This window comes from Salvia splendens, chromosome 7 (assembly GCF_004379255.2).
Source record: "Salvia splendens isolate huo1 chromosome 7, SspV2, whole genome shotgun sequence".
Lineage (NCBI taxonomy): Eukaryota > Viridiplantae > Streptophyta > Magnoliopsida > Lamiales > Lamiaceae > Salvia > Salvia splendens.
The window spans coordinates 23,076,385-23,148,473 of record NC_056038.1 but is presented as its reverse complement, the minus strand read 5'-3'; the positions used below and the strand labels follow the sequence as shown (position 1 = coordinate 23,148,473).

Genomic DNA, 72,089 nt, shown 5'->3' with positions numbered 1-72,089 from the left:
TCAACTAATGAGAAGAAAAGGACACACTGGATAAGTTGGGACAAGGTTTGCCTACCCACGGCCGAAGGAGGCTTGGGCATTCGGAAGATCAAGGAAGTCTTACGAGCTTTTAATATCAAGTTGTGGTGGCGGTTTAGGGAACAAAACTCCCTTTGGGCTACGTACATGATGGCCAAATATTGCCATAAGGCCTCTCCACTCACAGCTAAAGCCATGGGGAGGGGCAGCCCTACTTGGAAGAGGATTTTGAAGGCCCGGGCCCAGGCTTAACCGCACATTCGATGGGTTGTGGGAGAAAGAAAGATGCTATTCTGGGACGACTTATGGCTCGGAGAGCTTCCCTTAAGAGAACTTAGCCTTGACGATAGAGGAGGTCCTCTTGAGCGCGTGGCGGATTATATTACTGATGGTGCATGGGATGAGACTAAGTTACGGATCCTTCAAGCACAAGCTGGCCTAGCACAACATATCGTCCAGAGGATTTTCGATACACCAATCATCTCGGACGGGCTGGATGTGCCAAGATGGAAGTTATCACCTAATGGAGAGTTCTCGCTAGCTACTACATGGGAGACCTTGAGAAGCCAAAGGCCGATTGTTCAGGGCCTGAATGATATTTGGAGAGCGGGCCTCACATCATCTATTGCCATCTTTATATAGCGACTACTCTCCAACCGCATTCCGGTGGATACAAAGCTACAATGGAGACGAATGGAATTGGCGTCCAAATGCCAATGCTGCCCACATAGACCAAGGATCGAATCTCTCCAACATCTCTTCATACAAGGGGACGGGGCTCGCGGGATATGGAGGGAATTTGATGCATGGTTTGAGGGCTCTTCATCACCTCTATGGATCAATGACACTATATCGGATCGGCTTGAAGTCTGGGCAAAGAGAGCTCGTCAATCGGGTAGGAAACACTTAAGCCGGGCCTTGCCGTATCTCATATTAGGGTTCATTTGGGCAAAACGGAATAGAAGTCGCCACGGGTCGGTACAATTTAAGCCATTTAATGTAGTTTGGCAAGTGCAAGTCTTCATCAGAAATAGTATGGCTAACGGGATATACAAGAGGAAGCATTAGAAGGGAGTCCGCCTCAAAATCACCATCCCAAGCAATGCAGAATCACGGAGCCATAGACCGCTAGCGGTGGCAATTAAATGGCACCCACCGGATGACCCCTGGATCAAGCTTAACACCGATGGTGCGTATGTGGAAGTGTCGGATAAAGCCGGGGGAGGTGGTATCATCCGAGACCATACCGGAAAAGTGCTTGCAGCGTTCGCTTCCCCGCTTGCGGCTCACTTAGCCCTGGAGGCGGAGCTCCATGCCGTTCATCTCGGATTGGACCTTGCCTTAGAATTCAATCGACCTATCTGGGTTGAGTCGGATGCACAACAAGTGGTCCAGCTCCTAAATGGTACAAGATGGGGTCCGGCACACACTAGCCGGGTGTTGGCGCAAATTTCACTCCTCAAGCGCCATCAAGACGTGCGCGCCACCTTCATTCATCGGGAGGGGAATAGGGCTGGAGACCTACTGGCTAAAATGGGATTAGAATGTCACAACTACTACCGAATGAGTGCCCACACGATGCTGAGACACCTCAGTGCGATTACTAGGATGGAAGCAATGGGAGTTCCGAACATTTGGGTCCAACATGAGGATGAAGAATAGACAGATTTGGAGGATAGGAGGGTATCGACTTTGGTCTTTGTTTAATTGTATTTTGATTTTGTAAGGGAGTATAATGAGGTCCGGGCTTGTTGCTTAGGACCGCACTCTACTCCTAAGATTGTTATGGCACATGATGGTCTTTGTCTTTTGAAATGTAGGGATGAGGGACCCACGAACCCTCCACCTTGATGGTGTTGGATAAAAAAAACAAGAGTTTAGTTCCCAACTTATTCCACAACACACGCCAAAAATGACTCACAAATTTAGCACCTCGATCACTCACAATTGATCTAGGAACACCATGCAAACGGATAATTTCTTTAAAGAACAAATCAGCAATATGAGATGCATCATCAGTTTTGTCACATGGAATAAAATGTGTCATTTTTGAAAACCTATCAACAACCACAAAAACTGAATCTCTACCTCTTTATGTTCTTGGCAAACCAACGACAAAGTCCATTGAAATATCCTCCCAGGGTGCACTAGGAATTGGTAACGGTTTGTACATATTTTTTTTTTAATCAAACACCTTTACGATGGAGGGTTCGTGGGTCCCTCATCCCTATATTTCCAAAAGAGATAATTACAAGGCGTGGCCACACCCGAAAGTGGTGTGCCGTAACAAAGCCAAGAGTAGTATGCGGTCCGATCCCACAAGGTTCGGACTCCATCATACTCTTTTCCAAAATACAATTAACCAAAAAACTAGTCACTATTGTCTCCCAACGTCTCATTACCAACTTTAGTGTCCGTCCCCGTCTAGGTTTCGGATGTGCGACACTCCCATCTCGTCCAATCGAACCAAGTCCAGCAATTCTCTCGGTGCTGAGTTGACGTGCATTCGTAGGCCACTGTCTTGGTCTAGCCCCATTCTCGCAAGAAAGTCCGCCGCTTTGTTTCCCTCCCGGTGTATGAACGTGGCTCAAAATTTGAGTTGGCGTTTGTGTAGGATTAGTTGCTCCACCTCTTGCCGAGCGAGTGCCCGGCCCCATCCTGTCCCATTGACCAATTTGATTGCTTGCTCTGCATCCGACTCAATCCAGATTGGTAGAGCGAATTCCTTGGCTATGTTCAAACCGTGGAGCATGGCCAAGAGCTCCGCCTCTAACACCGAGTGTGCTTCGAGGGGCGTGCTGAAGGCGACGAGCATCTTACCCAAGTGGTCTCGAATGATCCCTCCAGCCCCTGCTTTGTCGTTCGCTTCATTAAAGGAACCATCCGTGTTGAGCTTTATCCACGGCTGATCCGGGGGATTCCATTTGATTGCCATGGCTAGGGGTAGCACCATGATTGCCGCCGCTTGTTGAGGAATGTTGATTCCAAGTTTAACTCCCTTCCAATGTTTCGGCTTCAAGCTTCCATTGGACATAGAATTCCGAATGAACATGTGGACCTGCTATACCACATTTTGTGGTTTAAACTGTGTGCCTTGGTGGCGACTCCTATTTCTCTCTGACCAGATAAACCAAAGAATGAGGTATGGGGTGGCTCGGCTAAGATGCTTCTTGTTCGGCTGCTGATATCTCCGCGCCAACACTTCAATTCTTGTAGGGATTGTGCCATTAGTATGGAGGCGGGGGGACGGGCATGCGAACCAAGCATCAAACTCACTCCATACTCTGCGAGCTCCATGTCCCTGGATGAATAGGTGTTGGAGGGACTCGATACCCGGTCGGTGGGGGCAGCATTGGCACTTGGAAGCTAGCTCAATCTCCCGCCACTGAAGTTTCGTGTCGACCGGTACGCGGTTGGAGAGAAGCCTCCAGATGAAGATGGCTATGGAAGTAGTGAGACCCGCCTTCCAAACATCGCCCAGTCCCTGAATGAGCGGGTGCTGCCCTCGGATTGTGTCCCATGTAGAGGCCACCGTGAATTCCCCATGCTTAGAAAGGGTCCACCTCGGGATGTCCTTTTCACCGTGGAGGATCGGGGTGTTGAGGATGCGATCAATGATGTGATGTGGGATGCCGGCCTGATCATGAAGGAGTTGGAGCTTGGGTTCATCCCACGAGCCATTCCTAATATACTCCGACACTCGAGTGGTAGGACTACCCCTTTCATCGAGGCTGAGCTCCCTAAGTGGGGTGTTACCGAGCCAGATGTCATCCCAAAAATAAATATTACCTTGGCCCACTAGCCACCTCATATGCGGTTGTGCGAGGGTCCAGACTCTAGAATGCCTCCTTCACGTGGTGCTACTCCTGCTCGGTGTTCTTACGGCAAGAGGTGAGGAGTTGGAAGAGTATTTAGCCATCATATATCTCGCCCAAAGGGAGTTTTGCTCCCGTAAGCGCCACCATAGTTTAATGTTGAAGGCACGAAGGACCTCCTTAGTTTTGCAGATCCCGAGTCCCCCTTTATCAGTGGGGAGGCACATTTGGTCCCATCCAATCCAGTGGGTCCGCTTCCTCTCACTCGTAGAGCCCCAGAAGAATCGAGCCATTTGTTGGTCGAGTTGTTTGAGAGTACCGGCGGTAGGCTCAATGGCTTGGAAGATATGCAAGGGGATCGCTTCAAGAGTGCTCTTAATAAGCGTGAGCCTCCCTCCAAAAGATAAATGCCTGTGCGCCCACCCTGAGACTCTTCTTGCAATTTTCTCACAGAGGAAGAGGAACATGTCCGTGCGCTTTACACCTCGGTAGATGGGGACGCCTAGGTAGAGGAACGGGAAGGCCCCCCTAGAAAAACCCCCTTTGGCTTGAATCGAGCTTGCCCATTGCTCATGAATTTCCGCAATGTAGAAGTTGCTCTTGGCAAGGCTGATTTGTTGGCCTGAGACTTTTTCATAATTTTCAAGACAAGCTCTGAGTCGGCGCAAGGAGGTAGCCGCCGCTTGTGTGAATATAATTAAGTCATCCGCGCAGGCTAGATGGCTGATCTCGATACATCTTCGGGAGGCTTTGAAGGTCATCTCCTTTTGGCCAAGTATGAGCTTGTCTAGTGTTCGCGACAAGTAGTTCGCTGCTATCACAAACAAGGCGGGGATATCGGATCGCCTTGGCGGAGACCTCGTGTTGATCTGAAGAAACCCGATGGTGCCCCATTGATAAGAATCGAGAACCAGCACGAGCTTATACACCTCTCCATAAGCGAGATCCATGCGTCCGGGAATCCCATGCGTCGAAGCACCTTAAATAGGAAAGGCCATTGGACCCTGTCGTAGGCTTTGGCCATATCAATCTTCACCGCTACATTAGGCGCTGGGGAGCATCGTGCAAGCTCATGGAACATCTCTTGAGCCAGCAGCGCATTATCATTGAGAAGCCGCCCTTTAACAAAGCCGCTTTGGTTTGGGGCAATGACCTGCGGAAGGAAAGGAGAGAGTCGGTTCGTGAGTACCTTGGTGATGATCTTGTTCAGGACGTTGCAAAGGCTGATGGGTGGGTAGTCGGTCCATGACTCAGGTGACGCCTTCTTTGGGATGAGGACGACGCTTGTGGCCGTGATGCTTCGTGGTAGGTACGCGCCCCTGAAGAACTCCCCAATAGCTTCCACCACCTCCGGACCCACGATGTTCCAACAGGCTTGATAGAAGGTGGCAGAGAATCCATCGGGTCCGGGTGCGCTATCGCCGGAGATACTGAAGACGGCACTCTTGACCTCTTCCGCGTCCGGTACCTTTGCGATATCTGCAAAATGCTCGTCTGAATGGACTTGCTGGATTAGGTCGAGGTCCGGTTCTTCGAGTGCCGAATTGCTAGGTGCGAGAAGTTGTTGGAAGAAGTCCACCGCTGACTTTTTTATATCCTCTTCCTCAGTTAGCTCTTGTCCGTTGGCACGGATCGAATGGATACGCAGCCAGACCCTTTTTTGTTTCACCCAGCTTTGGTAGAACCGAGTGTTCTTGTCACCCTCGGCTAGCCATCTCAGGGCTGCCTTTTGCCGCCAGAAGTCCTCTTCCATTCGCAGCAGGAGGATGTACTCGGCAATGTGTTTAATGATCGCTGTCCTATTCTCGGGCGTTGGCCTTGCCTCGAACTCGGATTGGGCCAGCTCGATAGCTTCTTCCTTGTCCTTAAGGTTCGCATGGATGTTCCCGAAAACCTCTTTGTTCCACTTCTTTAGAGCTCTTTTAACTCTAGCATGCTTGATTTGGATGTTTAAAAGTCCCCCAGCCCCCGTGGGTTCCTCCCATGCATTCTGTACAACAGCCATAAAGGCCTCGTGTTGGATCCACATGTTTAGGAACCTGAACGCCTTGCCTCCATTGGTAGAGATCGACATCTTGCATCTTGCTAGAACTGGGCCGTGGTCCGAGGCAATCCTTGGGAGGTTCGTAACCCGAGTGGCCTCAAAGACCCTGGTCCAAGCTTCACTAACGAGCACTCTATCCAATCATTCAAAGAGACCATTTTTGGCCCATGTGAAGTCCGCCCCATCTAACCCGGGGTCGAGGAGCCTGCAGTCTTCAATTGTCTCTGCGAAATCGACCAACTCGGCTTGCCGGTTGGTGTCGCTCCCAATTCTGTCCCGGTGCGAGAGGATGGTGTTGAAGTCACCACCGACAATCCACGGTGTTCCTTCGAGGGGCCCCGCAATCTCTCTCAACCTATCCCATAGTGGGTATCTCTCGGACCTTGTGCATTTGGCGTACACGGCCGAGATAGCTAGTGGGCTAGTAAGCCGGTGAGACATAAGCCGCCCATGTAGGATTTGTTCCGTATCACAATCAATATCAAAAGTAGCTCCTTCTTCCACAAACAACCAGATCTTCCCCGACGTGTTCGAGCAAATGAAGGATAGCCCCAAGGCCTTAGAGAACCGGTCCGGATCAGGGGTTGTGAGCGGTTCCATTATTGTAAGAAAAAACACATTATGACATTTAATTAAGCGTTTCAAGACGTTTTGGGTTGACGCGTTAGCGATTCCCCTCACGTTCCAAAACATGATGTTGTAAGACATTATTAACAAGTGGGAGACGTACCCGAAGGGGATGAAGTCCCTCCTTGATATTCAAAGATTTGTTGCGCTTTGTTCTTTGCGTATTCCTCGGCATTGCCCGGAGGAAGATTGCCACCAACCCTCTCGTCCTCCTCTTGCATGTCCATAGCCATGTCATCCGCATCTCCACAATTTTCAACATCAAACTCTCCATTCGCCATGAGTGAATAGTATTGGTTGGTGCTCATGTGATTCTTAGCCGATAAATAGCCGCGTCCCCTTGTCATTGCATGGCATGTGCCTCCTCTCGGATTCCCTCGCCTAAGCGGTGACATCGAACGCCTCGCGTTGGCGGGGCTCCATTCCGCATCCGTGACCCCGTGAGCTGTTGATGGTTCGTGGGTGGGGTGCGATGAGTTCGACGGGTTCGGCGAGGTCTTCCCTCCCTCGCCCCCGAGTGTGGGCCCCTCGCTTTGTGTGTCGGGGAGCATTCCACTTCCCATTGGAGGGTCACCCATAATGTCCGGTCCTTCCCAAGGAGTACCACCGGCATCCCCCCCATTTGTTTTGTTATTACTTGGTCGATCGCCCGTCTTGCCTTGTTTCTTCCCTTGGCGTTTCCATTCATTGTGGTTGGGGCCATTCTTCCCCATGTCTTGCTTCCCTTTCGTGCCTTGGCCCTCGGGGTGTGGCTGTTTTGGCTGAGCGGTGTTGTAGTTTCTCTTTTGCGGTCGTTCCTTCTTGCCCGTCGCATAGCACACATCACTCGCATGGCCAACGTGCTTGTATTCTTGGCAATATGATGGTATCTTGTCCCACCGGACTCGCTGCACCGTTTCACAACCACAAAGGTCGAGGATTATCTCTTCGGGGGACGGTTTTGTGATGTCTATCTCGATGCAAATTCGAGCAAAGGAAAGTCTAGTCTTGTTGGCCGTGGCTCGATCAACTTGAATTAGGGTGCCAAGGAGCTTGCCGATGGCGAATAAGGCAGATTGGTCAAAAAGATGAATTGGGAGGCCGATTAGGTTGCACCAAATTGCCGCGATCGGGGACTCGCAATATGCATCAAAGTCCGGGGACCATTTGAAAACCCTCATCGGATGGCGGTCGATGAGCCATACGGGCGTATCCTTTGGTCCTCCGAGGAGCCGGGCATAATCCGCCAAGTCCTCGCATTGGATGAGAATGTGTTTAGCGTTAATGTATTTCCAATTAAAACCACATCGGAGTTTAATACTATCAAGGGCGTTTTGAATTTGAACACCCGTTGGGATAGAATGAGAGAACTTACCCACAATGGCGTGACCCATGCTTTCGGCAAGCTTTTGAGTTTCCGCCCCGGAGAAATAGATGGCCGGGATGCCGTTGGACACGGAGGCAAATCCAATGTTTTGGAGCCTCTCCGGCTCGAAGGCTTGGGGGCCGATAGTGTCGGTTGAGCCTTTGAGCATATCCGCCATCGATTTAGGCCGGTCGAGATGGCCCGAGGTGCCTTTAGTCCCCCCTTGTTGGTTGCCGCTCGTCGTGCCCGAAGGTGCGGCCTTCCGGGTTGGGTCTATCGTGTCCATCGGCTGGTTCGATTCTCTCGAGTCCGCTTCATTCCCTTCAGCTCCTTTGGGATTTGCCGCCCTTACGCTTGAGTTACCCTCGATCAAGGAAGGAAGGCCGGCATGGTGCTCCCTCGGTTATGACTTTCCGGCTTCAAATGTATCTCGGATCTTAAGCGTCCTCCCTTTTTCTAGGGGAGTGAATTCTTTGAGGGAAGGGGAGTTTGGAGCACCCCTTGGGGGTTTTAGTGGTTCGACTCTCGGCCATGGTGTGGGGTAAGGCTCGGTAGTCATGGACTCGGATCCCGATGGGCCGGCCGTAATGAGAGGTTGCGCAACCAATGTGTCTAGCATCTCCGCCGAGTCCAAGGCGGCTAAGTGGATGATTTCAGCCTTTTTTGGTTGCATGGAGCCTCCACGACAGTAGGCTCACGTGAACTCTTGGGACGGAAAGGAGATAGCGCACTTTCGGAAGGTGGTTTTGGTCTCCAAGCCAAATCGGGAAAGTTGGCTTGCTGCAAAAAGGAGCTAGTTTTTTGTTGTTTTGGGGGCTCAACGGTCGCATTGGGGCCAGCATCACGTGGTGTCCCGAAGTGGCAAGGCGCCAAGGGACTTTCAGAAAGGGAGTTTGTTGTTGTGCCCATTTCGGGCAAGTTGACTAGCGCGTCCACCAAGGCCTTTTGACCCATGCTAGAGCCATCTCTCTCCAAGCGGCCATCATGTGGGAGGTTGTGCTTGACTCCGTCACCGGTCCCTGCGCCTACGCCGGCTGCAAGATCGTCGGCCGGAGCGTCACCATCAGTTCCGGCGCCGACAAGTTCTTCATTGCTCTTAGATTCATCTACACTATTGGGATTAGGGGGGTTCCATCGGCGTCGGGAAGATGGGGCCTTTGCATTTTGGACTTCCGACCGGCGAGCTCCCTTCGGCCCCGAAGTCAATCTTCTTCCTAAGTTGCTTGTCTTCTGACATCGGAGAGGGTACGAACCTTTTCCGACCAGTGCCTTTGGTGGGAGGGGCTGGTGTACTTTTTCGTTCCTTCACCTTCATTTTCAAGGTTTTCCTCGACGTTTCCTTAGAGGGGAGGTTTATGGAGGGAGCCTCCTCCGATGTGAATGTCATTGGCTGATCCGAGAGAGGATCCTCAGCCGACCGGAGGACCATTAGCTGGTCCGAGATGGTGCGGGGTTCTTCGGACTCCGGGGGGGTCCGGTGGGAGCTCCGGCATGATCGAGAGGGAAAGTCGAGACACCGGCCGCACCGGAGCTTTGTGCGTGCCTAGGGCAAGGAGGAGTGGTTTGGAGTGAGAGACCGGGGTCGGGAGGGGTGGTGGGTGGCTGGTGGAGGCGGGGGGGCGTGTGTGGGGACCGCCGACGACGGTGGGCTGTAAGAGAGTGGAGAAGGTGGGGGTGGCCGGTGGTGGGGGAACTCTTGAGGTGGGGGAGGATTCTAGAGAGAAGGGAGAGCGTCTCTCTTTAACTTACAATTTAAAGGCTGCAAGCAAGTTGCCCTCCCTGGTAACGGTTGTACAAACCATGTGGGTGTGATTTAGACTTGGCTTGCATGCAAGTTATGCATGTTTTACAAATTCTTTCAACATTCAGACGCATTTTAGGCCAAAAGAAATGTCCATGCAAAACTTCCATTGTCTTATGGACTCCAAAATGCCCCATTAAACCACCACCATGAGCTTCACGCACAAGCAATTCACGCATAGAACCTTTAGGAATGCACAGTTTATTTTCTCTAAACAAATAGCCATCATGCCTATAGAACTTGTCAAATGCAGCATGCTCACAAGCTAAATAGATAGAAGAAAAGTCCGGGTCATTATCATACATTTCTTTAATCAATTCAAAACCAAGCAACTTAGAACTCAAAGTAGTGATCAAAATGTACCTCCGAGACAATTAATTCCCTTTTTGTATTTGATTACATAGGGAAATGATTCAATTAATTCCACCCACTTAACATGTCTCTTGCTAAGCTTACCTTGACCTTTCAAGTACTTGAGAGATTCATGATCCGTATGAATTACAAACTCTCTAGGCCACAATAATGCTGACATGTTTCCAAAGCTCTAACCAAAGCATATAACTCCTTGTCATACGTTGGATAGTTCAACTGAGCTTATTTCAACTTTTCGCTAAAGTAAGCGATTGGCTTTCCATCCTGCAACAAAACAGCTCCTATGCCTACTCCAGAGGCATCACATTCAAGCTCAAATATGTTATCAAAGTTAGGCAAAGAAAGAATTGGTGCAGTTGTAAGTTTTTCTTTAAGAAGATTAAAACCATGCTCTTGTTTTTCTCCCCAATAAAAACAAACATCCTTTTTCACAATTTCATTCAAAGGTACAGCAATTGTACTTAAATCCTTGACAAACCTCAGGATATCTAAAGTCACTTATTTAACATAAAGAGAGAGAATTTGTCTAGAGAGAGAAGCTCTCCCTTCTCTCTAGATTTCGTCCACTCTCCCTCCCTCCCCTTTGAGGGAGGTGAAATGTAATCTTCAGCCACGACTATGGTGAAGGCCGGCGGAGAACCGGCAGTTTTTTTTTTTTTTTTTTTTTTTTTATTAAACACCGTCACGGTGGAGGGTTCGTGGGTCCCTCATCCCTATATTTCAAAAAAGGGGGTAGGTTACAATTCATGGCCACACCCGATAGTGGTGTCCCGACAAAGAAAGAGCCATTAGAGTAGTGAGCGGTCCGCGCCAACATGGTGCGGACCTCGCCCTACTCCATTCAAAACTCAAAACGATAAAAACGACCTAGACTAGGTAGAGTCTTCATCTCGGACTCGGATATTCGGAATGCCCATCTCCTCCAAGCGGATCATTGCCCTTAATAGCCGAGGGGCTGTGCTATCGTTCATGCGGTGATACTCTAATTGCTCCGCACCCATTTTTGCTAGGAAATCAGCCACTTTGTTTCCCTCCCGATGAATAAAGGATGTGCGGAGTGTTATATGTCGTTTGAGGACGATTAGACGAGCTACTTCATGTCTAACTTGGGGCGGCCCCCAGCTGGCACCATTAAGGAGGTTAAGCGCCTGTTCAGAGTCCACCTCGAGCCAAATAGGTCGGTTAAACTCCTTCGCCAAGGTTAGTCCGTGATGGATGGCCTTGAGTTCAGCCTCAAGGGCCGAGTGGGCTCGGAGTGGTGTGGTGAAGGCGACTAACATTCGCCCTGCACAGTCACGGATAATTCCTCCCCCTCCGGCCTTATCCAAGGATTCCAGGAAGGCACCGTCCGTATTGATCTTGATCGCACGATCCAATCACCCCGCTTTCCAGAACGGAGTCTCCCTTTCATCCCACGGCCAAAGACGAAGAGGGCCGGGACTCCTTTCCCTGAGAGAGGCCGACGTGAGCTGAAACGCACAGGCCTTGAGACTATTTCGGGGGTTAGTCGAATCAAGAAAAAAATGATCATCGAAATGGCCGAGGAGCTACTCACCGGGAAAAATGATGAGGAGACGGCGTCGCCGGAAGGAGAGCAGCCTTCCGATGGGTATACGATGAGAACGTTTGCTCAAATGGCGAGGCCGGGCCCCTTCGAAGCAGCTACGGGTCACTTACTCCTTCTCGACCATGAACGGTATTTTGCTGCTGGAATCTCGGAAGATGACCTAGTGGACCCACCAGTCAAATCCGGTTTCTGGGAGGTAGTTTAGCCGATGAAGGAGTCGACAGTAAAGATGGAAGAAAAGAAGAAGAAGATTGCAATGGAAATGCTCAACTCCAAGGAGGTGGCCGGAATTTCACCGACGCCGGCGAGCCGGAGTGAGCTGGACCACCACCCAACCGGTGCAAGTACAATACATCACATGGGTCCTAGGCTAGATGATGGGGTGGCATGTGATGTGTTGGAATCATGTGACTTGCAAAAAGAGGTAGAGACAAAGACCACTTTGCATGGGGAAGAAGGTGTTGCTCCAAATGGGGAAAATGACAATTTGTACTCACAAGCAATACCATGTGCTACTTACCTCCACCTTGAGGCTGATGCACGCATAGAAGACCGTTCCCTCGTGGCACAACCACCGGAGCCGTCACCGGAAAAGCTGGCACCGCCGGAATCTTCGGCGGAAACGCTGGCACCGCCGGCGAATGTGTGGAAGGCGGCAACGAATCATTCCAACCACGGGGGGACCGGGGCCGTGGAGGGTTCATCGGCCCCAAATCGAAAGTCCGAGCCAATCCCCTTGGACGACAGCAAGACCAAGCATTTGGGTATAGCCGGCTCTTTTGAAGGTACGCCATCGCTCTCCTTTCCGATTTTGAAACGGATTTTGGAGAAGCTAGGGCTAGCTATTGTCGGGAAGTTCTCCCATTCACTCCCGTCCACAACCCAAATTCAAAAAAGTCTTAGTGGCATGGGGCTGGTTGGAGCATTCACATGGAAATACTTGAATGCTAAGCATATTTTACTCCAATTTCAAGAGGAGGCCGATTATGCTAAGGTGCTAAATGGCCCTAATGGGAGTCCGAATTGGTATGTTGATTGCCATCCGATGAGGGTGTTCAAGTGGGCGCCGGATTTTGACACGTTCTTTGAGTCGCCAATTGTTGCCTTGTGGTCTAACATATTAGGTATACCGGCTCATCTCTATGAGGAATCGGCCCTCTTGGCAATCGGTAAGCTCCTTGGCAAGCCACTACAAGCCGATCATGCCACAATTCATCAAAGCCGACTCTCCTTCGCAAGGATTTGCGTAGAGATTGACATCTCTACTCCCCCGACAGAAGAGATCATCCTTAATATCCGAGGCAAAGACTCGAGGTACAAAGTGGCATGGGACCGTATTCCATTGTTTTGTGATAATTGTAAACATGTTGGGCATGAGAAAGAGGATTGCCATGCAGCGGGAAGGAAGTCTCGGGGTAGAGACAAGGGTCGCCGAGCATCCTACTAGGAGAACCTTTCAAGCCATGCCGCCAAGATCATCCACCGTGAGTGGCGCCCAAAGGCGAATGGCACTCCATCGTCCATTGGACAGTTGGAGAAGTCCAAAGATTGTAACAATCACGCGGAGTACATCGAGGGTACATTGGGTGCGGGATCGTCGAAGTCAAGAGTGGCTAGTAGGAGTCACCCAAATGTGGATGAGGATGGCTTCCAATTGGTGTCGAGGAGGAGGAAAGGAAAAGTGCATGAGGGCGATATGCACACCAAGGCTCCACACGTGGATGATTGGCATTTGAAGGAGAATGTTGCTACGGTGACATTTGGGAGTGTCTCATCGGGTGCGAATGACGCGAGCTTTAGCTCCATGAGTGTCGCATGTGGGTGCCCCAATCGGGAGATAGAGGGCCACATCGAGGACCTTGATCCAGGAGGACATGTACCTAGCGGAGGTATCCCTATTGCGGGCCTTAGTTAGGTGATGGACAGAAGTGTTGGGGATACAAAGGTTGTATCAAATCGTAATTGGATTTTGAGAGTATATAGATGACCACCTCTAGTTGTTAGGGAGGCCCTCGTTGTACTCTAATTTGTCATGCCTTGGCGAGTCGTCACTTTTGGGCGACTCGGTGTATGTTTGTTTGTAACCAATGGTTTTGGTAATGCACAGGTGTGGGTCCGCCTCAACCCTCCGCCCTTTGGGGTGTGTTTGATTGGATCGTGTGAGATGAAACCGTAGCAGCCTCAACCGCCGGTTCTCCGCCGGCCTTCACCATAGTCTTTCACCTCCCTCAAAGGGGAGGGAGGGAGAGTGGACGAAATCTAGAGAGAAGGGAGAGCTTCTCTCTCTTGGTTCTATATTGCCGAAGCACACGAGTAATGGGCGCATGCAATCCAAAGCGATGGAGGTTTTGCTCGTGGGTCGTTCCCCTTCCTATATTTGGGGGTCCCCATATACCGTGGAGTCAAGCTGACGGAAATGTTCATGTTCATTCGAGAGAAGATTGCTAGAAGGATCTCTGGATGAGCACATCGTCATCTATCTTTTGGAGGGAGGCTAACTCTCATTAAGAGCACTCTTGAGGAGGTTCCTATCCACATCTTTCAAGCCATTGATCCCACAGCCGGTACGCTTAAGCTTCTTGACCAGCAACTGGCTCGCTTCTTTTAGGGCTCGACAACAGAAAGAGAACGGACCCATTGGATCAGCTGGGACCAATTGTGTCTTCCCACCAAGGAGGGAGGGCTCGGGATCCGAAAGTTCACTGAAGTCCTACGAACCTTTAACATCAAACTCTGGTGGCGATTCAGAGAACAGAACTCATTATGGGCCCGTTACATGAAGAGAAAATATTGCGCCATATCCTCGCCACTTTCGTCAAGGATCATGGGAAGGAATATTCCGACGTGGAAGAGGCTGGCCAAAGCTTGGGCCCCATGCTCACCCGCACATCCGATGGATTGTTGGACATGGTAAGATATACTTTTGGGATGATATATGGCTCGGCAATGTCCCTCTTAGGGGGCTCTGTTTCGACGAGAGAGGTAGCCCTACAACGACCGTCTCGGAATTCATCACGGATGGTGCATGGGATGTCCCCAAACTCCAAGTACTTCATGACCAGGCTGGACTCCCCGAACATATTATTGATCAAATATACACAACCCCGATCCTACCCGGGGAGTCGGACATCCCGCGATGGACACTATCACGGCGAGGAGATTTCTCGCTAGCCTCGACGTGGGAGACGATCCGGTCGCCTCGGCCCATCATCCATGGTCTTGAGGAGATTTGGAAGGCTGGCCTCACAACCTCCATTGTTATCTTCAATTGGAGGCTCATATCTAACCGCATCCCTGTTGACGCAAAGTTACAATGGCGCAAGATTGAACTTGCATCCAAATGTCAATGCTGCCCACATAGGCCAAGTACCGAGTCCCTCCAACACCTCTTCATACAAGGCGCATGTGCGATTAGGGTATGGAGGCAATTCGACGGGTGGTTCGAAGGCTCGACCCCCACTCTCGGGGCGAATGACACGATTCCAACAAAAATTGGAGTTTGGGAGAGAAGATCGCAGCAGCCGGGAAGGAAGCACCTCAGCCGAGCCATGCCTTACCTTTTCTTTTGGTTCCTCTGGGCAGAGTGAAATAGAAGCCGCCACCACGATGTTCAATTCAAACCGAGTAATGTGATTTGGCAGGTCCTCACATTCGTCCGAAGCAGCATAGCTAATGGCAGGCTCAAGCCGAAGCATTGGAGAGGGGTGAAGCTCGGAGTTAGTATTCCAAGCCATGCCGAACCTCAACGGCCACCGCGTCTTGCTATGATGGTTAAGTGGGAACCACCGGATCAGCCCTGGATTAAACTCAACACGGACGGGTCCTTTATTGAAGCAACAGGAAAAGCCGGGGGAGGAGGTCTCATTCGAGATCACTTGGGTAAGTTGCTCGTCGCCTATGCGCTCCCCCTCGAAGCACAATCACCACTCGAAGTCGAGCTACTCGCCATGCACCACAGTTTAAAGCTGGACTCGGAGCTCGGGAAGCCAATTTAGCTTGAATCGGACGCCGAGCAAGCACTTAATCTCATCAAAGGGCCAAGCTGGGGGCCTGCTCACACTCGCCAAGTCATGGCGCACATGGCCTTACACAAGCATCTACTCACCCTTCGAACAACCTTCATCCACCGAGAAGGCAATAAGGCGGCTGACTTACTTGCGAAGATTGGCGTGGATATGAGCCACTGTCGAGTTTTGGAGGCCCTAGACATACCGAGAGCCGTCCACGATGTCATTCGAATGGAACAAATGGGGATTCCTAATGTCCGGGTCCGTGCCAAGGAAGAAACAAAGGAGGACACTGTAGAGTAGGCGGGTGTCGAGCCAATTATGACATGACCCCTACTACTCTTGTGGTGACTTCATTTTTGATAGTTCTTGATTTCTGGTAGTAATAGCTACTTGTAACCTTTAGTCTTGTGCTAGGGCAAATGTAACCGAGAACTATTTTTTGATATATAGGGATGAGTGACCCACGAACCCTCCACCGTGAAGGTGTTTGAATTAAAAAAAAAGGGTCCCCTCCAACGATCCAAGGAGTACCATCGGTGATGGTCGAGATTTCCCTCATCTTATCCCAAAGGTGGTATCTATTCGACCGTGAACACTTAGCGTAGATGGCCGAGACGGAGATGTGGCTCTCTGGGCGCGAAGATAGGAGTCGGTCGTGTAGCACCTGATCCGAGTCATCTTCCACAACAAAGTTTGCACCCTCCTCGACAAAAATCTAGATTCTTCCATTAGCATTTGAGCCTTTGAAGACCAGCCCCAGTGATCTAGAGAATCTCTCCGGGTTCGGGCTTGTAAGCGGCTCCATTATTGCAAGAAAATGCACATTATGAGACTTAATTAATCTTTTTAAAACGTTTTGGGTTGTCGCATTCGCAATACCCCTAACGTTCCAAAACATGAAGTTAATAGACATAATTAACAGTGAGGTTCCGTACCCGGCGAGTGTGAAGGCCACCTTGGAATTCGATCATTTGTTGGTCGTTCCATTCGTGGTCCGTCTCGGTCTCCAAGAGTGGGTTGTTAGCGCCCCGGTATCATCACTGATATGCGCACCCATCTCGAAGCTTTCATTAGCGTCATGGTCACCATCCTCATAATCTTCATCTTCCATGAGGGAGTAATATTGATTGGTGCTCAAGTGAGTCCCCATCTCTTGTTCTCCACCCTTAGCCCCAGGGGCCTTGGTTGTTGGACCTTTTGGGCCTTGGGGTGCCAAGGCGGACTTCCCACACCGGTCGGTCGGGCCAAGGCTTGCGGCATCCGGTGGTGCTTCCTCACGAGGATAGACAAATGGCTTGAAGCCTGATGGAGACACACCCAAGCTGATGTACAAAGACAAGAAGATGGATCCATTGATCATTCAAAGTGGGCCAATTACAAGAGCTAGAGCTAAGAAGATAAATGAGTCCATGTTGCTTTTAGTTGCTGAACTAAAAACCCAATTCCAAGACCATTCTACATTGGGCCAAGTGGTGAATATTATTCAAGTTAGTGGGCCGCCCAAGGCATGAAGTTTGGAGGCACTACATAGAGCCCCGGCCATGAGACGGAGAAGGATGGCCGTGAGAATGATGAAAATATCCTCGACTGCAAAGGAGAACGTAAAACGGAAAATCTGGCCCTAGAGGACAACGCCGTAGCCACCGGGGCTTCACCGGCCGGCCCTCACACCGGTGGCGACTTGATGACCGTTGGAGAAGGTACGACCAAAGAATCCGTCGCAGTCCCCTCGGATCTTGATGAATCAAGTGAAGCCAAAAGTGCTTTGGAGTGTGCTAGAGTCAACTTACCCGAAATGGCTAAAGGACCAAACATGCTTTGTGAAAGTGCCTTTGTCCCCTACTCTTCCGGGCTGTCACATGATGCACTACACGCTTCCCTAATAATGCAGCCAAAAAAGAGTTCAATCTTGCAAGTGGTCTCCTTGGACTCGGCGGAACAGTTGGACACATGGACGGCGCAGCCTCTCCTTGCCTGAAACCCACCGGAAGATGCCACCTCAATAATGAATCCATCCACAATGTTAATAGCGGCACTCGAGACCCCCTCGGCCCTCCCGGTCGCCTCTAGCGGGCTCTCGTTGGAGGATTTCCCGCCCCTAGTTCCATGATGTACTAGGAAGCTCCGAGCGAATTTCGAGGCCGGCGCGCCACAGGCGGGCTCGGCCCCGGCCTGGCCGAGAGCTCAGCCGAAGGGACATAGCATCCGAGACACGTCGGCCCCCGGGGGATCATCCGCGACATCTTCTAGTAATCATCCCCCGAAGGGTGCGTTGGAGGCACCTTGTTACACCGACGAACCAATGGCTGAAGGTGACAAGAGTGGTGAAATGCATTGCGAGGACACGGAAGGCCCCCAAGCCATGGCGACGGAGAAGCCTCACATGAACCCGATGAACAACAACAAGGTCCAAGGGAAGGAGGGGGTCGCGAAACACGGGAGCATGCCGATCTCCATGGCCGACATGGTCCGAGGCGCACCTAACCCCGATGGCCCGCAAGCCTTCGACCCGGAGAACATCCAAAACATCGGATTTGCATCGATATCCAATGGAGTCCCTTCTATCTACTTCTCTGGGGCTGAAATTCAAAGGCTAGCGACAAACCTTGGGCATGCCATCGTAGGTAAATTTTCACACTCTATTCCGGCTTTGCACCAAATTCAAAAGGCTCTCGAAAAAATTAAATTTCGTTGTGGCTTTACTTGGAAATACATTAATGCTAAACACATTCTTGTGCAATTCGAGGACATTGCGGATTATGCTCGGCTCTTAAGTGGCCCAAAAGGTACGCCGGTTTGGCTTATTGATCGTCACCCGATGAGAGTTTTCAAATGGTCACCCGAATTTGATGCATATTGTGAATCACCCATTGCGGCAATTTGGTGCAACCTTACCGGTCTCCCCATACATCTCTTTGATCAATCAGCCCTTTTCGCCATAGGAAAGCTGCTTGGCACGCCAATTCAGATTGATCGAGCAACGGCCAACAAATCTCGCCTCTCCTTCGCTCGAATATGCATCGAAATCGACATTACACGGCCACCCCCCGAGGAGATCATCTTGGACATATGTGGACGGGAAGTGGTGCAGCAAGTAAAATGGGATAAAATTCCACCTTATTGCGGAGAATGTAAACACGTGGGGCATAGGAGTGAGGTATGTTATGCGGCAAAGCCGTCGGAGCATCCACCAAAACGGAACTATAATGTAGCCCCACCGAAACAGCCACAACAAGGGGAACGAGGAACCAAGAGCACCACAGTGGAACCGAGACAAAATGAATCCAATACGAAATGGCAACAACAAGGGAAGAACAAAGCCAAGGAAAGTCAGCCAAGTACGAGTTCGAAGGCTAGTGGAGGCAATGGTCCGGGAGGGCTAGGCCCGGACATCATGGGGGACATGCCGGGTGAACATGGCTCGGAGATGGTTCCCTATTACAACAAAAAGGACCGGTACGGGCCCCAAATCCGCAATTAACCGAGAGGTTCGCTCGGTAGAGCATCCTCACTAGAACGAGGGCGGGAAGGTGCCATGCTAGGGAAACTCAAGGATGGCCACGAAGGGACCTCCTTGGCCGGGGAACGAGGGAGATTTAGCGGGTCGTATCGACACTTTGATCTTGAGAAGGCCGAAGCAAATGAGAGGGAAAGCCTCATGAGTTCCAACCGGTACTACTCCCTCATGGCCGATGAAACTTTCGTTGACCACGATGATGGCGAACATGAAGTTTGGGAAATGAACACGGTCCATTTTGAGGAGGTGGACGAGGCGAACCCCAATCTCATGGAAGCCGAACCATACCAAAAAGGAAATGATCTACAAATCATTGCATTCCAAGGCGGGCCTTCACACCCACCGGGTACGTCCCCCTCTTGTTAATCATGTCAATTAACTTCATGTTTTGTAACGTTAGGGGGATCGCGAATGCGTCAACCCAAAACGTCCTTAAAAGACTAATTGTATCTCACAAAATTAATTGTCTTGCAATCATGGAACCACTCACGGCTCCAAATCCGGTGAAGTTTTCTAAAGCTTTGGGGATGAATTTTAAGGCAGCAAACTCCAACGGGAAGATATGGTTTTTTGTGGAGGAAGGGGCGGATTTTGAGGTGGTGGACGACTTGGACCAAATACTCCACGGGAAATACCTTTGCCCGCGGCTACCTTGTTCCATTATGGTGTCGGCCGTGTACGCAAAGTGTACTAGGGGAGAACGAGTTGCGCTTTGGGACAAAATGAGAGAAATTTCAATAAACACCGAAGGGATGCCTTGGATCATTGGCGGGGATTTTAACACCATCCTCTCTACACGAGATAGGGCCGGAAGTGACACTAATCGACAAACGGAGATGATCGACTTCGCCGAAGCAATCGAGGACTGCAGACTACTTGACCCAGGCTATGACGGGTCGGACTTTACGTGGGCCAAGAATGGCCTCTTCGAAAGACTAGATCGGGTGTTGGTAAATGAACCGTGGGCCCGAATCTTTGAAGCGGTGAGGGCAACAAACCTTCCGCGGGTGGCCTCGAATCATGGCCCGGTGCTGGTGCAGTGCAAGCTGCCAAGTACTCACTTCGGGGGAAGCCCCTTCCGCTTTCAAAATATGTGGATCCGCCATGATGGCTTCAGTGATCTAGTTCGAGAAGATTGGGGCTAGCCGACGGAAGCACAAGGTCTTCTCAACCTCCAAATCAAACTTGCTAGAATCAAGAAAACCTTGAAGAAATGGAACAAGGAGGTCTTTGGGAATATCCACACTAATCTCAGGGACTTTGAAGAGAAAATTGTGAAGGCCCAAGCCGACTTTGAGGAGAGGCCTTCGGCAGAGAATAGGATGGGAATTAATAAACTCATTGCCGAGTACATTTGTCTCTTGAGAATGGAGGAAGATTTCTGGCATCAAAAAGCTACTCTCCGATGGCTCACGGAGGGAGATAAAAATACGAGATTCTATCAAAGTTGGGTTAAGCAAAAGAGAATCCGGATGCGTATTCACAATTAACGCTGACGGACGGGAACTCTCTGATGAAGCGGAGATTAGAGAGTCGGCGGTTCTTTTCTTCCAAAAACTCCTAGCACCCGACCCCTTGGCGCTAATGGAGCCGGATCTTAGCCTTATAGACCCACTCCCTCCCTCGGATGACATGGGCGCATTGGCCGAAGAGCCGGGTGAGGAGGAGATCAAAAGAGCCGTATTTGGCATCTCAGGAGACAGTGCCCCAGGCCCGGATGGTTTCACGGCCTCCTTCTTCCAAGCTTGTTGGGGTATTATCAGATCAGATGTGGTTGCAGCAATTTGCCAATTCTTTCGAGGGGCCTTCCTCCCCCGAAGTGTCACGGCAACAAGTATAGTCCTCATCCCCAAAAAAGTATCGCCGGACTCGTGGGGTGACTACCGCCCCATTAGTCTATGCAACATCATCAACAAGGTCATCACAAAAATTCACACGGCAAGGTTAGCTCCCCTTCTCCCACGCCTTATTTCTCCGAACCAAAGTGGCTTTGTGAAAGGCCGTCTCCTCAACGATAACGTCTTGTTGGCCCAAGAAATGTTCCATGAGATCTCGAAGTGAAACCCAGCCCCGAACGTAGCGGTCAAGATTGACATGGCGAAGGCCTATGACCGTGTCCAGTGGCCATTCTTATTTAGCATACTTCGCCAAATGGGATTCCCAAACCCGTGGATCTCCATGATAGAAAGATGTGTCGGCTCATGTTGGTTTTCGGTGACAATCAATGGCATCCCTTCGGGGTTCTTCAAGTCAACCCGCGGCCTTAGACAAGGCGACCCCATTTCCCCGGCCTTATTTGTTATTGCGGCGGAATATCTCTCAAAGGCACTCGACAAGCTAATTTTGGGACGGAAGGAAATGACATTTAAAGCCACCCGAAAGTGCTTGGAGATCAGCCATTTGCCTACGCCGACGATATCATCATCTTTACCCAAGCGGCGACCACTCCCCTTAGGCGGCTCCGGTCATGCCTAGAAGATTATGAGAAGGTGTCAGGGCAACAAATCAATCTCTCAAAGAGCAACTTCTACATTGCCGATTGTCATGAAGAGAGTGCTAATCTCATACAATCCGAGGGAGGTTTCTCACAAGGTACCTTTCCTTTCCTCTACCTAGGGGCTATTTATCGTGGCATCAAACGAACAGATATGTTTATGTTCCTTCGGGAAAAGATAGCAGCACGAATCTCCGGATGGGCTCACCGTCACCTATCCTTTGGAGGAAGGCTGTAACGTCCGCCTTTTTCCTTTCTTTTTGGGGTATATATATATTTTTTTTTTCAATATCTCCATCTTCCCTAAAATCTCTCCAACCACCAAATCCATCAATATCAAATCCACGATAGTTATCTCAAATCTTTCCACCACCCTAAAAAAAAAGAGGGATAAATACCGAAGCCGGAGTTTTTTTTTTACACATCCCTTCGTTTGAAGTAAATAACATCAACTTCAAAGCTTACTTTTTTATTAGTAGTTAACAGAACTAATTCTTTGAATCATGCTCAAATTTATCTCCTCCTCTTCCAAATTGAAATCATCAAAATCCGTAACCGGAAATCCAAATTTATGGGGGCGTCTTTGAATTAGAGAAGGAAGAGAGAGAGAGAGAGAAGATGACGGAGGAGGAGTCTCACGACGGCGGGTATGTTGGGAGCAGCAGCGGCATGGCAGGCTGTCCCGGCGGAGCAGCAGCGCCCGATCAGCAGCTGCAGCAGGGAGGCAACGACTGTTCAGAGGGTGGTGACTTCGCGGAGGAAGGACGACGGACAGCACGGGGAATACTGACAGCAGCAATCGCGAGAGAGAGTGAGGCAGCGGTGTGGCTGCACTGAGGGCGATTTAGAACCGCAACTTCGATGCAGCAGTGCGACGGGCCGAACAGCGAGGAGCAGGGGCTAACCGCGACGACGGCGCCTTCAGTCTTGCATCACGACCGAGCAGCAGCGGCGACGCGACCTCGGCTCTGGGCTGGATCGTGCACAGCCACGGCGGGAGGAAAGCAACCGTAGGTCTCCGAGAATGAATCGTGGAAGAGGAAAAATAAAAGATGGGGAGAGAAGAAACTAAATGTTAAAGTTCTCTGGCAGTGTTGAAGCTCGTGAGGGAGAAACACGATGGGGAGTTTAGAAATTAAAAAGAGATGGGCTATGGGGAACACTCATGATGACAGAGGCTCACGCACGCTTTTCGAGGACCAAATGAAACACAAGTTAAAGTTTTAAACAAACGAGGTGGGCTTTCTTTTTAAATAAGGGCAATGCCCAAAGTATATTTTTATGTGAAAATGATATGAATATTTGTCATGCCGTGTTTTCTTTTATTCTATGGAACCTATCTCATGTGGCTTTTAAATAAGGGCAATGCCCAAAGTATATCTCATGTGGCTTTTGCCATCAATATGAGTCCCTATTCAGGCTAGTGTACACCTATGGAGATCGTGAGCCGTCTTTTGGGTCGGCCGGTCTAGTGACTTGGAATGTGGCCACGTTACTTGTCATCAATGGATCAGATATGGGAGATAGCTATGGGAAAATGGTTGATCAACCGAGTTTTACGATGGAAATGATTTTAGTGTCTTGGGCGATTTCTAAAGTTAAAACCCCAAGGTCACTCAATGGTGGCATGATAAATACTTTTATAAAATGTTTTCGGCATGAGTCCACTGAGTGCATCAAGTACTCAGCCCTGCATTTCTTTTTAAAAAATGTGCAGGTTGAGCGGTGAAGAGTGCGGTGGGTGTTGAGCATAAAAGTGAAGAATGTCTATCAAATGTCTAGAATATGTTGTGTCTTCATACATAGCATTATTATACTCTCGAAATGCTTCCGCTAAATATTGTTTCTTTTGAGTTGTTGATTGTTGAGATACTCTGATTTTATTCGAGCTATTCCCATTTGTTTCGAGCTATGGTCGAGTTGTGTTGTTTTCCCCCTTTCTTCCCCGCTTCTTTAACCCTCCCCTAGTCGCGATCAACCGGGTTTTCTATCCTTAGAAAATGCGGGCGTGACAAAGGCTTACACTTATCAAGAGCACACTAGAGGCGGTACCTCTTCACATTTTCCAGGCCATTGAGCCCACGGCCGGGGCTCTCAAACTTTTTGATCAACAATTGGCACGCTTCTTTTGGGGCTCGACCAATGAGAGAAAAAAGACGCATTGGATTGGTTGGGATCAAATTTGTAGGCCGACTGCCGAGGGGGGACTAGGAATCCGCAAATTCAAAGAGGTCCTCCGAGCCTTCAACATCAAGCTATGGTGGCGCTTTCATGAACAAAACTCTCTATGGGCCAAGTATATGAAGGCCAAATATTGTTTCAAGACCTCTCCCCTGGCGTCCCGTCCAACCGGGAAAAACAGCCCGACGTGGAAGAGACTCCTGAGAGCGCGTGCTCAAGCCAATCCCTACATCAGATGGGTGGTTGGCCAAGGAGACATCTATTTCTGGGATGACATATGGCTCGGAGACACGGCGCTTAGGGACCTTTCCATCGATGACCGAGGAGCCCCGACTACCTTGGTGGCGGATTTCATAAGAGAAGGAGCATGGGACGAGGCTAAGCTCCAGCTGCTCCAATACCAGGCTGAGATCTCGCAGCAGGTGATCACACACATCCTAGACACGCCAATCGTATCGGGGGAACCGGATGTTCCGCATTGGTCGTTATCCCGGCTCGGTGACTTTTCGGTGGCTTCAACTTGGGAAACGACCCGCGCAAGGAGGCCTAAAATCCAGGCGCTGAAGGACATTTGGATGGCTGGCCTTACCAACTCAATAGCAATTTTCAATTGGAGGTTGTTGTCGAACCGAATCCTGGTGGACTCTAAGCTACAATGGAGGAACATCGAAATGGAGTCAAAGTGTCCCCCACAGTCCACACACGGAGTCGCTCCAACACCTTTTTATTCAAGGGTGGGGAGCCTCTAGAGTCTGGGGCGAGTTTGATGAATGGTTCGAGGGTTCGGCTCCTTCCATACGAATTAATGACACCATTCCGGAGAGGCTAGAAGTCTGGTCACGGAGGACCCATCTTCATGACACAAAACACCTCTGCAGGTCCATACCTTATCTCATCCTCTGGTTCATTTGGGCGGAGCGCAATAGGAGCCGTCATGAGCAGGTACAATTCAAACCTTTCAATGTTATTTGGCAAGTCCAAATGTTCATCCGGAACAATATGATAAGTGGGGGAATCAAACCGAAACATTGGAAAGGCGTGAGACTAAAAATGGAAATACCGAGTCAAGCCGTCCCAAGGAGGCCGAGAGGGATCGCCATACTGGTCAAATGGCACCCACCGGACTGCCCGTGGATAAAGCTCAACACTGATGGAGCATATCTAACCACGACACACAAAGGAGGAGGGGGAGGCATTGTCCGAGACCGCTCCGGAAAAATGATTGTGGCCTTTGCAACACCTATTGATGCGCAATCGGCCCTTGAGGCCGAGCTCATGGCCTTCTACCACGGGCTAATTCTGGCCACGGATCTTAACCAGCCAATATGGATTGAGTCGGATGCCGAACAGGCAATCAAACTCTTCAATGGGACGGCATGGGGCCCGGCGCACATTCGCCAAGTCATGGCTCGCCTTCATTCCCTTAAGCAAAGACACACCGTCCGCCCCACCTTCATTCACCGGGAGGGTAACAAAGCGGCTGACTTGCTTGCCAAGATGGGACTTGAACAACACTCCTTCCGCCGGATATCCGCCCACAACGCCCCCCGCTTACTCCAAGCCATCGTCCGACTGGAGGAGAAGGGTACCCCCAACATTTGACTTAGAGATGAAGACCGTTAGTAGTGTATGACCTGCCGATCGTGAGCTTAGCGGATGCCGAAGAGTACGTAGGTGTCGAATCTGTTGATGGCTTGACCTCTCCCTACTCTTGTGGTGCAGTTGCCTTAGGGATTTTGTACTTTGCATTTTGGTTTTGTTCACCTAGGCATAGATTGATCGTCTTTTTGTAATCCATGATTGTAACCTCTTTTGATATGAAATATAGGGATGAGGGACCCACGAACCCTCCACCGTGAAGGTGTTCAAAAAAATTTAAAAAAAAAATCCCATGAGAGTCTTCAAGTGGTCTCCGGACTTTGACGCCTACTGTGAATCTCCGATTGCGGCAATATGGTGCAACTTAATTGGGCTTCCTATACACCTTTTTGATCAAGCGGCGCTCTACGCCATTGGTAAACTATTGGGCACTCCGATCCAAATCGATCGGGCCACGGCAAACAAATCTAGGCTGTCCTTTGCCCGCATCTGCGTCGAGATAGACATTTCAAAGCCACCCATCGAGGAGATCATCTTAGACATAGGTGGCCGCGAGACGGTGCGACAAGTTAAATGGGACAAAATCCCATTCTATTGCCGGGAGTGCAAACTCGTTGGACACAAAAGTGAAGTGTGTTACTCGGTAGGCAAGACGGAAAGGCCGATCAAGAAAAACTACAACACCATTCCTCCCAAGCAACCGCAATACGAGAACGGAAAACAAGTGGCACAAGATATCTCAAAACCCTTGTTGAATGGAAGGGAATGGAGAGCTCAAAGAAGAGGAAAAAATTCGAGGGAACAACACAACAATGGCTCGAGGGTAAGCGAGGCCGAGGAAGCCAAACGGATGGGGCCGGACATTCTAGGCAACCTCCACGAACCTTTCGACCCGGAGGAGGGTGATCAACTTTAGAAAGGAGGAAAACAAGGCTGGACACCCTCCAAGCAACGGACGGGTTTCCTCCCTTTCCACTTTCCCCGGAGGGATGTTTCTCCTAGTGCGGCTGGCAAGGGTACACATGGGCGTAGTGGGTCGGCCGGCCCGGTAATTCAAGGTTCGGGGGGCTCGGCCTGACTGTCCTCGATGGAGAATCGTGAGGCTCGTGGGAGGAGAAGTCACATGAGCACGAATCAATATTATTCACTCATGGATAATGAAGCCTATGATGGAGATAAGTTCGATGATATTGAGAGCATTGAGGTTGAGCGGCAGCCGAACACCGACGCCGAAGGCTTCACCATGCTAATCACGGAGGGCGAGTCAAGCCACGCCCGCAAGACCATCAATGCACCAAAATTCAAGGGGGGCCTTCACACCCGCCGGGTACGAACCTCCATTGTTAATTATGTCATTTAATCTCATGTTTTGGAACGTTAGGGGGATCGCGAATGCGCCCACCCAAAACGTTTTAAAAAGATTAATTAAGTCTTATAATGTCAATTTTCTTGCAATAATGGAGCCGCTCACGGTGCCAAACCCAGAGGAGTTCTCCAAGACCTTGGGGCTGGTTTTCCAAGGATCAAATCTAAATGGGAAGATATGGGTATTTGTTGAAGAGGGCGCAAGCTTTAGTGCCGAGTGCGACACGGAGCAGGTCCTTCACGGTCGTGTTGAGTCCCCTCGCCTCGTGGGTCACATATGTATCAAGGTCGCGGCCTCTCCCTCCGGCAGCTCACCACCGGACTTTACCATGTGTCGGATGCAACAATCACGTTTCACCTCCCTCAAAGGGGAGGGAGAGAGAGTGGACAAATTCTAGAGAGAATGGAGAGCTTCTCTCTAATGTTGCGGGACTCGAGGTATGGGGCCTTAATCTCATGAAAGTACTTGGTGCATTAGTTAAACCAAAAGGCATTACTAACCACTCATATAGACCAAATTTTGTTTTAAAGGTTGTTTTCCATTAGTCTCCTTCTCTAATTCAAATTTGATGATAACCACTTTTCAAATCGATCTTACTAAACACAACAGATCCATGCAATCCATCAAGCATATCATCTACCCTAGGAATAGGATAGTGATATTTTATCGTGATTTTGTTGATTGATCGGCAGTCGATGCACATCCTCCATGATCCATCTTTCTTAGAAACAACAATTACCGGAACAGCACATGGACTCATGCTCTCACGGATTTTTCCTTTGTCCAACAACTCTTGCACTTGCCTTTGAATTTCCTTAGTCTCTTCGGGATTGGCTCTATAGGCTGGTCGGTTTGGTAGAACTGCCTAGGGAACAAGGTCAATTTGGTGTTCAATACCTCTTAATGGAGGTAATCCACTTGATTCTTCCACGGGAAAAACATCTTCGAATTCCTGTAAAAGAGACACAAAAGTACTTGGCAAAGAAGTGGTTAATTCGTTAGTGGTAAACAAGGACTGTTTGTACACTAAGATGAAAACACTCTCTTTTTCAACTATTGCACTCTTTATTTCTCTTGCTCCCACATAAAAATTCTTTTTTTCATTCGGACTCTTTTATCTTGACTCTTTTTCAATGCCCTCACCTTTTTTTCTCTCATTCTTACTTTTCTCTTGACTCTTTTTTTTACTCAACTCTTTTTCAATGCCCTCACTTTTTTTCTCTCAACCTCACGAGCTCTCCTTGATTGTGACAATTTTTGTTGGTCCTCTTGAACTTGTTGAGGTGTCAATGAGACAAGCATAAATAGACTTGTTGTTGTGCTGAAGGTATAGTGGTTATGAAATCCATCATAAGTCACCCTACGATCAAACTGCCATGGCCTCCCCAAAAGAATGTGACTTGCATGCATTGGCACAACATCACAAAGAACATCATCTTTATAATTGCCAATTGAAAACGAAATTAGAACTCGCTTAGTAACTCAAATTTCTCCACATTCATTAAGCCATTGTAGCTTGTACGGATTAGGATATTTTCTGTTGTTAAGCTCAACTTTTCCACCATTTCAGAACTTGCAACATTTGCACAACTACCACCATCAATAATCATTATGCAAAGTTTACCTTGGACCAAACACCTTGTGTGGAAGATGTTCTCCCTTTGTTCATCATCGTTTCTGTTTTGCATGTTTAGAGCCCTTCGAACCACCAAAAGTTCTCCATGTTCTGGTCCAATCTCCTCCAATTGTTTATCCTCCTCCTCATCATCATCATCTTCACGTTCACTTTCAGATTCTATCTCTTCATTTGGCTTCAAAATCATCACCCTTTTGTTTGGACATTGAGATGCAATGTGTCCAACACCTTGACAACGAAAACATTTGATATCTCTATTTCGAGTAGAAGTAGAAGTAGAAATACCTTTACCCTTCTCAAATTCTTTGGACTTGGATGTTGACGCTTCATTTTGGGGTTTAGAAGCTGCCCTAAAATTGGATTTGGATGAATCCACTCTTTTGTCCTTGAAGAATGAGAACTTGTTGAAAAATTCTTTTGAATTGTTCACTTCTTCTTCAATTGTCCCTCCACCTTCATGGCCATATGAACCATGTCCTCCAACTCCACATAGTGTTGAAGCTCCACAATGTTTGCAATCTCCCTATTCAGCCCACATAAGAATCGAGTCATGGTTGCTTCTCTATCTTCTTCAACATTTGCCCTAATCATAGCAATCTCCATCTCTTTGTAGTACTCGTCAACAGATTTAGTACCTTGTTTCATAGATTGTAATTTTTGATACAATTCAAGAAAATAATGAGAAGGTACAAATCTCTTACACATTATGCCTTTCATTTCTTCCCAAGTCGAAACTGGTCTTCCTCCATATCGCCTTGTACTGGTTGTCAATTGATCCCACCAAACTATAGCATAGTCAGTGATTTCAATAGCAGCAAGTCTAACCTTTTTCTCCTCGGAATAGTTGTGACATTTAAAGATGAGATCCACCTTTCGCTCCCACTCCAAATAAGCTTCGGGGTCACTCCTTCCTTTGAATGTTGGGATCTTCAGTTTGATGCTTCTCAAATCACCATCAACTTCATTTGTACGCCCTCTTCTACCGTTTTACATGTCTCTCATTTCGATGCCTATATGAAGCATTATCCTCTCCTCCACTCTCTTCTTCCTCGTTATTGTTTGCATTTGCTTGAAATTCCAGCCTCTCCAAGCGCTCTGAAACACTTTCCAGAACACGTCCAAGCCTTCTAAAATGTTGTTGCATGGCTTTCAACGTAGGATCAATTTGATTGTCATCAGTAGAATCCATCCTCACAGTTCACTCGTGTATCACACAAAAATAAACCTCACAAAACACTCGTGTATATCACTCGTTGGCTTTTACCTCCCCTCAAATAATCTCACCACTCAAGCCTATTACCACTCTTTCTCTTTTGCAAAGATAACACAAGTAAAAAACAAATCAAGAACAAACAAGAACTAATAACGACCAACCAAACTTCAGCCCTTGAATGAAGGATAAAAGGAAATGGTCAAGAAAATATGAGGTGAAATATGTATTTCATTATTTTTTCTTTTTTTTCAGTTTTTTTTTCTTTTTTTTCAGTTTTTTTTTCAAGGATATGAAAGATAAACAATGTAAGATAAAGCTAAGGATAGATCAATAATAGTTGGCTCGTGATACCAAATGATATGGATTGGGATACGACGAAGGACCCGTTGGATATATTGATCCAAGAACCCCACGTATAAGGTTTGGCAGCAGACTCCCTTGATTGATAATCTGGTTTGATCCACTTCCAGAGCTTGGAAAACCTCGACCCGTTGGCTATATGATCAGCCAAGAACCTCGGTATGGTTGAACGCCACAAGAACTTGCTCAAAGTATCTTGATAAGTTCCAAACAAGTGAAAACCTCTACAAAGAGAATTCAACTCACAAGACAAAGTCTATTTCGTATTTGATCAATGGTGTCTTCAAATGACATGCTTACAAGCCTATTTATAGGCTAGAATGGACTCTTGAAAGTCTCACGTCATTAGTAAAACTTAAGACACTTAAAAATGACTCATAATAAAATAAAAGTAACTCCTAAACCTTTGGTGTAACTCTAGGATATCTAAAGTCACTTATTTAACATAAAATGTAACTAAAATAGACCCTTCATTTTGGCTGTCTGGGACATGCAGTACATCCTTAAGGGTAAGAACTTTTCCAGATCCTAATTTTAGGAACACATTACCCACACCAACCACCTTAGAAGAGGCTTGGTTTCCCATACGTATTTTTCTACCTCCAACAGATTTGTAGGTAGAAAAAACGCTTCTCTCGGAGCACACATGACATGTGGCACCCGTATCAACAAACCATTCATTTGGATTATTACCATGGTCCACGTCGGAGACCATTGCGACCACCTCGTGATTTTTGTTGTTTATAACAACACGTTCAAATAATTTGCACAATATTGTCTCCATCAATAAGTACACAATTATATTGAACCATATGTGCATTGGTATATTCAACAACCCATGCATCCCAATTACTACTACCAAGTCTAAATTGGTATTGCTTGTCAAATGACAAACGATAAACACAATTCTCAAGAGAATAGATCTCAAGGAATTAACCATTTCGTAGCCCATGAATATTGGTACTGTTCGTTTCTTCATTCCAGCTTTGGTGCTCATGTTTCCTCCAACTTCAATTGGTATAATCCTGTCTTAGAAGAGTACATTAATTTGTCTTGCGATTGTTAGAAATAGTGGGAAGAAATTCCCAAGCCGTGTCCAGGCGGTACTCTAACTATTACAATCGAAAGGAAACTTGCAACAAAAAGAGGAATGATAATTACAACGGAAATAAAGCAAACCAAGTTTATAAGTCGAGTCGAGGAAAGCCCTCTTTACGCAAGACAAATTACGCCCCGGCTAGTGCTCACGAAATGGCGTATTGCCCCCAAAGATAAAACGACTTCCTCCTAGCGTGTAGAAGCACCTCAAACCCGCTAGGCACCGGCGAACTTGATGGAGTTCCGAGAATCGACAATGCTCCTAAGATGCACACTATGATGTAGAGACCTTGAGAGAAAAGAGAGAATGTTTGTTGTTCGTGTTTCTCATCTCCCAAAACTCCACCTATTTATAGGATAGGAGTACCTACATGAAGAGTCTCGGCAATAAGACACCTCATAAACATTTTGGAGGTTACCTTGGGAGTGAAAAGCCAAAAGGCTTAGGAAATGAAAAGCTTGAGGCTTTTCTATTTCCTTCACGTTTTCAACAATTGTATGGTATGCTCATGTATGAATTGAACATTGAGATATGGATTTGGGAGGGAGTATACCTTCTGCCGAATTTGATTTGTGAAAGGGACAGAAAGAAAGTGCTCTTCTTAGTTATGATTCTGTCAAAACCAAATGTATATGCTTGAATATATCGAAAGAATTGTGGAGAATGATACATGGTTTTGAATGGGATTGAGATTGGCCGTGCACTTCCTCCACTTTTCTCGTTTCTTTCTTGTTTGTGATAAAGGTCAGCGAATTTAAACTCATATTCTGAAATTTCTCGATTTTTTTTTGGAGGATCTGCCGTGAAAGAAAAATATGGAGGGATTGGGCTAAAAAAGGATTAAGCATCTCCCACTTATTTACTTATTTATTTAGTTCATAGGCCCAAAGCCAATTTTGTAATAAACATTGGACTCTATTATTTATTTGAGAAGCCCAAATATTTACTTTACTTTTCGCAACTCTTTTTATTAATTAAAGTTCACGAAAAACTTTAGTTAATTTCGTCGTCCCGTTCCCAACAAAGATTAAAATCATCCAACGCAATTAATTAATATTTAGTGTTGTTCTAAATATTAATTCTTCAAAATCGACTTCAAACACACCGCGTACTACATATAGTACTTTAAATAAATTCCACGAAGATCGAAGATATTCTTCTCCACCAAATTAATTCACACTACGCAAGTATGAATATTAAATCAAAGTACGCACTCCCCTTCGTCCAATCCAAAAACATAAATAGTCCCTTAGTGTTATGCAAGTATTATAACATTTCCTCAACATTCATATTTTCCAAGGTTCACAAAGCAACTAAAAGAATTCATCGCTCCAAAGAATATTATTCGTGCAACCCAAAATATTTAATTCTCCGCTCCGCGAGAAACTAAATATTATTTTTCAGAAATTTCATTTTAATAACCATATTGCATTCAATAGAAAAATTTTATTATTCGAAAATCAAGGGTGTTACATTTTTGTACGAGTTAATTATAAAGGTATTTGAAGTTGACATTTTTCAGATGCACTAGAATGAGCATGTTAAGTTCCATTCTACGTTAAGTTGGGTGATTAATGTAGACGGATTTATTCCTTCCACATATCAAGATTAACCCTTCAACTAAGTATGTAACAACATAGTACTATCACTCAACTCAACTTTCTTTGCCTACTGCTCCTTTCTCCTGCTTCCATTTATCAATTCAATCTGTCTTTGCTTACGTATTCCTAATGCAAATCATGAAATATAAAAATCCCACATACATACTTGATTAATCTTTGTAGTATTTAGGAACATAGGATATACCAAAATTATCATATGCCATTCGGAGCAGTACTATCAAGAATTTCATCTTAATAAATGATTGATCTCAGTATAAGAAAGTACTATTACAGTGACAAAATGTACTTATTCATTTAAGGGGTGGCAAAAAATTAGAGCTATATCTAATTATTTAGGATTCTATACACATACTACCTGATCGCTGAATGTCGACTGCTTACCTTTACAAAGAGATTTAGATCGTTAGAGCCTAACCCCATGACATCAGAGTATTAAACAAGAACTTGCCTTGTGCTACGTCCATGGATCGGTCGAAATCGAGGCTGACTCGTGCCTATGTATATACACCTCCCGAAGACTTGTATTGAATGCGAGTGTCCATCCCTTTTTTTTTCTTTATATTCTCTCTCACAAAAATGCTTTGTAACAACCTCCAAAGCTTCTACTGCGACTGGATATAGCTGTCGTATATAGAAAGCCGGTCAAAAGCATCAAAGTTCGCCTTCAAACCGACAAACTGACTCCCAAATTGGTCACAACCGGCTTCGGGCCATCTACACCCTCCCTCTCGCGTGCATAGAGGGCATAAAGATTCACATACCCGGTCTATAGGGTTGATGGAATCATCATCTTCATCACGAGTAACGTACACGAGACTGTCTGGTTTCTCATCACTTTGCATGTACAAACTAGACTGCACATCCACAATGGAAAAGAGAGATTTTTGAGGAATCTCTGTTGCAATGTTCTCGATGCCAACAATACAATCACCGTCTTCAGAAAACTGAACCTTGCACCCAAGTGATTGTATTGCCCGCTTTATAGCAACATTTTCCCTTTTGGCACTCCTAGCCCAGTCCCTTATCGAGCTGTTGCTGAGCTTCTCATTTCGCAACTCATCAGTCAAAGACGCCACAGCTGACGTTGTTTCTCTTAGTTTTGCCTCTGCCAAATCTTTTGCCTGCCAACATTTGTTAATATCTGATTACTCTTTGAATCCATCTTTAGATAAGCAGAAATATTACTGGGAAATCATTTAAGCAGAAATATTATAAAATCACCAATCCCGATTATTGTTGTATGAAGCAAAGGCTAGTCGGTTATTGGGAAATCATTTATTGGGCTTTGAATATCTTTATATAAGCATAAATTGAGAAAGAAATATTATAAAATCACCAATCCCAATTCCCAAACCCAGCCTCTTGCCTCCCCTACCAAAACCGATACAAAGATGCCAAATGCATGTACTTATTCAACTTAGCTGGAACTCTGATTTAGAATGTCTTATGTGGAGAAAAGTAGTAATTTGGAGCTCGTGTTCCTTAAGCAACAACTCTAGCGCAGATTTTTACAAACAAACACACATACTACTCTTTCCTAGTTCAAGTATGACCTTCACATCGCATTGACAGAATTCATGCTCACTGTGATGGGACTAGGGAGGATAGTTGGTCATCGGTAAAAATCTTTATTTGTTGTTTTCTTGAAAAGGATGGGAACATTATCTTCATTATTTTGTCATGAGAACGAACAGTTTCTTTCAATTTGGTTTTTATGATGTGCGTGAATCAAATGATTGTAGAAAACCATTTGGCTTTTTGTGCACCCTGTCTAGAAAGGAATGAGTTTCTCCAGTGTAACCGGCATAGATACAACACAACAAAAATAGAGGATATTAGGGAATAATGACGAAGAGAAATTGATCAAGTTTTATTATTTGCAAAGCAAAAACCACTGGAAAAACAAATTACGTACCTTCTGCAATTCAGATATCTTCTAAGCCATGTTTCTACAGTGTGCCTCTATCTCCCCAGCTTGGGCTTCTGATGGACAAGCCCATCGAAGGTGGAACTGAGGCCAAAGTGTTGGTGCTAAAGCTGCAGCAGGAGGTAATAATGGACCTTGAAATTTTGATGCGTCGTAGAAATGGTTATAATGACCAGAAGATCTATCTGAAGCACGCAAATCAGCCAAGTACACCCACAAGCACCCACATGCATCATAAATACCAGCTTGCTGCCTTTCTCTCTCACTGATTTAACAAAGCATAAATGAGACAAAAGCTAGTCATGTAGTTTTGAAGAGTAAAGTACTATTTTGGTCCTAAACATATGGCCGAAATACGAAGATGGTCCAGATCATTCACTTTTGAAAATCGAGTCCTAAACAAATGAAACCGTCGTCGGACCGGTCCTTTTTTGACGGTTCCGTCAAAATCTTACAGTCAACAGATGATTAGTGAAATTTTGACCAAGTTAGAATATTAATCCATGGTTAATCAAAATAAAATAAAATAAAATAAAACAGAAAATTAAAAAAAATAAGAAATTCACTTTGTCAAAAAAAATAAGAAATTCACAACGGATAAAAGTGAATTTTTATTTTATTATTGTCTATATTATTTTATTTTAATTGATTATGAATTAATATTCTAATTTAGTCAAAATTTCACTAATAGTTCGTTGACCATTAGTATTTGACGGAATCGTCAAACAAGGACCAATTCGACGACGATTTCATTTGTTTAGGAATCAATTTTCAAAAAGTGAATGTTCTGAATCAACTTTGTATTTCGGTCATATGTTAAGGACTAAAATAGTACTTTACTCCTTTGAAAATTGAACACAACTTTTAAAAAGGTTTCATTAATACTATTACGTTCAGATTTGTATCGAATTGGAGATCGCGTTAAAATGATGTCATTTTAACAATGCACATTGTACAAATTTCATAGAAAATTTGGGGATATTGGATTTCCACCGATAAAAATGACAGTATAATTGAAATGTATAAAAGCCGTGTTGAATTTGAAAAATAGTTCAGTATGTTATGATTTATTCAGCAAGTATCCCTAATAAAAATAGTACATATGAGTGGTGTGTTTGGTTCATGAGATTTAATACCACAATTCAATCCTAAATGGATAATCAAGGGATAATTAGTCATAGCCAACCCCCCTATGACGAAAATAATCTCACAACTCAATCCTAGATTGTATCTTGGTATTATTTTATTTAGAAAACCGAACACCACCATATAACAGGGAACTTGCGATGATAACACAATTATTCCATTATTATGGCAGTGAGCAAGCAAGGAAAGAATAAATGTCTATACCTGTTACAGAAAAAGTTTCCAAATCGGCAGGAAAGAGCAGAATCTACTAAATCTACCAGGAAAACCTGCAAAGCCATAAGTCAGAGTTAGCAAGCAGCATTACGGCTTAATTCATAGTGTTTAGCTATCTCATTATGAATCTGATGAAGATACATTACCGAAGAGAACTCAAAGGCTTAGGGATACATTCGTAACAATTGCGAAACACAATCAATCCACTGTGAGATATTCATCACCAAATTCAATTCAAACATAGGGCCCCATCAGCGATTGAGAAACAGAGAAAGACAGCATTGTGACAAAAACAATCATCTGCATGACAGTGTAACTCTCTCCCAGTTCGACCAGCTTCTATAAGTGACAATAATACACTTCCAAAACCGTGATCAAATTTGTTTCACCTTTCCATGTTATTTTGACACGGGTTGTGATCAAATAAAAACTAATTTCCAATACAGAACACATTTCAATTCGGCATGTTAAAATTATCAACACAAAGACATAACTTTATCAACAGTCAACACAACATACAAATTTGAATATAAAGTATCACACAAAGACATAAGTATATCAATACAAGTCAGATGATAGTAACTGATGATATCTACATTTGCATTTGAATTTGATTTATGGACAAAATAATTACTATGTTTGATTGTTAAAAAAAATCCAAAGACGTAAGTATATCAATACAAGTCAGATGATAAAGTAATGTTTGTATTGATAATTTTAATATACAAAAAAGTTGAAAAAGTTGTGTTTTGTATAGGAATTAGGAGTACTATAACGCAACCCATTTCGACACTGTTACTAAACTTAAAAATGAGCTGATCTTCACAGAAAATTTGTTAATATTTTGGTGGTGCATCAAATTATTATTTCTTTACCCATTAAATATCGTGAAGGTGGCCAGTATACCATAAATACACAGCATGAACAGGCACTTCAGCTCTACCTTATTTAACGTTAAGTAATGACTCTTCAAAACCCCCTAAAATCTATATAATTAGCTATTGCATCCAATTTGAACTAATTGTGCCAGAGTTGAACGTTTCTGTCTCGCTCAATGATGGACTGATTTACTAGTAAGAGGATACATACGAAAAAAAGGGCAACCACATCATGATATCAATTTGAAGCAGCTAGATGAAGGCAGAGCAGTATATAGCCGTACCTGGAAACCTTTGAACGTCCGGTAGTATGGATCTAGCAACAAACTTGCAAGAGAAACCAGCTGAGTTGTTCTATCCCATCCATCACTACAAACATTATTTTTGACCATTTTATAAAATATCAAAGAATGTTGTAAAAGATGCACAAAATAGACTAATCCTGCAATTGAAGCAGCCAAAAAATCTTCATGGGATATGGTTAAAATCTGAGATGTCCACCTCTTTTGTATAGGCATGCATATCAGGTACAAGACGAAAAAAGTATTTCTTCCCCTGGTCCTTGGCATCCGAAGAATTGAATAGTGATAATATGTTCTGAATGACAGAGTAAAAAATAGCATCTCTCACAAAAGTAGAACCGAAGTTCCATTTTTACCGAGTATCTTGATGAGAACCAAAGATATTAACATATACTCCCTCCGTCCCACTCTGAGTGGAGCATTTCTTATTCGCCACGAGATTTTATGCAATATAGTTTTGCGAGTTAAGTGGAGAGAGAAAAAAGTAAGAGTGACATTTCTATTTTAAGAAATGTTTCTTTAGAGTGGGACATTCCTAAAAGGAAAATGTGTCTCGTAAAGTGGGACGGAAGGGAGTATTTAATTATTGCTATTAGGAGAAAGTACTAGCAGTGACGGGTCTACAAACGGGGGAACCGCCATATCGTTTAGCCAACTGAATCCAAGGAAACGGCGAAAGAGGCAGGCGCGCATACATCTCGGCGGTAGTTAGGCTGTTGAGTAGATTTGAATTTTGAATTTAAGTTGTTGTAGATATCTTTAGAGTAAAGGTCAATTTTGGTCCTAAATATATGACCATCGTACGAATTTGGTCCAAAACATTCACTTTTTGAAAAACAGGTTTATAACAAATGAAATCCTTGTTGGAGTGGTCCTTTTTTTACGGTTCCATCAAAAAACTAACAGTCATTAGCGTTGACCGTTAGTTTTTTATGGAACCGTCGAAAAAAGGACTACTTCGTCAACATTTTTATTTTTTATGCACTTGTTTTTCAAAAAATGAATGTTATTGGACCAAATTTGTATTTTGGTCATATGTTTAGGACCGAATTGACCTTTACTCATTTCTATAAGTTGTTGCATATTTTTGCAAATTGTAAGTCTATATATTGACGTTCCAAGGTGATAAAAATCATCTTCGGAATATCGGTATTGGACGTAGGCCTCCCGCGTGGGGATTTCTCTTTGTTCCTGTTCTCAATTCATTTAATAGAGCCGAGTGTTCCCCTTCGCTTATATTGGTTCTTCTTTGTATAATCACTGTGGTGCGGAAGTTTATTTCTTCCTCGCCTCGACCGAGCACTCCCCGTACTCTTTTCATTAGATCAGAGACGATGGTAAATACGCGTAATACGGACACACGGTTAGATGGATTAGAGAAGGTCGCTAGGGATCTGGACAAGAAGACGGAGGCGTTGACTGCAATGGTTGATGAACTCAATATTCAGTGTTCTACAATGAACGAGCGAGTTTCAGAATCGGGTCTCAACTCGAGGCTTTTATGGCGGAAGTTCGGACGACCCTCACTGCAGGGTTCTCGATCAAGTCTTCGGATCTGCTTCTTTACGGTGATCCAGCCGTGAACATGAGGCAGCCGTGAACATGAGGCGACCGGGACATGTTTCAGTGTGGCCTCAAATTTGGTCCGGCTCATCGATGCCCCCCGAAGACTCTCAACGTCATCATCGCAACGACGACGACCCGTTCGACGGAACAGGACGGCGAGGTTAGAAATGTGGAACTCTAGCTCTCGGAGTTATCCTGCAACGGTCTGAACACATCCTATACCACGAAGTTGTTCGGGGACATCACCCTGCACAAGGTTTTGGTTATAGTGGACAGCGGGGCAAGCCACTGTTTCATTTCGGATCAGCTCGTGCGCCAGCTTCAGCTACCAATCACGCTGACCGCTCCCTATTTGGTCACGCTGGGCAACGGGTCGACAATCCGGGCGTTGGGAATCTGTCGCGCCTTGCCCCTACAGTTGGCGTCGAAGACCTTTCTCCTTTCTTGTTATGTGTTTCCATTGCGGAACATCGACGTCATATTTGGCGTCTCTTGGCTGGCGCCGTTGGGTGATGTCGTAGCTAATTGGCAACGTTCTTCAATGCAGTTTTCATAAAAAAAATACTCCATCTTGGCCTTCGCAAAGTCGGTAACATTGCTTTTGTTTTGGCATTTAGCTATCTACTTATAGCAAGATGTACATATTAAGTACCAATAGACGTTAAATGAGGATCAGTGCAACAGGTACTTTTTAGTCGGGAGTAATACCAAACTGCGTGATAATAACTTTTTACCAAATAAGCATTTTCTGAACAGCAAAAACAAACAAATCCAGATTCAAAAGGAGGTCAACATAAAGCATGATGCCAGCTGATAGAAACACAATTTATGAGTCTGTCAAAGGTAAGCGATACTTATCACTCACTATGACAAAACTGTGGTACTGCGTATATAAAAATGATTACCATTTACAAAGACAGTCAAATATCTTACCTACAGTGAACCAGCACCGTAGCTGATTCTAGAGCAATGTGGGCAACAATCCATGCTGAGCCAGCCAAGACACCCTGAATGTGTATCAACCAGCTGCTGTCCCCCAGAGTTGAGACTGAAGCAGACATACTGCTGAGATTTCCTCCTCCCCAAGTCCATCCACCGTGCCTCTATCAACAGAAATGCAAGAATACACATATAAACTTAAAAAAATTACTAGCGAATAGACAAAAAAAAATTCTTATGATCCCTACAAGCTCTGCCTACAGTTTGTGAAAGATGAAAACTCATTACCCGGCTATACCACATTACTACTACTAATATTAGGCGAAACAAAGCAACAGACAGAAAAAAAAAATTAACAGAACTCTCTCTTGTATAAATCGGAACATAAACCCTTTAAAGAGAGATTGCTAATTATTCAATCACTGCAACCTTGAAAACACCTTTTACAGGCACAGTGACGTAATGGAGAGACAGTTCATAAAATGACAAAACAGAAACATATATTTATATGACGCATGACTTGGAGTGACATTAGGGGGAGTTGAGTGCATCGTTAAATTTCTGGGAAGCAAGCTTCTAGATAAGAAAGTTTTTCATATTCTATGAATGAGGTGAAAAATATATACAAAATAATTAGGAAGATGTGTTGTTTAAGTGCTGAGAAAAAATGAAATATGGAACATAGATGTTGCTGCAGAAATTTACAGAATAGAAATGAAACAAAACAACCCGTTAAATGTATGTTGGATTGGTGGCATATAAATCAGATTCTCGATTAAAATGGTCCTAGTCAGTGTTGTTAGGGGTCGCGGGGCGCCCCGGGGCGATGAGGGGGGACCCCGGGTCGCGGGGCGATGGGGCGACGGGGCGAGAGACCCACGAATCGGGGCGCCAGAATAGCCGAATGATGATTATATTTATATCTCTTTTATAAGTTTGTTGCTTGAATGTTTATCACATCAAATAAATCTACATACATCATTACTCCATATTAAAAAAAAAAGAAGAAGAAGATTAGACGAAAAATATAAATTTTTAAACAACATTACATAACTAAATAACTGAATTTTATTATCAAAAATCATCAAAGTTCCAAAATGATCCGTAGAAAGTTGCATGTAAGTTTATGTCTGGTATCCGAATAAGCTCTTGCATATTTCCTAGTCGGGTCTTGAGACATTTTGTATAAAAATGATCTGTAGAAAGAAACAATCATTTATTTATAATTAATGATAATTCACAGTGTCTGAAATTGCTATTGATAAAAAAACTAATAATTATTTTTATTCATCCGACATGACCTCGTGAACAAGTGCTTTAAAAAAACAAAAAAGGCCAAGAAACATGTAAAAAATGGAATATGAGAGAAAAAAGTTGGAAAAAAGTAACACATAATTGCTTTGCTTCACGGAAGCATCTGTAAATATTTATCTCTCTCTTGCTTTGCTTCACGGAAGCTGACACAATTTATAGAATATTTAATCCTGACACCTTTTTTTATTATTCAAATCAAAACTCAACAAACTAATTATGGGATTTTGGACAAGATTACACCTGTACCAACTCTCATTCTCCTCTTGCCAAATCATGTTCAACCTCTACACTCATTTTTTTCACAAACCCCGATGCAAGAAAGATAAAAAGCCAAACTTTAATTTGAGTTCACCCAAGAAAAACGATGAAAAATAGGAGAATACATAAAAACTTTGATGCTCGTACATGTAGATAAACCTTGAGAATCTGGACGTCGAGTCGTCGAAGGAGTGGTGGCTGAAGAATAAAGTGATTTTTGCTTTTGCTGAAGAAGACCCACCGAAGGAGTGGTGGCTGATGAAGAAGAAAGGAGAAGAAAAAATCGGCTCGCTCCACGGCGACCCAGACGGCCCAGGCGACCCACGGCGACCCAGGCGACCAAGGCGCGCCCCACCGTCGCTCCACGGATCTCGCACGACCCCGCCGCATCGGGGCGAGGTCGGTCTCGACCCTTGCGACCCGCGACCCAAGCGCGCTCGGGGCGCGATTTTAACAACACTGGTCCTAGTAAAAGAACATCAGGCCAGGCCAGGCCAGGCCTGGCCAGAGCTGCAGATGTTTTCAGCCAAGAATTTGACATAATGGTCCTAGTAAAAGAACATATTATGTCGTAGTAAAAGAACATCAGGCCAGGCCAGGCCAGGCCTGGCCAGAGCTGCAGATGTTTTCAGCCAAGAATTTGACATAACAACAGACTACAGTTGGGCATATTTAGTACTCCGTCCCATTAAAAATTAAACTTTTTTCCTTTTTGGGTGGTCCCATTAAAAAAGCTACGTTTCCTAAAATGAAAACAACAACATATCTACTTTTTCCTCTCTTTCTTTATTCTCTCTTCATTAACTCACAAAACAATACTAAATAAAACCCATGCAGAAAAGCAAATGTTTCATATTTAATGGGACGGAGGGAGTAGCATATAATGAATGCAATCTTGTCAATACATGAGGCAATTAATTTGCAATCTAGCTTCAGTAGTGAAAGGAGTCTAATTAAAGTTGGCACAATACCAAATATCATTAAATTCTAGAAGATGTTTAAAAGTAAATGAGTGATGAAAGATTGCAACAAATGTAAGCAAAAGCCTAACTATACATAGTAAGTCATCATTAATCACCTAATAAAGACCAATGAGTATAAATTATAAAGAAAATTATACTCTTAAGGTGCAACAAAATCATTCTCCCTCCGTCCCATTAGAAATGAAACGTTTTCCTTTTTGATCTGTCCCATTAAAAATGAAACGTTTCTAAAAATGGAAACAATACTCTCTCTACTTTTTCTTCTCTCTTACTTTACTCTCTGTTCATTAACTCACAAAACAACACTACATAAAATCCCGTGCCGAAAAGCGAATGTTGCATATTTAATGGGACGGAGGGAGTACCAAAAATGAAGACATCCCGTCGGACGACTTGGCACCATGAGTATCAACATAGTCTCTCAGCCGAGCAAGACTCTTGCGCATTGCATGTATATTGTCTATACCAAAGAAGACGATCTGATGTATCGAAAGGGAAGGATGAGAAGAAAGCACCATTTATAGAAATACAAAGTACTTCTATAAGTTAGGATGCACAATTTGTCTATAGATTTAGACAGACCTCAGACTGGGAGTAGTTGGCGGAGGATTCTGACCCACCGCCATTGCACCATTTGCCAGTGCATTTTTTCTAGGCCTTGCATCAGCTATATATAACTTCCTAGATGAAAATTTTGATTAGATGATTCACTAATGAAAGTATGAAAAGAACTTCAGTTAAATATCTCACACTATTTAACAAATTCCAGGTTATTCAGTTGCTCGATAAACAAAACAAATTAAGATAAGGGTGAGCTAGGGTAAGACCAATTGACAGCCAAACATGGTAGAACTATAGAGAAGAAAATGAATACTGTTGGTAAACTAAATTAAGATATGTTACCTCCGGCGTTCCCTTACTCCAGAAAGCTGCGTCCAAAGTGCCGCAACTAGTTTCTCATCAGCATTGCTGCAAAAAGAGTGTATGGGTTCAATAGCCCTTATATGGAAGAGTAAGAGACTACAAGCTAGTACAGAACTCTTACTTCCTACTAGATCACAATTACAAATAACAGTTTCTATGAAATGGCCCACAGCCCGTTCAAATCAGCAGACCCACAAAATTTTATTCATCCTATAATTACCTTCTCATGTTCATCATGAGGCCAACCAATGGTTGTGAAGATCGAGCAAGGACAGCTCCAGTTCCTGTAGCTAACCAGTCAGGCTAGCTTCAACGTGATAACAAAAAAATTATTAAAGTGAATTCAGCTTGCACCCAGTGTTATCAATCTCGTATGGCGGCTTATGGCGGTTCGCCTAAAAACCGCCACAGGGATATGGCGTATTAGTATGGCGGATATGGCGGTCAATAATTAAATAAATAAAATAATACTTATTATTTATACATAATTCAAAAATTGGAAAATAAGAAAAATATAACTTCTAAAACTCTTAAAACAATTAATAAAGCATAAAATACAGCTCTAACATACATGTTTCTTGCATAATGCCTCATTCCTAAATGCAGTACACACGCAATGTTGTCAAATGGCGGATATGGCGGTGCTATGGCAGCGCCATGTTGCTATGGCATTTCCACCACAGAACGCCATGCCATAGCGCCATGTCGCTGCCATAGCACCGCCATATCCGACATTTGACAACATTGCGTGTGTATTGTATTTAGGAATGGGGCATTATGCAAGAAACATGGAGGTTAGAGTTGTATTTTATACTTTATTAATTGTTTAAAGTGTTTTAGATGTTATATTTTAATTATTTTCTAATTTCTGAATTATATATAATATATAAGTATTATTTTATTTATTTAATTATTGACCGCCATATCCCTGTAGCGGTTTTTAGGCGAACCGCCATAAGCCGCCATACGAGATTGATAACATTGCTTTATTCCCTCTCTTACTTTCCACTCTCCATTTTAACATTTAACAAATCAATTTCTTAAATCCCGTACCCAAAAGAAACGCCCCAACAACCTTGGTATGGAGGGAGTACTTCTTAATCCACACCAAACAAACGAGTGTTGATACTTCATCATTAAGGTAATTTTTAAGCTTATAGAAAGCCAGATCTTCTGTTAAAATTGTTGCATCTTTTGTCACGAATAAAGTCCAGCAGCTAAGCTAGTAGAAGTGCAGAATTTGAGTATATTTGTAAACTTTAGAGACCCAGATAGGCTATATAAGTGACTCTGCATTAATACATCTTTCTAAATACTCACAAAACCAACAACTTACGAAGTTCCATATAAATTCGATGCTAATTTAAATTCATGCATACTTACATTATTCAAATAATTATGCTATTGTGTCCAGTCAATGCATGCAAGTATATCACCATAGTTTCTAGCATAAGCAAAGAGAGACTGATAATTTCATGCCTAGAATACATAACAGAGAGCAAGAATTGACTACAAGACTTTGAAGAGAACAATTCCTTAGCAATCCTCACCAGAACAATTTAAAGGCTATAAAATACCATAAGCATCATGGATATAATCACCAACGTAGCATAAGAAAAAAAAAAGTGAATTTCCACATATAGAATAACTGACCTGTTTCGTCCGAGGCCGAAAGCCAAAGACAATAATTCTCATATCTTTACCTGCAACAAAGTTTCATAGGACAATGAAATCAAAGAAAATCAAACACACAAGCTTATTTATGTATGAGGTACAAACATAGAAGGAACAATAAAACATGCAAAAACTATAAGTTGCTGATGACTTAAGACTAAACTGGCATGCCATAATATCATTTACCACAAAAGAATGGTTTTTTTTCAACTTCGAGGCGAAAGATTGGGCTTTGGTCATGCTTGGTTTCCTCGATTCTAGTTGGGAAAGTAATCTGAATCCTCAATTTTTAAATTCCTGTGTTTATTTTGGTTTTTAATCAAACTAGGAAAGTAATCAGAATCCTGAAAATAAGGAAAATAATACAACTTTTAATGAAAATAAGGAAAATAATACAACTTTTAATGATTCTGAATCCTAGCTTTTCTTAGGTATTCTATTTCTTAATTATAATATAAGAAATAATTATTATCACAATTATAATTATAATAGAAACAATAATAGTATTATTATATTATTTATTATCAGTTAATTTAATAAATAATTACAATATAGTTATATATTTATATTATTTATATTTTTATTATTTTAGAAATTAACAATTAATTAACAAATTGTTAATGAAATTTATTTAATTATAATATCAGTAAATATAATTATAATTTAATTATAATAATTATTATATTTATTATTTTATCTTTTATGATTATAATGTTATGAACTTATAAATTAAGAAAATACAGATACAATTATTAAATAATCCATCACAATAATAAATATAATAATGAAATTAATATAATTATGTTTTATTATTATAATTATTTTATTAATGAAAAATTTAGTTATTACTCCACACATAGGAAAGTAAAGTTGTTAGGAATCATATTCCGAGGATTCATTTTCCTTGGAATTATTTTCTTTGTCAACTTTACTTTCCCGTCACCCAAACATGGCCTCCTTTTTACCAACAAACACGTTTTCTCTGTTCTTGCAAAAAAAAAAAAAAAGTTTCCCATTTTGGGAACCTTTATTGTATTTTCGCCTCAAAGTAGAAAAAAATCCAAAAGATTAGTCAATCCAAACTTCCAAAGATTATCAATTGTTCTCAATATATTTAGTTTCTAAGAAAGGATGCTGAGCAGCATACCAATGACCTGAAGCAATCGTTGAGATGGATACTTATGTCTGCCTGGGAGCCAATGGCAGCTTCATACCCTTCCAACCAATAACAAGTATCAGAATTCAAGATCTTGCATTATCAAATAACAAAATAACTGCTTAAGAAAGAAAATTCAAGAAACAAATAATGCAAAAAGAAACATAAGAATATGAGATACATCAATGTTGTCAAAGCAGTATAGCGGTTCATGGCGGTTCGCCCGAAAAATGCCACAGGGATATAGCGTATCGGTATGGCGGGATATAGCGGTCATTAATTAAATATATAAAATAATATTTATATATTCATATATAATTCAAAAAATTAGAAAATAATAAAAATATAACATTAAAAACTCTAAAAACATGTAATAAAGCATAAAATAGAAAACAATTATATAAAAGTCTAGCAATTAAAGTCTTTAGTTCAAGTGTTCAACAAAACATAAAACCATGATAAGCTCAATAGACATCAATCATCAAGCTCAACATAGTCTTCTAGCTCATCATCATCACTATTATCGGCATCCATTTCATCTTCATCCTCCATTGCTTCATCCTCTTGATCTCCACTTACACTATCCTCGAATTCTTCCTCTTCCGATTCTTCATCTACAAGCGCAAGCCTTTTCCTTTTCCCTTTCCCTTTTCTAGGTATGATAGGTTCTTTTTTCTTAGAAACTCTAAGACAACTTGAACTAGATGTAGAAGATTCTTTCCTCTTCTTTGACCTAGTATATGTCCTAGGCTCTCCAACACCCGAAGCCTTATACACCATGTTCCAAACAAGTGTATCATCGTCATCATGAACCAAATGATTACCACCATCAATATCATCATCATCATCATCCAACTCCCCAACTAGCCACTCATTGCACTCATCAATATCATCGAGAATAATAGGATCAAATTCATCGGTTGCACTAAGCTTGTTCCTATCATGCAATTTTTGGTTATATTTCACATAAACCAAATCTTGCATCCTCTTATGCTCGAGCCTATTTCTCTTTTTTGTATGAATCTACAAAATAAATATAATTAATCGGCAGATTGGGGTGCAGATTGTGAATAGGAGGGGCCGTATGGCTGGGCGGTGGCTGAGTCACTGAGTGGGGCTGTAGGGTGCTGGCTAGGCTGCAATAGGCGGCGGCGGCGGGGGCGGCGCGACGGTGGGTGGCAGATTGTGGAAGGACTGAAGGAGTAGAGATGAAAAGTGGCAGATTGGGGTTGTGGAATTAGGGTTTAGAATTATTGGGGTGGGCTGATTGGGCCTATGCAAAATTAAATTAAAAAATAAAAAGCCCAATAAAAGTCAAAATTAGCACCAAAAAGTCAAAATTGGGCTAAAATACCGCTATTGCGGGATATGGTAGCGCTATGGCGCCACGACTGCCACGGGTATGGCGGCCGCCACAGAAAAATGATACGTATCGGTGTGGCGATAGCGTTTTCATTAAAAACTGATATGCTATAGCGCAATATCCCCGCTATAGCCGCTATTTGACAACATTGAGATACATAAAAGTGTAAAAGCAAAACTATCACATTTTCACAGGAAAGTGAAATTTTTATCGCACTGGAAAATGGATTATTGTGACCATTAGTTTAGGACCAAAACCATAAGTCAGGCTATAGAATTCAGATGCCCCAAAGGCAGTTTCCAGATGGGCAGAAGACAAAGGGAAATCAGAGAAAACTATTCGTATTTAACTTTTGAAATGATTAGCAGTGATTCCTAACATATAATATTCCTTCTGATTAGCATCTGTGAAGGATGTATAAGCATGAATATATGCAGCAATACTCTAACTATGCAAAGTATCAGCATGCATCCTGTAGCATTTGATCATCTTTATATAACACCTTATCTGGAACTCCTAGCATTAGTCTAATATCTCTAAGAAACAACTACAGATCCCATTAGATGGAATGGCTTCTGAAATTTAAGTGCAGAACTGAGTCATCAAGTTGATTTTTTGCCTATAAAGTTAACAACACATTGAAAAGGGCATAACAACTCCTCTCAAAAGAAGAGTAAAGATCATAGACTCCATCCATTGCAACTTACAGTTTTGCTGAACTTCTCAATTGCTGCCAAAGGTATGGTGCCAAGGCCTATAACACTTCGAGATCCATCACTCTACAAAAGGAAAGAATAGTGCTATAAGCATAGAGTTGCATTTTATTTTATAAATGTTAGTTGTAACATCAAAAGGCAGTACCATGATTAAAATAAATGGACTCGCGGTTGAAATTTTAACAATGTAAAGCACAAAATATTGTGTTTGATTCATAGGTTGTGATGGTCAAAGATGGAAGTCTATCAGAAATTCAGCATCATTTACAAGTTTTAATGTGGCTGAATGAAATCTACCTAAGCAGTCAGCAAAGAGTTTAGTGGGTAAAACTAATAGAATAAATCATTTCAAAGTATTATTAAAATGGCTTCCATACAACCAACGGGTTGTAGCACAGTTTGCGGAACGGAGCTGTGGTGACCTTGAGGTTACAAGATCAAACCCCGACACCCGTTGGGAGACTTTCGGCCTTAATCCGCAAACCCGATCAAACAGGATTAGACGGATTATGCCAAAGGCGGGTTCGGAATACTTGTGGTCAAACAAAAAAAATGACTTCCATACAGGATACTCAGTCACGAGTCAAGGCTGTCATGCTATAGCTTTTCTATCCCCCCCCCCCTCCCACCCTCCCCTAATATTGCGTTCATAGAACTATATAATAAGTGCAAGACTACAATCTAACCTAACTGTTAATGATCAGCATGATAAGTGGCAAACTACCAATAAAGTACAAAAGCATAAAAGTTTAATGTAAAATGAAAGATATTGTATTAACTATTAACAACAAAGGAATGGACTTCAATGTCTTACCAAGAAAAGAAGACGAAAATTTGTTACATATGAATTTCCTGCCTCGTCAGTGTTCACAAGAACAACGCCATGTCCCTGGAAATAAATCTTCAATGGTTTATCCCCTAAATATTCTAGATTGAAGATGCAAAGGGAAAAGGGTGATAGCTTCTTTGTCAATATATTTTCAGTTGGCATAAAGCATAAAGCATAAAGCATATATGTATGCCACAAGATATGAGATTCTTAAGAATTACAGAAGAATGAATACTAGCAAGAATCAACCAAATAATATTGCGTATTCCCGAAATAGGAGAAAAACACAAATAAACCAGAACAATGACACATTTTTTAAGGACTCATAAGCAACAAGGGCAATATTTATGCACACAACTTAACATTGTCTGGGACAGATAAATTCAACAAATATATTTTACATGCATGTGGCTAGCCTAGACAGCTATGTTCCACAAAATTAGGGGTTTCTCATCCATACACTCTAGCATCTATCTCAAAGAAGACAAGGTTTCAAAATTCGCAATGTTCATTAATCTAGTAAGTTGTAACAAAGATTTACTCAAGTAACATAAATATCATCTAAGTTTTTACATATTCAACAAGCCAAAGTTGTGATAAGAAAAAAAAATTAGGAATCATTGTAAGTATTATGAAGGGATGAGAAATCCCCAAAAGCTGAATTGATCTTGACTATCAATAAACTCGAATCTCTAACAGCATCTAGCGATAGACATTATAGTCTTTATCAATTAAGACCTAGGCCCACCAAGCAATTCCAAACATTACTATTTCCCACACCTCCTCTAAGCAATGTGAAAATAGCTAACAGTAACCTAAAATTCTTAAAAGCACTAGAAACCACGTAAAAGTTCAATAACACTAATTACACCTTCATTTGATACAAGTATTTCAAAAAATTTCTTCACCAATAACGTCACCATTTGGAAATCTTACATTAATCTCACCACTACACTAGTTTCCAAATTGTGCAGTTATGGTAAGCAGCTTGAAGCTAGAGAATTCCTAAAATTGGGGGGAAAAGTTCCAAAAAATTAAAGCAAGTCGAGGAGTGGGATTAAAATAGCTAACATGATCAACTTGGAGTACAATATATATTAATTGCTTCCTTCAGAAGTTCCGAACTTTAAATCTAAATTCACATTCTCAAAACCACGCATTAAACAAAAATTCTAACAATCCAAATTCGAAGCCCCACAAACACTAAGAAACTCAATTTTTGACATTACCTCTACTATGATAAACTCCGCTTCGAGCAACAGCTGCTGCAGTCCCTGCGAAACAGGCTTCGAAGCTGAAACCTGCTGAAAAGGGAAAAGGGAAAAGCGAAAATCACATACATTTGCTGAAAAACAGAAATTGCAAAAAAGGGCACAGTGGGAGAAAATTAGAAAAACCCTAGTGGGAATTTTCACAATACATCAACTTTAGTCCATTCGATGGCGTCCCAGCTGCCGGCGCCCTCAATTTTCTCCGGCTCCAATTCATGGAGCGACGTCGTTCGGCCGGACCTCGTTCCGGCATAGACAATCGGTTGCATATACAAATCGAATAGTACAAAAATTAGCTTTATTTTCCTATCGAAAAAAGTAGTAGTATCTGTGAGGGGAAGGGGTGAAATTGAGGGGTGCGAGCTGACAATTTGACAAAAGATTATTCTAGTTTATGAAATTGCGTGTTATACAACTTCATCGTGACACGTCACTCAGTCCGGCCCCATCTGACGCGGGCCCAACCGCTTATTCTTTTCCATCCGTCCACTTAGAGCATCCGCAATGGCGCTCGTCCCGGCGGACGTCCGACCGACGTGTCGGACGTCCGCCATTGTGCAAAGGTGACGCGGATACGGATGTTCACTGCGGACACCAGAGTTTCGCGGCATTCCCGGGACGTCCGTCGCGACGTCCTTGCGGACGTCCGCCATTGCATTGACCCAACGGACGTCCGCGCGGACGTCCCGATTATTTTATTAATTTTTTCAAAAATTCTATAAATACGGCTCGTTGAATTTCATTTCATTCGCACCACTTGTATTAATGAGTATCTCTCTCTACGTTTCTTTTATATATCCTGAATGACTAGTAGTGGTAGTAGTAGTGGTTTTGGTGCGGGCGGTAGCGGTGCGGGTGGTAGTGGAGGGGGTATGATGACATTATGAGGCAAATTCATGCACGTGTGCGGGAGGCAGCGGAGAGGGAGATACAGGCAGCCTTAGCGCCGGCGGTACCTCGACCCATCCATCGTCGATCTATATTACCCCGGGACCACCTCGCTGCACACCGTCGGTTGTACGAGGATTATTTCGCTCCGGAGCCACGATTTGGGGAGAACGTGTTCCGGAGACGTTTTAGGATGCATCGTCCGCTCTTTCTGCGTATCATGGGCGCTTTAGAGCGTCGATACGGGTATTTCAGGGTGCAGGAGGATGCGGCTGGTAAACCCGGCCACACGCCGATTCAGAAGTGCACTGCCGCAATCAGGCAGCTGCCATACGGAGGCACGACCGACATGTTCAATGAGTACCTCCACATCGGCGAGACGACTGCCCGCGGTTGCCTTAAGTATTTTTGTCAGGGCGTTAGGGAGATATTCGGGGATAGGTATCTTCGGAAGCCTACCCCCGAAGATTGTCAGGCCCTGCTGGATATGCACGGGACTCAGCACGGGTTTCCAGGGATGCTAGGCAGCATAAATTGTATGCATTGGGAGTGGAAGAACTGCCCCGCTGCCTGGAAAGGGGTGTACACTACGGGTTTCAAGGGTAAGAATCCCACGATGATCCTTAAAGCGGTAGCTGACCACCGGCTATGGATTTGGCATGCCTATTTTGGAGTAGCCGGGTCAAACAACGACATCAACGTCCTCCAGTCGTCGCCCATTTTCAACGACCAGTGTATGGGCGTCGGTCCGGCCGTCAATTTCGTCGCCAACGACAACCAGCACAACATGGGCTATTATTTGGCTGATGGGATATACCCTATGTGGCCCGTCCTTGTGAAGACGATTCGATGCCCAACAGAAGAAAAGAAGGTATATTTTTCCGGGTCGTCAGGTGGCAGCGCGCAAGGATGTGGAGCGGACATTTGGTGTGCTCCAGGCTCGATGGGCGGCAGTGAATGGTCCATCACGGCTGTGGTATGCTGAGAGCATTGCCGATATCATGTACGCATGTATTATCATGCATAACATGATTGTCGAAGATGAAGGTCCAGCACTGATGGATTGGGCCAATGATGATGCTGATGTTGCGGGTCCAAGCCACGGCGTTGCCACCGGCAATGTACGTTTGGGTATACCCCCTGACGAGGTCGAGCGAGTCCGTGCATTTACCGACATGCGCCAAAACCAAGCCCATATTCAACTCTAGAACGATATAATTGAAGAAGTATGGCAGCGGAGGGGTCGTCGTGGATGAAATTTTTATTTGTTGAAATGTACTTTTTTTAGTTTTTTTTTAAATGTACCTTTCTTTTTTTATTTAATAAAATTTTTATTCCGTAATCGTTCCGTAAATTTTAATTCCTTAAATTGTTTATTTCCGTAAATTATTTAATTTGGTGAATTTGTGAATTTTTATTAATGTGGGAAGTCCGTCGGGATGTCCTTGGGGATGTCCGCTACTATGCAGTGGGAAGTCCTTATGACGTGGCAGTGCAGTGGGAAGTCCGTATGACGTGGCAGGAGGTGTTTTTGGGATGTCCGCGGGGATGGACATCCCAAAAACACCTCCTGCCACGTCATACGGACGGACATCCCCGCGGACATCCCAAAAACACCTCCTGCCACGTCATACGGACTTCCCACTGCGGATGCCACGTCATACGGACATCCCACTATACAGTGGCGGACATCCACAAGGACCTTCCGACGGACTTCCCACAATAAAAAAAATCACAAATTCACAAATTAAACAATTTACGGAATTAAAATTTCGACACAAATACGGAAAAAATGAAACCACTTTATTTAAAAAAACATACTTAATTAAAAAAAATACATAATAATTAAAAAAAAATTCATTGTTAAAAAAAACTGTGTTCTCACTCCTCGAATTCCCCGCCGCCAATCTCCTCGTCGTCCCCCCCTGCCGCCACCCCCCCTCGTCGTCACTCTCCGACATGTCTCCGAACCCCAAAACTGCGCCGCATACTGTTGATGATATCCTTAAGCGACCGCTTGTAATGGCTGTCGGTCGATTGGCGCCATTCAACCATTGCACGTAACAGGGTTTCATGTGCCGCGATGCGGGCGAATAAGGGGTTCTCGAGATCATTTTGGGTGGGTGCTGCCGATTGGGCCTCGCCGGATCCGCTGGCGCTTCCCCTCGCCATCCGCGCCGTGGACTTTTTCCCAACTGGGTGACGGCGGCGGGCCGACGATGTAGGTGTCGGGAACTCTACCTCAGCGGGGGGAGTTTGTGGGAACCAACACTGCTACTGTACTCCCCGAAGGCGCCGATCTTCGTCCGCTTCGGCCAGCCAGATTCAACACTCGCAGTGAACTTGGCCGAAGTCTGTACCACAAAATAGACCTCCCAATATTTGAATTCTCCGAACCCCTTTGCAGTGTCGATGAACTGATGGTGAGACAAGAGCTTCACATCCTCGGCAGACATGCCGCTGGTTCCCGAGCAGAGGTTGTTTGTGTAAATGCCGGCAAATCAGCTGAGCTGCCTCTTTAGCAGCTCCCACTGTTTCCGACATTGCTCTCCGTTGTGAGGCTTCCCCCCTGGCGGTTTGAACTGGAGGTAGCTTTGGCTAATGCGCCACCACATCCTGTCGATGTGCTGGTTAGCCCCGACGTGTGGATCCTCCACCACACTGATCCACGCCTTCGCCAGCGCGATGCACTCCTCCATGCTCCAGACGGTCCTCTTCTTCCTGCTGGACCCCTCCCCCACTTCACCACCGTACATCGGGACGGGCGAGGTAGTGCCCCGTCCCCTGCCTCTCCCTCTTCCTACCCTCCCCCTCCTCCCTGTCGTCGTTGGTGCGTCGGTGGGAGAATCCCGGATCGGAGATAGCCCCAACTCCTCAAACGAGAACGACTCGATGCCAGTGAATTGAGTCTCGAGAGAAGTACTCGGCGGGTTGTCTGGCGACAGTAAATCCATATAGGGCCGATAGACGTTGTCCACCGGCGATTGGGGGACCCCCTGCCTACTCCCCCCCGCAGCGCCAGACGATCCCTGCATCATCCCCGGCATCATCATCCCGAGCACCTGGGGCATCATTCTCGGCATTCCGGGCATCATCCCCGGCATTTGGGGCATTCCGGCACTCGCTCCGGGCATCTGGGGCATTTGGGGCATCATCCCTTACCACTGAGGGTACATGTTGTAGTACTCGGGCATCATCCCCGCCGCCATTTGAGATTGTGGCATCATCCTCGGCATTTGGGGCATCGCGGCGGACATCAGCGTACTCCCGTCGACGGAAAAATAAGGCACTTGTGACTCGCTCGTGGTGGGGGAATCGTTATCGTGGCGCTCCATTGTTCTTCGAAAGAAAAGTGGTGTGAATGAAATGAAGTTCAACGAGACGTGTTTATAAAATTTTAAAAAAAAATTAATGCAATAATCAGGACGTCTGCGACGGACGTCCGCGGAACGCCGCGGAACTCCGGTGTCCGCAGCGGACGTCCATATCCGTGCCTCCCTTGCGCAATGGCAGACGTCTGGCACGCCGGTCGAAATTCTACCGGGACGGGCGCCATTGCTGATGCTCTTAAGATGACATGTTTTCCTTTTAGTTTGTCTCAACTTTCACTCTCCAATTAATACATTCAACCACTTTTTCTCACTCCTATTAAAATATTCATTTTTCTTTCTTTATCTATTTTAATACTTACACTCACCTTTTCTCTCTCCAATTAAACACATTAACCAATAACTCCTAAAATCTCGTGCCGGCCAAGGAATGTTTCATCGGGACGGAGGGAGTATAAGAGAAGCATTTATCATATAATCTCTTCGTCCCACTCAAAATGTCAATATTCTTCAACGGCTGGATTTTAGAAGGAATTGTTAGGTAGAGTAAGTTGAGAGAAAAATGTAGTAATTGATTATTTTAATGAGTAATGAAGAGAGAGAAATTTATTTTCAAATATAGAAAATGGATATCTTGAATGGGATAAACTAAAAAGAAAAAATGGACACTTGAGTGGGACGAAGGGAGTAGTTCATAAATGATCTTTTCTCTGGTCTCATTAAATGTCTCATAGGTTTCATTAAATGTCTCATATTTGATAGGTACGTAAAAAGTGAGTAGATTGTGGGTCCTACTTTTATATATTATTTTTATAATAAAATGTGAGTAGAATGTGTTAGTTTAGCGTAGGTTCATTTACTAAAAGTAGTAAAAATGAAATGGAATTTTTATTGGGGATTGTGCAAATAAGCAAATATGAGACATTTAATGGAACCAAAGGAATTAATTGAAATTAGATATTGATATTAAACTTTTTATGAACATGAGTAGCATTTTGTCTCTATTTTTACTATGATTTTAGTACTGAGTGTTTTGGATTGTAAGTTACCCCACTAGTCCTGTCATAAGCGAGACATTTCTTTTGGGCATATGATTTATGAAATTGGTATCTAAAGAGTTAAAGTTTAAATAGAATAAAGTACTACCTCCGTATTCAAAAAATAGAAACATTTGAAATGGCACGGGTTTTAATGCACAACTGGTAAAGTAAGTGAGAAGAATTGGTAAAGTAAGAGAAAGAGAAAGAAAAATGAGTAAAGTAAGAGAGAGGAAGAGAAAAAGTAGTGAAAATAGAGTTAGTGGATTGTGGGGTCCATGTCCTAAAATAGAATGATTCTAAAGTTTATATTTTTAAGGAACGACCCAAAATGGAAATATTTGCTATTTTTAAAAAACAGAGGGAGTATGCATGCGGGAGGGAAAAGTAGAAGACTGAAAAGAGAATAAAGAATGTGAGAGAATAAAGTAAAAGAGAAGAAATGTACTCCCTCCATCCCAAGGAAGATGACCCTTTTCTTGGACGCCACGAGAATTTATGCAACTTTATTTTTTGTGTGAAGTGGAGAGAGTAAAGTAAAAGAGAGAAAATAATGTAGAGAGAAAGGTGTCCATTTTTAGTAATGAGTCATCTTAGTTGGGACAAACCAAAAAAGGAAAGTGGGTCATCTTCAATGGGACAGGAGGAGTAATTCTTTTTTGCTAAGAGGAAAATGATTCAATTTAGGTGGGACATCCTAAAAGGAAAGCAACTCTCTTATAGTGGAAAGGATGGAGTACATTTTATCACAGTTTAAGTTGCGACATGGTATGGTCAATGCTAATTGTTATGTGAAAATTCATATGGCCCTCGCTGGATTGCATGTCATTGTAGCATGCAGTTTGATTCTTATAACTACTTCACGAACCACCTCTGGCACTCCAAGCCAGACATGCCAAGCGATCCGGTTAGTGGCATTGGATCAGAGAGAAACCCTTTGCTTTTGCAAAAAAAATTGACACCACTTGTGCATTAGAGGATGAAGATCATGAAGATGATGCACAAGCTGGTGTTGAGGCAAACCTAGTCAAAGGTGATGAAGATAGGGGGCCATACTTATGCTATTTGCTTCGAAAATCTCCTAAGTCCTAAGGATTGTTTCTTTATTCAATGCGGACACTATGTAGCTTGTTTTGAATATGCAAATGCCAAATAGAATAGTGGAAACTTCCGCGACCTGCCTTATTTGCCGGTGGAAGACCAAAAAGGCAAATAATAAGATATAGTACACCATTTGAACAGTGTTGAGGTTCTGTTGAGCTTATACACTACGTTTACACCTTTTGCATTATGCATGATATCAGACCTTTTGAAAGTAGAAAACCAGTGACTTTTACACCTTTTCCCATTTGGTTTCATTATGATGTTCTACCCCTATGTTCCACTTTGATCGACACATATTTTAAGAAATATAATATTTAGAAAACAAGTTAAAAAGTTTGTGGACTTGGTGTTCTACTTTAATATATTAGTTTTATAATAAAGTGTAGTGGAATATAGGGTCTACTATCAAAAGTGATAAAAATGAAGTGTGACAATTAATATGTAAAGGACCAAAATAGAAAATCGGGACACATAATAAGGGACGGAGGGTGTATTATTTATCTGGAGGAAGTATATGTACATGAACAAACACTTTTCAACCATCAGTAAATATTAAGGTTTGAATTTTAAAAAAAAATTGAGACAATGATATAAGAATAAGGAAAAAAGGGTGGGGAAGGCACAACTTAAACCCGGAGGATGAAGATCATGAAGTTGTGCCTTCCCCATCTGAAATCCATCGAACTTATATGGATCCTCTTTGAATTTAAAAAAAAATTGAGACAATGATATAAGAATAAGGAAAAAAGGGTATTAAATTATAGACTACTTATCTTATACTCCCTTTGTCCCATAAAAATAAGGACATTAAGGTCTAGTATTATTATGACCCGCCTTAGTGGGAGTAATATTGCTACGAAATCTGTAAAATTAGTTTCTTATTAATATCACGACCCGCCTTAGTGGTAGCAATATTGCTATGAAATTATAAAGTCTAGTATTTTAATAATGCTTACAGAGAGTTATAGGAGGACTTGCTTATTTGGGTTCAACCTCCCCTGGGAGGAGTTATTGGATAAGTGAAGAATTCTTCGTGCTTAATTTTATGGTAAAAAGTTTTAGTAATATTAGTCCGCCATGCCACCTTAGCGGTCTCTGGACAATTTGTCGATATTGTGACCAGTAAAATTGTTGAATTCCTTATGCATGAATAAGACGTGCTTCCTTGTTCAAGATTGTTTATGTTTTGGAATTTACTGTTTGTAAGATTATTGATTTGTGGTTATTACAATTTTTTTAATCTTACATGTTTATATTTTTGGTGTCTATTCTCAGCTTGATTTCAATGAGTTACTTACTGTGTCGGTCTGTTGGATGTCTATAGAGAATTAGTCTTATAGTGGGATGTCTATAGAGAATTAATCATTGCAATCACAAGTTAATTAAGTATATTAGGTTTAGGCTTCTAAAACCTAAATTAATTACATGCGCATTAAGAATTGAATTTTTTTAATCTTACATGTTTATATTTTTGGTGTCTATTCTCAGCTTGACTTCAATGAGTTACTTACTGTGTCGGTCTGTTGGATGTCTATAGAGAATTAATCATTGCAATCACAAGTTAATTAAGTATATTAGGTTTAGGCTTCTAAAACCTAAATTAATTACATGTGCATTAAGAATTGAGTCGAAAATGAAAAATGAGACGATGAGACGACGCGACCCAAAACCCTAATTAGGATTTGGGCCCCACAAGCCCTAGCAGCAGCAGATGCCGCCGTGTCTGACCTCCGCCACCTCACGCAATGGCTGGCGCTGCAGACGCTGCTCCCACTGCAGCGCCAACGCCGTCTGCTGTTCGCTGCTTTCCACGAAGCCCGGACGTCGAAATGCATCGAGGACAGCCGCCAAGTTCCTCCACTGGACGTGACAGTCGCCACAACAATTGGGGCTGTCACTGTCCGACGAGAACAACTCCTCCGCCGTCTCCCGAAGATGAAGCAGCTGCTGCCCGAAGGCGATGCAGCTGCTGTTGCTGCTTGGAGTCGCTGCTGTTCGTCCAGCAGGCATGGTAGCTACTTGTACCGGTTCTGCAGCCGTGAAGACTGCCCGACCCAAGGCTGTTCCCACCGCTACCTCCCTCTCCCGGATCTGGATCGGTGATCCCCGACAAGGCAAGATCCGCAGCCCGGTCATAAACACACCTAGGGTTTAACGCTTGTGTTCATTTAGTCGTTTTCGATTTAATTAACTTGATTCATCGCGGTCGCTTCACTTGACAGTGATCTTAAATCTTAATTAATCTTTTTTCAATTGTAACAATCTATTATGTTCATCCAAATATGTTGTTAAGAGGGCTCTTCCTCCTAACGTGTAATAGCCACGATCTAATTTCCCGAACCTTATGAAATAGTTAAGGAGACGTGTTGCGATTTCCTCTTCCCAAATACTTTATGAACGATGATTATACATTTCCTAAATTCGATTTTCACGATTTATAAGTGATGTGAATCTAGGAAACTTAAAGAAACACACAAGAATCTAATGAAAATGGGCATATGTCCGTTTATTTCTTAAATAGATAAGATACAACGTATTAAAAGTCGAACTAAGTTTTAACTAATTAAAACGTGTGATAATACATTCTAACTTTATAAAATGATTTCATACATGCTTGAGAAAAAGGGGAAAGACTTGAAAGAAGGGCACTACCCTATTACAATCCAAAAGTTCTAGGATGTACTTCGGCCCTATCCTTAGGCCCGGTTCTCGGCCCGATTGTCGATGGCCGTTGGGCCGAGGCAGCATGTTGACAGCCGTAGATGGTCAGCCTCTCATACCTGCCGAATACCAACAATTTAAACAAGAAATACATAAGATGTTAAAGCATTTGGTAAACAAGACAAGCAAGAATACAAGACAACACCACTTTAAGGAATGAAGACCAAAACTTGCCTAAACAAGTAAGAGGTAAGGCTGCTTTTCCCTGCACTCCCCCACCCATACCCAGCCGCTACAAGCCAAGGTGGAGCGACAACCACAGCAGCCCTGCAGAGGTCCAGCTGCAGGGATCAGTGTACCACACTCAGGGTTGTACACCTGCTAGAAAAACAGTATAAACTCAGGAAAATGCAGCCAGGGACAAGGAGACTGAGGTCCCTGCAGTGGAGTAACAAATAAAGATGCAATGGCAATTAATACACGGGTACATGCCCTACCTTATTGTAGGAGGATCAGCCAACATACAATCAAAGTGAGGACCCTTTTTACCACACTAAACAGCAGCCCTGCAGCTTTCAGTTACACACCCTTATATATAGGGATGGCTTCTCGGCCTATTTCCTTCACACCACATATCATTTGCAAGTTAGTGGGTTAGAGAGTGAGAGAGGGGCTGAGTTAGAGACAGGAATCAGAGCTACGCAGAAAGGTAATCCCCACCCTCTTCTTCCTTGTTTCCAACTCAAACATGAGCCACATTAACATGTAGTGACACTTCATACTAGGAAAACATAGCATGATAGTGAAGAGAGCCTCACCACATAGCAGATACACCACTGAAATCACACTAGGAAAATCAACACCATCAATTAGGATCCATAACTGTAAGTACACCATAGTAGCGGCAATAGAAAGCAGAGTGATGCCCAAGACAAATTCTGGAATGTCATTTTAGCTAGTGACATTAACGGACAGAGGGTAAATGGGTTAAATTCACCCCAATGAATAACCATTTGAACCTTAACAGTTGCAAAGAGTCCTCCAAATAACAGTTAAACAAGCTTCACTACTCATTTCTCAACGAAACTCATAAGAAAGTCCCAACGTCAATTACGAATAGTCCTCTAAACACCAAATATCGCCAAATCAAACGAGTTAACAATAAAAAGCTTGCACGAGGCCGACGGACGACGGAGCCCCGGAGGCTGCCGCGAGACAGCCGCTGTGTCGACAGCAAAGGGACGGCAAGCGTTGGTGTATGGAGCAACGGAGGCGGCGCCCCGAGCCTCGCCGCGTGGCGGCTGAGGCAGAGGCCTCGCGAGGTGGCGTCGAGCCCTATTTCGAATTCAGATAGGAAGGAGAGACGGCGGGTTTCCGACCGCGGTAAAACCCGGAGACGACGGCGGTAGCTCGAGAGAGTATCGGCCGGGGCGGTGGTGGCCGACGGGCGAGGTGACGCCGAGTTCTGTTTTTCGAAGTTGTGCCTTCCCCATCTGAAATCCGTCGAACTTAAAGAGGGAAGATAGGGATGAGATAGGAAGAAACGGAGGCGGAGGCGTTTCCCGGAGGTGACGGCGAGCAGCGGCTGGTGGGTTGTCTTCGCCGAGGGAGGAGGGTGGAGCCTCCTAGAGTTTTTCTCAATTTGGGGGAAATGAGGGAGTGAGAGGGAGCAGCGACAGGTTGGGAGGGAGTAGTAAATTGGGCCATGCCAATTAATTTAGGATTGGGCCTTTTTCCTTTTAACAAAAAATAGAAGTTGGGCCACTGTTTGTTAATAAAATTGGGCCTAGTTTTATTAGTTTGAACCATCAAATTTAACCCTTTGGGCCAATACTAATTTAATTCGTTTGGGCCACCGCCCTAGATAAATTTGAGACTATGATATTAAGCCACGGAAGAAAGGGAAATGTTAGTCATGTTAACATAATGTCCAATAAATGATTAAATTGGACTTTTCTTAATCAAAGTAGGTATTCTAATTTAATTAAGTATTTAAAACCAAGAGGATTTAAATTTGAAAATGGACTTATGATAATTTAAAGCATAGCATGAGCTACTAATTAAAACATTAGTATGACAAGAACATCGAATTTAACTTATAGATCCTCATAATGTTTTGCCAAATTAAATAATGGACAGCCGCTACTTGAATTCGCGGAAATAAAGTTAAGGTGTTTGGAATTTAACCAAAGTACGAGTAATCCGGCAAACGCCCAAATAAATTAAATCACTTGATTTAATTAATGATCAAAGATTTTATGAATTTAAAAGAAAAGGAAATAAAAATGAACACACGCTTAGGAACGCATGCACGCTAAATAAATAATTACTTAAGCCTAATTTGAGTATATTATTTGTTTATAAAGGGACGTCGTTGCACGATAAGTAAAAGCAAGTCGAGGAACGCTCGTTTGAGAATTTAAGCAAACGAGGTGGGCTTTTCTTTTAAAATGTGATTTTATGTGAAAACATGAATATTTTTGAAGGAGTTGTCATGCCACGTTTTGTTCTATGATTACCTATCTGTTGGCTATGCCAATCATGTTAAATCGAATTCGGGTCCCAGTAGGGCCGCAAACCCTACTCGGACTAGTGTACACATATGGGACTGTGTGCTAGCTTTCGAGTTGGCCGGTCCAGTGACCGTCGTGGAATGTGGCCACATTCCCGGTTTACACAAGATCAGATATGGTATGTTATGTTATGTGAATGCGCAGTCAAATTTATGAAATGATAAAGGAGTTAGTGACCCGGGAATTATTTCAATAAAACCCCGCGTTCACTCAACTATGGCTGACAACTAAATGAGAACTGTTTTTGGCACTAAGTCCACTTGGTATACTAAATACTCAGCCCTGCATTGTTTACTTTTCGAACGTGCAGGTTGAAGGTGATCGAGGCGAGAAGGTGTTGGGAGAGACCAATGAATAAGTAGTTAGGTAGTTGAATTAATATGTCTCCATACATATTACTTCGTCTTGAAACCTTCCGCTGCATGTTTAAGCATTGTTCTAGCAGGACAACGCCCTTGGCTAAATACTCTGATTTCGATTTGGTTGTGCCCATTTACTTTGAGACTATCTCCTTGAATTAAGTACTTCTTTATGATGAGCTTATGACCGATGAGTTTAATTTAGTTGCGAAATAGCTACACTCACTAATACTAGGGAGTCGTGGTCGTGACATAACGATTATCCTCCCCACTTTTGCACTGATATGGAATGAAAGGTGGAAGTAAAATAAGAACTGGAATTCAATATAAAAGAAGAAAAATCCTCCGAAGAGGTCAAGATAATCCTCCGAAGAGGCCTACGGTTGATACCGTCGTAATACACTTTATTTTCCCAAATATCTAGCTCTTCTAAAGATGAGTTATTTATAGAACTCTTGCACACTCTAATCCAGGAAAGTGAAACAGCATATAAATACATAAACAAGGAAACAAATCATCAACATTTAAAGTAATCTTTCATCAATCTCCACAATAATGAAAATGATCTCAAGAGATAATGGAGATCATTAACTTGATCTCTATCAATTGCCCCACTGTCAAAACAGCCTTGCCCGCGGCAAGGCTGGATTTGAATCCTAAACATATTGCTTTGACCGGTGGAGGCTCGTACTTGTGCTTTTGAAGAGGATCCAGATTGCTGAACAAGAGAAAACGGCTAACAACATTGATGCATTGCTTGGGTATCCTCGTTGCTGGGCTTGCAAATAGCTGTTCATACTCGAGATGTTCGGTTGTCATGTCCAGGCCAGGGGCGGAGAGTGTGCAAGCAATTTTACAGGTAAAATGGATGGTGGAAGCGCAACATTAGATTGGGTGATGGGCAACTTACGGAAATGCTGATTTGTAGGGATGGATAGTGCATCCAAATGTGGGAAAGCTAAGGGGGGTTGCTGGGCTGGTTGTATCTCCTGCAGGAGGGGGCTGGTTGTGGGTGGAGCAGGTGCAGGAGGAAGTGAGGGTGGTGTTGGCTCAGTGTTGAAGTTGTAGGATTTGGTATTGTTGGTGTGAGATGAATGTTGATCATCTAGAGTGAAAAAGTCATGCTGCCCGCGCTCCCGTGTGATGCCACGAGACTGCAGCTCCCGCCAGAATGGTGCCAAGGCATCATCGATACACATAGAGATTCGGGCATCGAATGTGCTCATTTGCAGTTTGATGTCCACGATCGCCTTCTCCAATCTGTCAAGACGTAGTTCAGTGCTCTGATGTTCACCATGATGTGTTGTTCCACGTTCACCGCACCAAATTGATATGGAGTGAAAGGCTGAAGTAAAACAAGAACTGGAATTCAATATAAAAGAAGAACAATCCTCCAAAGAGGCCAAGATAACCTCCGAAGAGGACTATGGTTGATACCGTCCTATTACACTTTATTTTCCCATATATCTAGCTCTCTAAAGATGAGCTATTTATAGGACTCATGCGCACTCTAATCTAGGAAAGTGAATCAACATATAAATAAATAAACAAGGAAACAAATTCTCAACATTTAAAGTAATCTTTCATCAATCTCCACAATAATGAAAATGATCTCAAGAGATAATGGAGATAATTAGCTTGATCTTTATCATGCACAAACTTCACGACAATCTGGCGTCCCCGAGAGGATCGGCGGCGTTAAAATCACGGCTGGCGCGGGAGAATTCCCGTCGGTAGTATTAGGTTTTCAGAGTGAAACTTGAGACACAAGCCAATGGGCAAAATAATTCTTCATTAATTCATTGATGATTAATGAATAGCCCTATTTATAGACTAAGGACTCTAGGATTGATTCGACCTAACCTAACATCCGGGAAAGAATCAACGAAGAAAACCTGAACGGAGCGTATAAAATGCTCGACTCAATTAATGTTTAAAAAACAAAACAATTAAAACAAAGTATAAATAACACAATAAATAAATAAACTCCATCTAAACATGTTGAGGGATAACATGCCTATTTGGTCTTGTAATCCCGAAACCGCTCTGGCTGCTTGATCTGCTCTCTTGGCCGGAGATTCCTAACCACCGTCTCCTCCACCTGATCTGCTTCTGACGGCGCCTCTGTCTCCGGTAATGCTTCCTCCTCTCTTGTCTCCGGCTGATTCTCCTCGTCACTCTCGGTCCCAGTGATTGTCGTTGACGGTGCCGGAGTTGCTCGTAACATATGCACATTTATACTCATGCATTGAAGCAATTTAAATATAACTAGCATATTAGGAACATAATTTCATAAATCTATGAATACTCATTTTAGATCTAGAATATTTTTGAGAATTCTTGAATATAATTCAAAGATTCGTAATATTCTTTCATCGATCTAAAGTATTCAATCTGGATCTAAACATATAATCTAGCATATATTACTAAGAACATATAGATCCAGGACATTCATTATTGATCTAGAACATTTTTATAGATCTAGGATTAAAATCCATTGATCTTGAAGATTCAATCATCGGTGTAGAATGTCACATCATAGATCTTGCATAATTAATCAAGAAAAACATAGATCCAAATATATTATAAACATATAATATGAAATTGCATGATTTAAAAAAAACCCTAGTTTTTACAATTTTCAAAAATTACAAACAATTAATCACATAATCGGGCCTAAAAATTGGCTCTGATACCAATTGTTGGGGCTAGCGCGGCGGAAGAACACAGAAACAAACGGACCCTTACGAATCTATTTAGGTGCAATAAACATTGATCTATGATAAACACATCAAAAACACATAAAACATGCTCATTTTATGCAGATTTTATTGTTTCTTTTGATCCTTCAAAGGATCGACGTGGCTAGCACCTTCTCCACATGTATGATCTTGTCTCGACCACGAATCTTCTAACCTATTTCCATGCTCGTGATTATCTACTCATGTGGGCGAATCTTAGATAATCTTGATAGATCTAAATGAAGGTATGAAGACAAGAACCCTAATCGTGTCATGAAAAACACAAAGAATTAGATCTAGAAATGCACGAGGAGATCTAGAAAAAAATTTCTTCCTTCTACACTTAGGGGCGCCGATTTCTAGGGTTAGAGGAGGCTAGGGCACAAAATTGATGTATACCTTGTCTTCTTTTTCATCACTATTTATAAAGCATTCTTTAGGCTAGGTTAGGGATCCATGGATGAATTGGACTGGGTTAGCCCACTGAATATTTTACTAATTAAATCAATTAGCCGATAACTTAATATTATATTCAATGGAATATTATTCTGTACCACTATAAAAAATAATATTAATCTCCCACCCAATTTCAAAATTATGAAAACTTGGGTTCCATTTTGATTTATAATATTTCTCGCGTTTAAGATTTTCTTAATCTATTAATTTAATTCTTTTGTGTATGCTATGAGAATTGAATTGAATTAATATATTTTCCAAAGAGTTTTTCTAGTTTGGAACTTTATTTATTATTCATGGAATAAATTCCAACTGACCAGTTTTACTGAATAATAAAATCATTTTCCAAACACCTCTTGGGATAAAATCATACTACCATTGACACACGGATTCAATGTAACAATATTCTTAATATTTTCACGCCATTCGATTACTACCATCCAAGATATCATGCTTTGAGATGCGAAAAACTCTCGCATATTGATTAGTCAAAATGACGTATTATTAAATGAAAAATATTAATATTAACTACATAGACTAAGAAATACTAAACTCCTTTCAGTAGATAGCAATAAAGAATACTCTCTCTTTGCTTGATCCTTTCAGTGCTATACCACACCAGAGTGTTGTTAGCCTTTCCCATAGAGAAAAGAGCTATCGTACAAATAATGCAACCTTTCCAATAGGTAGTTAAAGCCTATCTAGGTCGTGAAATATTTTTCTTCTTGCAAGGTCAAGTCCCCTACTATGAACCCCTCAGATTCACTACTTGACCTACAATGCAAAGTCGTAGACTCATTTAAATAATGCATTAATGTCATTAAATAAACTATTATATTAATGTTTTATTTTCATAACAAAGGTTCAAAGTGGATGTGGAGTTTCTCGTATACGTGCATGAGTAACTGTACAAGGACATGTACGCTCAAAGCAACTTTTAGTATACAAATCCCAACAATATCAAGTATAAGGGGTTATAAAAACCCACAAGTCAAAGTAGTGTATAATTAATTGCATATGCTCAATGTGTTATACATTACCTCTGTCACAAAGTAGAAGTCACGTTTTCCTTGGAAAAAAATTCTCTCTCACATCAATATTAAAAATATATTTTCTTTCTCCACTTAACATACAAAATAACATTTCCTAAAATCTCTTGTCAACATCAAAGTGTGGCATCTATTATCCATTATGGGAAGAGGGAGTACATGATTAAGAAATGTAAATTGGTGAGACGACATAAGCAGATAGCATTAATGACTCGTCTCTTTGTTGGATCCTATTATACCACACGAATGTCGCTAGTTTCCTTAGGTATGGAAAACATTTGGATTGACATTGTATCATCCGCGATAGATAGCAAAATCCTATCTAGGTTGTGAAACTGTTTTTATCCCACGCGGGATTGGCCGAACGACTACTGTGAAGACATGTTCCATGTAGAAGCCTTAGATTCATTTAATATCAATAAAACAAACTCATTGTGATAAAATTACTTCTTCTCACACCGGGCTAAAGGTGGATGTATATTTATCGTATATATACAAGCTCAAAACTTGGGCAATCACTGTGCACTCACGACACATGCTTGCTTTTATTATAATAACCTTAATAATAGCTAACAAACAAGAATATCGTATCCACGATGCTAAGTTTGGCCAAGTACCACAACTTGGTATTAATCACTATTTAGAAAGTTCATAAGATGAGTTTGTTGATTTAAACTACTACACAAATTTAAACAATAAGTAAAAATTGGTGCGAGTGTGTCCTTACAAGCTATACAGAGGTCCTTTCATTAATCATTCCACCTTATTGAATTATACATCTCTTGCTTGGGCACCAAAGCATACATTGTCTGTCGAATTTGATTCTCGGTGCTGCAATAAATTCAGGGCATATTAACGTGTGTTTAGAACATTCAAATTCTGCGGGAAGCTGATTTTAAGTACGCTGAGAAGAGGAGATGATGGTAGAAGCCGGATTGCACGATGAGATATAGCAAACGGCAAGGTAGACGAATGGTTCTAGTTAAAGAATCGTACCCTCAGTTTCTCGCCTCAGGTGGTGTGTCAAGCTGCTTCCCAGGCATTGCATCTCGAAAGACAGGGAGTTCTTTGTATGCCTCGTTGAGCTTTGACAAAAGAGGGAACTCTTTCTGCTAACATTCAAAACCGAAGTCATGATTAGAAGGTTTTAGGTTCGTCATAGGCACAGATGTAAAGGAATAAGAAATGGAAAATGGAAACCTGCAGTTTAATGGAAAAGAAACCCGTGTCCATAATTTACAGAAATTAAACATCTGAAAATCTTAACAGAATAATGTTTACCAGAAAATTTTGGAGCTCAAGTATTAAGCTGTTTCAAAGAGAATAATATTTCCATGATATGAAAATGTATTCCTAAGTTACTGAAACGATAAAGTTTGGAGCTCAATGTACGTTTATGAAAATGAATTTCTAAGCTATTGAAACAGTAAATTGATACAAGAAGAAGCAATGAACTAACCCTTCTTAAGTATGATGGAATGAAATAGAATGAGGGAATGGAATGTGATTCCTACTTCCATTCCATTCTTTGCTTGGTATGATGGAGTGGAATAGAGGAGGGAATAGAACGGAAATGCAAAAGAATTTTCATTTCATTCCTATCTTTATTCCATTCTCAACTTCTTTCCATTCCATCATAAGTGCTTGGTGGGGTTTCAGTGAAGACCTACCATACCAACGCTGAACCATTTAACTGCACCATCAATCTGAGGTGCCAAATACAAATCAGCCTGCAAATTTGTACCAAAAAAATAGTGCTTCTCAATATTACCGAAATAATGCCACCAGAAGTGTGTCAAATTGGATTTAACACTGCTTTTATGAATTTGATTCAAAAATGATGTCAAATTTCATTTAGAAATCAAAAAAGATTTTAATGGTTCCTGTACGTTGGATCTTTGAAAAATCAGAAAAATATTGTTTCATGTATTATATTTCATATATATAAGAAAAAGTGGAGATTGCAATGTCTATGGACAGCTGAACCGATGACTATTCATGATTCCGTAGTTGAATCAATTCCATACAGGTTCCAAAGCAAAAAAATGTCAACAAGAGAAGCGACGAACCAGATAAACTTCATTTCCTGTAGCATACTTTTTAGCGATTTTTTCCAAAAGCTTCTCCAGAGCTGCACTCAATTAGAAAAAATACTAAAAAATGGGTTTGGTTATGCTAAATAGAAATACTGCTATATTGTGCGAATACTGTTGAGATATTAAGATACGTGGACATTTACATGGAGTACTCCCTCCGTCCCATCCTTACGTTTTTTATTTTTTGAAACATGAATTTAGATATCGGTGTCTAGTTAATTAAATTATTAATATAATAATAAAGTAAGAAAGAGAATGTGAATAAAATAAGAAATAGAAAGAAAGAATAAAGTAAGAAAGATGATAAAGTAAGACAAATAAGAGGATAAAGTAGGAGAGTGGAGGATAAAGTAGAGAGATGAGTGAGTTAATTTTACTCTCTCCGTCTACCCATTATAAGGCCAAGTTGACAGACACAAGTTTTAAGAAATGTAATAGAAAGTACATGAGAAAATGTTAGTGGAAAGTGAGTCCTACTTTTATATATTATTTTTACATTTTTAATGAAATGTGAGTGTGATAAAGTTAGTGGAATGTGATATCCATTACAAAATTGGTAAAAGGTAAATGAGACTTGTATTGGTGGATAGATGAAAATGGCAAAATGAGACATTTATCGGTGGACGGAGGGAGTACTAAAAGAAGAAACATCTCACTTAGATTGGGACGTAATAAAAAGAAAAATGTCTTACTTAGGGTGGGACGGAGGGAGTAGCATTTAAGATACTGTTATCAGCAAAAAAGTTCCAACTCTTGTTGTTTATCATTGGCATTGGACATTCGGAACAAGAAAATAAGAAACTTAAAACACTTAGAATGATATTGCAATGGGATATTCACCAGAGCGTTTACCAATACCTTCTTCAAAGTAAAAAACAAAAAAAAAACCTCTACCTGAGTCTCTTCAATGTACAACAAGCTTTTGGGGCTATTTCAGTATTGGAGAATGTTTCAAAACCAGTAAGTTTTGTAAAAAGGTGACGCAACTTCCGTATACACATTGCTGTCAAAACTTACCAGCATACCCATTTTTAATATGATGCTGAACCCATGAAAGCTTCTCATCAGCTTCAGTTTTTGTTGAATATACCGCTGTGATTTATAAATATTCAGGTGGATGTCTTCTTTGTTCATATAATACAACAATGGCATTGGCATGTACTGCATGTTAACATTTAATTATATGCTTACAACGATGGGAACATTCTGGTAAGGTTGTATGCTGGCAAAAACAATGTTTGCTGCCTATAATGCGCAAGAAACAGCAAGAGGTAGGACCGAGGACAGAAACAACAACAATTAATGTAAATAATTATTTAGTAAAAGCTCGTAAATTGGTGCATACCAGCAATACAGTTGAAGAAGGGTTACTTCATTGTGTGTGTTTATAGTAATAGACATAAAATCAGTCTTAGCACTCAATTTGTTGTATTGGAAAAATTAGTACTACTATTCAGGTATCTTCAAACTAAACTCGAATATAAATCTCTAATTCTTTCAAGCTAGGAAGACAACTGGCTTAATGTCCCAACAGATTTATCCTTACACCACAAACTAGAGTTTCTCTACCGTGAAATATAACCTAGAGAGCTCGTAACTGCCAAGGCCACTTATGATCATCGACTAAGTCTAACTCGATCCACCTTCAATTATTTTGTTGCTGAACAGAGCAACCAACCCCCTTTATCTATATATACATGACTGACTCACCCCGCCTCCTATCTAGCAATCTTAGTAGCCAGTGTAGAAGATGTTCTTGCAATTTACACAGAACTATAAAATGAAGTCGCATATTAAGTGATGATATACATTAACTTTTCATGAGACAAAATTCTCTTCCTATTCAAGAGGGAAAAGATCAAAGTACAAATCTTTTGTCACCTGGTAATTCAGGGCCTTCAGCTCTATATCCTGAGGTAACAACGGACGTTGAGGATACCTCTCCTCCAGATACTGCAAGTCACCACACAATTAGATAATGAATCGGCATAGAAAACACATTAAACCCAATAATACTTGCCAATAAAATTGCAAGGGAGTCTGAAACAACAGTATCTCCATCCATAAGCAAGGGGTTGGCCACGGAAGCGCATACAAATAAATCAGATAAATAACTTCGATCTATTTAGCGGATTATTTAGACAAAATCTGCTATATACTTAATTAATTAACATCTTATTAATTCCAAGAGTGGACTTAGCATGAAACACTTATTTATTATTCATAGAGTAATCAAACTCCAACTAGCTAGGTTCCGAATAATAAAACCTTGTTTCAAGCTCTTCTTGAGGACATTATCAAACGAGACTCACCTCACGCACTTTTTAGTATAATAGCAATCCTAGCACCGCTAGATATTAATCACCACTACCCAATATATCAGGATTATTGGGTTGCGAAAAACCCGCACCATTTGATAAGTCAAAGTAGAGCATAATCAATACCGTATGCTCAATGCTAACATATATTGATTAAGAAATAAATATTTATCAAGACCTCGTCTTTCAGTAGATAGTATAAAGACATGTCTCACTGTTAGATCCGTTCAGTGTTGTACTACACCAATGTCATCTTATTTCAGTAAGGCTTAGAAATATGCGGACTGACATTGCAACCTTTCATGATAGGTAGTGTAAGCCTATCTAGGTTGTGAAATTCTACTTTTTCTTTGTTCAGAACTGACCGTGTTACCTTAAAGTGGACGTCGCCCACAACTGGTCTACTACAATAAAGACATAGACTTTGTTAAGATTCTTATACATTTAAATATGTAATAAAACAACCATTAAATGTAAAATATAACAACATTGTGGCAAAAATAATTTGTTTTATTCCTTGGAAAATAAAATAAGAGTTTTTACAGTATTGTATCATTCGAAACATGATTTCTGTTAGAGTTTGTATATTAGAAATCACCTTTCGAGTGATTGAATACTGTAAAAACTCTTATTTTATTTTCCAAGGAATAAAATAGATTATTTTTGTCATAATGTTGTTATGTTTTACATTTAATGGATAATTATTGCATATTTAAATGTATAAGTAACTTAACAAAGTCTAAGTCATTGTTTTAGTAGACCGGTTGTGGGCGACATTCACTTTAAGGTAACCCGGTCAATTCTGAACAAAGAAAAATAAGAATTTCACAACCTAGATAGGCCTAGACTACCTATCGTGAAAGGTTGGAATGTCAGTCCGCATATTTCTAAGCCTTACTGAAATAAGATGACATTGATGTGGTAGAGCACTGAACAGATCTAACACAGAGACAAGTCATTATGTTATCTACTGAAAAACAAGGTCTTGATAAATGTTTATTTCTTAATCAATGTACGTTAGCATTGAACATACAGTATTGATTATGCACGACTTTGACTTATCAAATGGTGCGGGTTTTTCGCAACCCAATAATCCTGATATATTAGGTACTGGTGATTGATATCTAGCGGTGCTAGGATTGCTATTATGTTAAATCGTGCGCGAGGTGAGTCTCGTTTGATAATGTCCTCAAGAGGAGCGCGAAATAAGGTTTTATTATTCGGAACCTAGCTAGTGGGAGTTTGATTACTCTATGAATAATAAATAAGCGTTTCATGCTAAGTCCACTCTTGGAATTAATAAGATGTTAATTAATTAAGAATATAGAAG

At 42.8% G+C, this 72,089-nt stretch overlaps 2 pseudogenes; both read right to left on the bottom strand.

Annotated features, from left to right (window-relative positions):
- Positions 1-32,901: 32,901 nt before the first annotated feature.
- On the bottom strand, positions 32,902-50,505 carry LOC121810995 (annotated as a pseudogene).
- A 16,347-nt stretch (positions 50,506-66,852) lies between these two features.
- LOC121810578 overlaps positions 66,853-72,089 on the bottom strand; it is a 7,852-nt pseudogene continuing 2,615 nt past the window's right edge.